This window comes from Salvelinus namaycush, unplaced genomic scaffold, assembly GCF_016432855.1.
Source record: "Salvelinus namaycush isolate Seneca unplaced genomic scaffold, SaNama_1.0 Scaffold1058, whole genome shotgun sequence".
Taxonomy (NCBI): Eukaryota; Metazoa; Chordata; class Actinopteri; order Salmoniformes; family Salmonidae; genus Salvelinus; species Salvelinus namaycush.
In genome coordinates this window covers 2662-74750 of record NW_024057740.1, presented here as the reverse complement: position 1 = coordinate 74750, position 72089 = coordinate 2662, and the positions used below count along the sequence as shown (strand labels likewise).

Genomic DNA, 72089 nt, shown 5'->3' with positions numbered 1-72089 from the left:
AAGAGCACATTGCCATGATGGCAGACATCGAAGGAATGTTCCATCAAGTACGTGTCCATGAAGATGACTTAGACTTCCTGCGATTACTATGGTGGCCGGATGGTGATACTAACAAAAGATTGGAGGAGTACAGAATGACAGTACATCTTTTCGGTGCTATATCCTCTCCAAGTTGTGCAAACTTTGCACTGCGAAAGACTGCAGAAGACAACTGTGAGAGGTACGATGAAGAGGTGATTCAAACAGTCAAGTCCAACTTCTATGTTGATGACTGCCTCAAGTCAGTGGCCACAGAAGAACAAGCCATAGCTCTCACAAGAAACCTCAGGGATGTGTGCTCTCAAGGTGGGTTCAAATTGACCAAGTGGGTCAGCAACAGCCGCACTGTACTAGCTTCTATCCCTGATGAACACAAAGCCAAGCAGATAAAAGAACTGGACCTGGACAGAGAAAAGCTGCCTGTTGAAAGAGCACTTGGAATCCGATGGAACATTGAAAGGGATGTGTTTACCTTCCAGGTCACTGTCAAGAACAGACCCCTTACAAGAAGAGGTATTCTCTCAACTGTCAGCTCTATTTATGATCCATTAGGTTTCCTCGCCCCATTCGTATTAAAGGCAAAGCAAATTCTTCAAGTGCTCTGCAAGCTAAAGTGTGGATGGGACGAAGTCATCCCTGAAGAACACTCTATTTCATGGAAGAGATGGCTCTCAGAGCTGGACCAGCTCTCCAGATTCCAGATAGACAGGTGTATGATGCCTGAGAACTTTGGTCAAATCAAGACCGCACAGCTGCATCACTTCGGTGATGCAAGTGAACAAGGTTATGGCACGGCAAGCTACCTTAGGTTCACAAACGTTATGGAAAAGGTCCACATCGCATTCATACTGGGGAAATCAAGGGTGACTCCACTCAAGCAGATGACGATCCCCAGACTGGAACTTGCTGCAGCAACATTGGCAGTGCGAGTGGACAGGATGTTAAGGTTGGAGCTCCAGATTGAACTTGAGGAGTCAACTTTCTGGACAGACAGCCAGTCGGTGCTAAAATACATCCGCAACGATACCAAGAGATTCCATACTTTTGTGGCTAATAGGGTTGCTATGATCCGTGACCTATCGAAAGCAAAACAGTGGAGGTATTTGAACTCCAAACACAACCCAGCCGATGATGCCTCAAGAGGATTACATGTTGAAACTTTCCTGAACTCAAAGAGATGGCGCAAAGGACCAGAATTCCTGGAGAAAACAGAAACACAATGGCCGAAAGTCCCCGAGGAGCTTGGCTCCATCCCTCCAGATGATCCAGAGGTGAGAAAAGACGTCATCGTAAACAGTACATGTGTGGAAGAAAAGAGTCCGACCAGCAAACTGATTGAGTACTATTCAACATGGAACAGCTTGAAGAAAGCAGTTGCCTGGATGCTGAAACTGAAGAGACTTCTACTACAGTTAAGCCAGAAAAGGAAAGTTCTCACCCAAACTGATCCAGGATCAGATCAGAGTCTGACAAACTCACTGAAGGAACAAATTGACAAGTTCAAACTGACGTTTGGAAAAGAAAGTCTGTCTGTAGATGACCTAGATGAAGCAGAAAAGGTCATCATTCGATTTGAGCAACGACAGCACTTTAAACAAGAAATTGCACTAGTTGTAAAAGGAAAACAATGTGCCAAGAGAAGCGGCTCAATCTGTAAGCTTGATCCAATAGTTGACAATGGCATTCTGAGAGTAGGAGGAAGGTTAAGCAAAGCTGCTATGCCTACGGAACTAAAGAATCCTATGATCCTGCCCAAAGACTCCTACATCTCCAGACTGATCTTACTCCACATCCATGAGCAGGTTGGCCACTCTGGGAGAGGTCACATGCTTTCTAGACTTCGCCAGCGATATTGGATACCCTGTGCCAACTCCTTAGCAAGGAAGATCCTTAAGAGCTGTGTCTTCTGCAGGCGGATGCAAGCTAGAGCTGGGGAACAGAAGATGGCTGACCTTCCACAAGATCGGGTAGCACCTGATTTGCCGCCTTTCACCCATGTGGGCATAGATTACTTTGGCCCCATAGAGGTGAAGCGAGGCCGCGTTCATGTGAAGCGGTATGGTGTGATCTTTACTTGCCTTGTGAGTCGAGCTGTCCATCTAGAAGTTGCTAGTTATCTGGATACTGATTCCTGCATCAATGACCTGCGCAGGTTCATCTGTCGAAGGGGCCCAGTAACAAGTATCAGAACAGACAATGGCACCAACTTTGTTGGAACACACAGAGAGCTAGGAGAAGCTCTGAAAGAGCTGGATCACAACAAGATTCAAAATAAATTACTGAAGGAAGGAGTGACATGGTCATTCAACCCTCCCTCTGGAGCCCACCATGGGGGGGTATGGGAGAGGTTGATCCGACTGGTGAAAAAGATCCTCTATTCAGTCCTTAAAGAGCAAGTACTGGATGATGAGGCTTTGCAGACAGCCTTGTGTGAAGTTGAGGCGATTATGAACGACAGACCAATCACTACTGTAACAAATGACCCTAACGATCTAGAACCCCTGACTCCGAACCATCTGCTTCATCTGAAAGCAAAGCCAGTCCTGCCACCAGGACTATTCCAGAGAAGTGACCTATACTCACGAAGGAGATGGAAGCAAGTACAATATATCACTGACCTCTTCTGGAAGAGATGGATCAGGGAGTATCTTCCACTTATGCAGGAGCGGAACAAGTGGAACAAAACTAAGAGAAACTTCAGTCCTGGTGACCTTGTGGTCATCGTCGATGACACCGCCCCAAGGAACTATTGGCTAATGGGGCGTGTGGTGAAGGCTTTGCCAGGGGCCAAAGGTCTTGTCCGGAGCGTCATGGTTAAGACTAAGACCAATATCTTACAGAGACCTATCAATAAACTCTGTCTGCTCCTTGAGGCGACGAAGTGAGACACACACACACACACACACAGTGCTCCATCTTTGAATCACGTGCACCTCTGATTCGTTGATGTCGTACTCTTACATTCTTTGATGTCATACATTTTTTGGACGTCAAACTCTTGACATTTTTTGGAAGTTGAACACCTTTACACTTCAACTCAGACTGAGATCTATGGACTATTTTCCTATATGGCACCTTGTATATTTGTATATAGCTATGAACTGTAATGGTGCTCTGGTATAGAATGTTTTTGTATTGGCTCTACGTTTGAATATTAAGTAATTGTTGTGCATTCAGTGCAGTCAACAATTAGGGGCCGGTATGTTAGAGCCGATTTGGGCATATTTTGTATAAAAGACTGAACATACTGAGCTCCATGTACATTTGTGTAAATATATTAAATATTAATGTATATGATGAAATATTAGGTACGTACCTTTATGATTTATTTACCGGATTGAGATATATTCATTTGTTATTAGTGTAACTCAGTTTTTGGCCCCCCCTCTTGCCCATTCATTGTACTGTGTTAATTGTGTTAGTATAAAGGCAGGAAGTTGGGCCTTCGGGGGGAGGAGTCCTTGCTAGATGCGGGAGCGGTATAGTTTTTTGACCATATAGACATACAGACATACATACAGAAAGACAGACAGGTCATATTATATTATGTATTTGCATTTCAAGTAATCTCTGCTTTAAGTTGATTGGAGAATACCTTTTTGTTAGATAAGAAGAATAAACATTTTTTGTTGCACCATATCCCTGGATCTCATTGAATGTTTGGCCGTTTGGAAACGTTAAGTGTGGACTGTATGCGTCCGAAACAACCCCGCTTCAGGCTTGGGCAGTGGCTATGGTAAAGAGGAAAGGAAGCCACTACAGCCACCATCCCATCACATCACAACCACCACCACCATCACCAATACCATCACCATCACCACCACCACAACCATTACCATCACCACAACCATCACCACCACCATCACCAGCACCACCATTATCACCACCACCACTACCATCACAATCACCATTACCACCACATCACAATCACCATTACCACCACCACTACCATCCCAAACACCATCACCACCACCACCCATCACCACCACCACCACCACCACTACCATAACAATCACCATCACCATCACCACCACCATCACCATTACCTCCACCATCACCATCACCACCATCAGTACCACCACAACCATCACCATTACCACCACCACCACAATCACCATCACCATCACATCACCATTATTAACCATCACCACTACCATCACAATCACAAACACAATCACCATCACCACCACCCATCACCACCACCAACACCACCACCACCACCATCAGTACCACCATCACCACCACCACCCCCATCACCACCACCACTACCATCACAATCACCCTCACCATCACATCACCATTACCAACCATCACCACTACCATCACACTCACCAACACAATCACCATAACCACCATAACCACCACCACCCATCACCACCACCAACACCACCATCACCACTACCAACACAATCACCATCACCATCACCACCACCATCAGTACCACCACTACCACCACCATCACCATCACCACCACCATCACTACCACCATTACCACCACCATCAACACCACCACCCCAATCACCACCACCACTACCATCACAATCACCATCACCACCACCATCAGTACCACCACCACCATCACCACCATTACCACCACCATTACCACCACCACCATCACCACCACCGCAACCACTACCATCACCACCATCAATACCATCACAATCACCGTCACAACCACCATAACCACTACCATCACCATCACCACCACCACCATCACCATCACCATTAACACCACCTCTATCACCATTACCACCATCACCACCACCACAACCATTGCCATCACCATCACCATTAACACCACCACCATCACCATCACCACCACCACCACCATCACCATTACCACCACCACCATCACCATTACCACCACCACCACCATTACCACCACCACCACCATCACCATTACCACCACCATCACCATCACCATCACCATTATCACCACCATCACCACTACATCACAATCACCATCACCATTACCCCCACCATCACCACCACCACCACCACCACCACCACCACCATCACCACCACCACCCATCACCACCACCATCACCACCCCCACCACCATCACAACCACCACTATTACCATCACCACCACTATCACCATCACCACACCATCACCATCACCACAACCACTACCACCATTTCATAAAGTTAAAGCATACCTCTGATTTGTCTGTTTTTACAAGTCCCTCTTCATGCTTTCATATTTATGAGGACTAGTCCTTTGAGATGTGAACATTCATATCATAACTCAACTACTGCAGTACAATAGAAGCATAAAAGCAGAGCACTGACCAGAACAATTATTCATAGGAATATCTAGCTACTGTGAGCATAGCATAACAGAAATGTTAGACAAATAGTGACTCTAGGCCCCCGGTGAGACTGTATCTGTAATATGTGGATGTACTTCTAGGCCCCCAGTGACCCTGTAACTGTAATAAGTGATAAGGAAGAATAAGATAGTTTATGTTTTTATCTAAATGAGATTAATTTTGAGACTTTTTGAATTCCTCATTTGAAGGACACCAACACTAGGCATCAGGAGTCAAACAGACACAGATGCTGCGGTCCGTGCCATACAAACCAACAATAAACCCTCTATTCCCTGACAATTTGTCTGCCTTCCCATAGGGCCCTGGTCAAATGTAGTGCACTACCCATAGGGCCCTGGTCAAAAGTAGTGCACTACCTATAGGGCCCTGGTCAAAGGTTGTTGCACTATTGAGATTAGGGTGCCATTTGGGATACATTCTTTGTCAGTACTAATGAGCTGTAAATTGAACAAGGTGGTGGGACCCAACAGCTAGCTAGCCCCTCTCTTACCTCCCTCTGTCCTCTGTTAATTTGTCTCTCTGCTCGTCATTAAACAAGCCAAGAAAATAGAGAGAGAGAGAGAGAGAGAGAGAGAGAGAGAGAGAGAGAGAGAGAGAGAGAGAGAGAGAGAGAGAGAGAGAGAGAGAGAGAGAGACAAAAAACACAGCTAGACAGCTAGTTAGGCAAACTGCAGGCAGAAAGGTGACACCACATCACTGACTGTCTGCAAACCAAATTGCACCCTATTCCCTTTATAAGTGCACTACTTATAAAGGGAAGTAGCACCCTATATAGGGAAAAGTTGCCATTTGATACCCAGTCTCTCTCTCACTGCCCTGATCCCAAAAGACATCGGCTGCACAACAACAAAGCGATGATTTCTATTAGACAATGAAGCAAGCCTGAATCCATAAACAGTGAAGCCAATTACGCATCACAGCACAGCAGAGCACAGCAAAGCGCACCGGCGCCTTGCAGGAGAGAGAGAACGAGGGAGGGAGGGAGGAGAAAATGGAGGTAGAGTGAGACAGCAAGGCAGCGTCGGGGCAATTAAACCCACACAGGAACCATGTTGTCCTCCTCCCTGTTAGCATAGCACTCAAACATGCTGTCTCTTTGTCCTTTATGACTCACAGCATAGAAATATTACTCAAATATTATTACAACGAACGGCAGAAAGAAAGATAGAGGGAGAGAGAGAGAAAGGAGAGAGAGAGAAAGAGAGAAATGGAGATGAGCAAGTGAGGAAAATGGAGAGAGAGAGAAGAGACAGAGAAAGAGACAGAGGTGAGAGAAAGAGAGAAATGGGAGACAGAAGGAGAACGGAGAGAAAGGGGGAGAGAGAAAGAGAACGAGAGAGAAGAGACAGAGAAAGAGAGAGGTGAAAGAGAGAAAGGAGAGACAGAAGGAGAATGGAGAGAAAGAAGGAGAGAGAAAGAGAGAGCGTAAGAGAACGAGAGAAGAGACAGAAAATGAGACAGAGGTGAGAGAAAGAGAGAAAGGGGGAGAGAGAAAGAGAACGAGAACGAGAGAGAGCTAATAATAAGCCCATCCCTGTTAGCCTCAGCTCCAGCACCATGGAGAGAGGACAGATACAGGAAGTGTGTTGGAGGGAGAGCTAATAATAAGCCCATCCCTGTTAGCCTCAGCTCCAGCACCATGGAGAGAGGACAGATACAGGAAGTGTGTTGGAGGGAGAGCTAATAACAAGCCCATCCCTGTTAGCCTTAGCTCCAGCACCATGGAGAGAGGACAGATACAGGAAGTGTGTTGGAGGGAGAGCTAATAATAAGCCCATCCCTGTTAGCCTCAGCTCCAGCACCATGGAGAGAGGACAGATACAGGAAGTGTGTTGGAGGGAGAGCTAATAACAAGCCCATCCCTGTTAGCCTTAGCTCCAGCACCATGGAGAGAGGACAGATACAGGAAGTGTGTTGGAGGGAGAGCTAATAATAAGTCCATCCCTGTTAGCCTCAGCTCCAGCACCATGGAGAGAGGACAGATACAGGAAGTGTGTTGGAGGGAGAGCTAATAACAAGCCCATCCCTGTTAGCCTCAGCTCCAGCACCATGGAGAGAGGACAGATACAGGAAGTGTGTTGGAGGGAGAGCTAATAACAAGCCCATCCCTGTTAGCCTTAGCTCCAGCACCATGGAGAGAGGACAGATACAGGAAGTGTGTTGGAGGGAGAGCTAATAATAAGCCCATCCCTGTTAGCCTCAGCTCCAGCACCATGGAGAGAGGACAGATACAGGAAGTGTGTTGGAGGGAGAGCTAATAACAAGCCCATCCCTGTTAGCCTCAGCTCCAGCACCATGGAGAGAGGACAGATACAGGATATAGGAAGTGTTGATCAGGAATTGGGATTCATCTCAAATGCCACCATATTCCCTATATCAGTGGTTCCCAACTCTGGTCCTCCAGTAACCCCAACAGTACAGTTTTATTGTAGCCCTGAACAAGCACACCTGATTCAACTTGTCAACTAATCATCTGGCCCTCAATGACTTGAATCAGGTGTGTTTGTCCGGGGCTGCAACACAAATGTGTGCTGTTGGGAACCACTGACCTATATAGTGTACATTTGACCAAGGCCCATAGGGCTCTGGTTGAAAGTAGGGCACTATATAGGGAACAGGGTAGTATTTGGGATGCAGTTCTAGTGTAACAGTAATCTTCTATTGGTGCTGATAGAGGATGGAGCCTTGGCATTGGTAGCCTGACAGGAAGTAAGGTTTACACTTGCACACGCACATGCACGCACATGCACGCACGCACGCACACACACACACACACACACACACACACACACACACACACACACACACACACACACACACACACACACACACACACACACACACACACACACACACACACACACACACACACAGGGTGATACAAATGTTAGTGCACTGTCCACAGGCCAGGCCATGTACTCTAGTCTAGTGGTTATAATCAGATGCTAAACCCTCAGATATCGTATCTTATGAAAAGGGGTTTGGAGAGAAATCTGTGAGTCAGAACTGCAAAGCTTCAGGGTTTAGGAGTGCAGCACAGTGGCTGCATCCCACAATTCCACCCTATTCCCTATAAAGAGCACTACTTTTGACTAGAGCCCTATGGGGCATGGTCAAAAGTAGCGCACTATAAAGGGAATAGGGTACCATTGGGCATGCTGCCAGTGGCTATCCTTGTGTAACAGGGTAAGGCCACCAGGGATGGATGAATGTACCAAACGTCTGCTTTCATCAAAGCTTTGTAAGTCCTTTTTGAAAAACCAAAGAAGAGAATGTGTTGTTCAGCACAGTAGCTGAAGAATCGTTTCCAGTGAGTCTATGACTGACGTTTTGGGATATCTGTTGTTGTATATAGAATGGTTTATATTTCTCCCTGTTGTTATTGTGTTTTTATAGTGAGAGCTTGGGCCAGTATGATTGCCAATGTATTCATTACACCTGGCAAAAACCTGAAACGTGAACTTGAAACTTAAACCATCCATCTATATGCATGTTAGGCATCCAGAGGGGATGTACTGTAGATGTTGTTAAACACATACTAAGATGTCAATGTTGTTAGACGTATTCTAAGAGTAAACATCAATGTTGTTAGACGTATTCTAAGAGTAAACATCAATGTTGTTAGACGTATTCTAAGAGGAAACATCAATGTTGTTAGACGTATTCTAAGAGAAAACATCAATGTTGTTAGACGTATTCTAAGAGTAAACATCAATGTTGTTGGACGTATTTTAAGAGTAGATGTCAATGTTGTTAGACGTATTCTAAGAGGAAACATCAATGTTGTTAGACGTATTCTAAGAGTAAACATCAATGTTGTTGGACGTATTCTAAGAGTAAACATCAATGTTGTTAGACGTATTCTAAGAGTAAACATCAATGTTGTTGGACGTATTTTAAGAGTAGATGTCAATGTTGTTAGACGTATTCTAAGAGTAAACATCAATGTTGTTGGACGTATTTTAAGAGTAGATGTCAATGTTGTTAGACGTATTCTAAGAGTAAACATCAATGTTGTTGGACGTATTCTAAGAGTAAACATCAATGTTGTTAGACGTATTCTAAGAGTAAACATCAATGTTGTTAGACGTATTCTAAGAGTAAACATCAATGTTGTTGGACGTATTCTAAGAGTAAACATCAATGTTGTTAGACGTATTCTAAGAGTAAACATCAATGTTGTTGGACGTATTCTAAGAGTAAACATCAATGTTGTTAGACGTATTCTAAGAGTAAACATCAATGTTGTTAGACGTATTCTAAGAGTAAACATCAATGTTGTTGGACGTATTTTAAGAGTAGATGTCAATGTTGTTAGACGTATTCTAAGAGGAAACATCAATGTTGTTAGACGTATTCTAAGAGTAAACATCAATGCTGTTAGACGTATTCTACGAGTAGATGTCCAGGTAGCCTAGTGGTTAAGAGGGTTGGGACTATAACCAAAAGGCTGCTGGTTTGAATCCCAGAGCTGTCGATGTGCCCTTGGGCAAGGCACTTAATTGCTCCTGTAAGTCGTGTCTGCTAAGAGTAGATGTCCATGTTGTTAGACGTATGCTAAGAGAGGATGCCCATGTTGTTAGACGTATGCTCAGAGAGGATGCCCATGTTGTTAGACGTATGCTGAGTGGATGTATTGTAATGCTGGGTGAAAATTCCATGAACTGTAAGAGTACTTTTCGTGCTGTGTAGTGTGTTTCTGAACATAATATAGGAACAGGCTGACAAAGGATCTGATTAAAAGTGACAAGCCTTCAAATCAACTTAGCATTACTTCTGGGCCTGAGGCTCCACACATCCCATTGCCTTGGAATAGGATGTCCGAGCTGTGATGCTAGCCACTAACTAACAACAAGGCAGACAGAGCTGTGACGCTAGCCACTAGCTATCAACAAGGTACTCTGAGCTGTGATGCTAGCCACTAGCTAACAGCAAGGCAGTCAGAGCTGTGATGCTAGCCACTAGCTAACAACAAGGCAGATAGAGCTGTGATGCTAGCTACTAGCTAACAACAAGGCATACAGAGCTGTGATGCTAGCCACTAGCTAACAACAAGGCATACAGAGCTGTGATGCTAGCCACTAGCTAACAACAAGGCATACAGAGCTGTGATGCTAGCCACTAGCTAACAACAAGGCATACAGAGCTGTGATGCTAGCCACTAGCTAACAGATTTCATTAATCTATGAAAAAGTACAAATAAATAAAAGAACATGAGGGGCATGTTTTCCAATGACCGAAGGGACTACATGGTTACCAATGATGGAAGGGACTACATGGTTACCAATGATGGAAGGGACTACATGGTTACCAATGATGGAAGGGACTACATGGTTACCAATGATGGAAGGGACCACATGGTTACCAATGATGGAAGGGACCACATGGTTACCAATGATGGAAGGGACCACATGGTTACAAATGATGGAAGGGACCACATGGTTACCAATGATGGAAGGGACCACATGGTTACCAATGATGGAAGGGACTACATGGTTACCAATGATGGAAGGGACTACATGGTTACCAATGATGGAAGGGACTACATGGTTACCAATGATGGAAGGGACCACATGGTTACCAATGATGGAAGGGACTACATGGTTACCAATGATGGAAGGGACTACATGGTTACCAATGATGGAAGGGACTACATGGTTACCAATGATGGAAGGGACCACATGGTTACAAATGATGGAAGGGACTACATGGTTACCAATGATGGAAGGGACCACATGGTTACCAATGATGGAAGGGACTACATGGTTACCAATGATGGAAGGGACCACATGGTTACCAATGATGGAAGGGACCACATGGTTACAAATGATGGAAGGGACTACATGGTTACCAATGATGGAAGGGACTACATGGTTACCAATGATGGAAGGGACCACATGGTTACCAATGATGGATGGGACTGGTGTAATGAAGGGAGTAAAATACACTATTGATGAATGAAATAGGCCTAATGTAGGGAGGGACCTCTGGGTTACCTGGGACATCACATCGACCACCCCCTATGTAGACGTTTAGAAAAAGTCACACTTAAAAGCATTCTGAACTTAAAGCATGACTAATAATGTAATTATCTGACGATGAACAAGCAGAAAACAATGTGATTCCTGTCCTATATCAATAAAATACATATCAAACTAGATTTAAACAAAACATTATCCATATGTGAATATTGTGTGCAAGCGGTCATCAAGGCAAAGGGTGGCTACTTTGAAGAATCTAAAACATAAATATATTTTGATTTGTTGAATACTTTGTTGGTTACTACATGATTCCATATGTGTTTTATCATAGTTTTGATGTCTTCACTATTATTCTACAATTAAGAAAATAGTAAAAAATAAAGAAAAAACCTTGAATGAGTAGATGTGTCCAAACCTTTGACTGGTACTGTATATAAAACAATATTTAAATAATACATTTGAGAATACATATATTGGGAATGATAAATACTTTCTGACCTGAACCAGGCTACACCTCTTCACTGAAATGGCTGCTGTGTTTGCCCTGGGTTCCCATGGATATGCCTGTAAAATTAAAATGTCTGTAGAGTGATAGGCAAATGTGTCATTCTGTGACTCTGCCAACACACTGAGAATGACATCTGTGTGGGCTGCTTAGACAGTCAATGACAACCCTCTATGTGCCAAACTCGTCTTTTAGATAAACCACTTGTTTGTATTACAGGACTCAAGAACAACTAGGATAAGCCTGATCAGTGTGTTATTTGGAAACAGCAAGTGGGATACTGTTATTGTGTATAATCAAAGCACTAGTAGAAGAAGTCTCCTGTATTGTGAAAGTTGGCAGTTCGTATCTTAAACAGTCAGTAACATTTTCATTTAGCCATTCATCTTCTTCAGATGTATCTCTGATGTGTTGGTATAATTTAAAAGCCTATAGGCATACAACTTTCATACATTGAATAATACATTACAATGTGGGTTAAAGGCTTCATTTTCCACTCCATTGTATGGAAGCCTCTACAATCTCAACGTCTACAGTACACCATTACTGATGAAATCATTCCTAAGAAATATCAGATATATATTTTAAGCAGGAGCACTCCTTTAATTTATTTAGTTATCAATCTATCAACATATACAAATATTCACTTCCATCTGTTTATTTAGGGTTTCAAAAAATAAGTTAGTCCTAAATATTTCCAAAACTAAAAGCATTGTACTTGGGACTAATCATTTCCTAAACGTCAACTAAATCTTTCAATGAACTAACGTGGAAATTGAGCAAGTTGAGGAAATTAAACTGCTTGGAGTAACCCTGGATTGTAAACTGTCATGGTCAAAACATATTGATACAACAGTAACTAAGATGGGGAGAGGTCTGTCCATAATAAAGCGCTGCTCTGCCTTCTTAACAACACTATCAACAAGGCAAGTCCTACAGGCCCTAGTTTTGTCGCACCTGGATTACTGTCCAGTCATGTGGTCAGAACCCAACAAGGGAAATAGGAAAATTACAATTGGCCCAGAACTACTGTCCAGTTGTGTAAATGTACACAGAGAGCTAACATTAATAATATGCATGTCAATCTCTCCTGGCTCAAAGTTGAGGAGAGAGGGACTTTATCACTACTTGTAATTGTGAGCAGTCCCGTGTAGCTCAGTTGGTAGAGTGTGGTGTTTGCAATGGTTGTGGGTTCGATTCCCAAGGGGGACCAGTATGAAAATGACACCAGACACCCATGCATATGCCACCAGAGGTCTCTTCACAGTCCCTAAGTCCTGAACAGACTATGGGAGGTGCACAGTACTACATAGAGCCATGACTACATGGAACTCTATTCCACATCTAGTAACAGATAAAAATACACCTTATGGAACAGTGGGGTCTGTGCATAGACACACATAATAACATACATACACATGGATTGTATGTGGTAGCGGCCTGAAGGACATCTGTTGAGAAATGTTTTAATTGTATATAATTGCCTTAATTTAGCTGGTTCCAAGGAAGAGTAGCCGCTGCCTTGGCAGGAACTAATAGGGATCCATAATAAACCCCAGGAAGAGTAGCTGCTGCCTTGGCAGGAACTAATGGGGATCCATAATAAACCCCAGGAAGAGTAGCCACTGCCTTCGCAGTAACTAATGGGGATCCATAATAAACCCCAGGAAGAGTAGCTGCTGCCTTGGCAGGAACTAATGGGGATCCATAATAAACCCCAGGAAGAGTAGCTGCTGCCTTCGCAGTAACTAATGGGGATCCATAATAAACCCCAGGAAGAGTAGCTGCTGCCTTCGCAGTAACTAATGGGGATCCATAATAAACCCCAGGAAGAGTAGCTGCTGCCTTGGCAGGAACTAATGGGGGATCCATAATAAACCCCAGGAAGAGTATCCGCTGCCTTGGCAAAAACTAATAGGGATCCATAATAAACCCCAGGAAGAGTAGCCGCTGCCTTGGCAGTAACTAATAGGGATCCATAATAAACGCCAGGAAGAGTAGCCACTGCCTTGGCAGGAACTAATGGGGATCCATACTAAATACAAATACATCAATGTGAGTGGTTACTTCCAGGGAGGGTGCTTCCATAACTTCATTAGGGAGTTTGAAAGAACCCTGCATCATGTCTCCTAGTGTGCTTCACAAATGGCACCCTTTTCCCTATTTAGTGCATCACTTTTGTGCACTATGAAGGGTACATTGTGTCATTTGTGATACAGGCATTGTGTGGAATAACCCTCTGTTGCTGCATCCTACATATCCTTGTCTAGGAGCTCTTAAAGGCTACACACACACACACACACACACACACACACACACACACACACACACACACACACACACACACACACACACACACACACACACACACACACGGCTATCCTATGGCCCCTCATTAATGATTGCTGCGTCATTCCCCTGAATCTATAGCCGTAGAAACAACATCGTTATTTCATTGGGGAGTAATTTGATTGTCCTTTCTGTGGCCATTATTTAGAGGGAGTCCCAAATGGCATCCTATTCTCTAATAGTGCACTACTTTAGACCAGAGCCCTTTGAGCACTTGTCAAAGTAGTGCACTATATAGGGAATAGGGTGCCATTTGGGATGCATTTTTAATCTTCTTTATGGTCCTTCTCCCTTAATTGGGATGCAAGATCCTTTTCATGGTCTCCATGCCAACGAAGCAGAGTCTGAGTTTACCATCTGGGATGAAAAGGTTCAAGGTAAAAAGGTATCATATTGGATGAAACTGCAGCAAGGGTAAAAAGGTGTGCTGAAACGCATGCTGTCTGACTTAGAAACAACACCTCGTCTATATACTAAAAATGTGTGCGTTACTATAAAGGGAATAGGGTGCCATTTTTTTAGGGGGTGGATCAGCTTTAATATTGCAAATAGATTGTGGCTTCTATCAGTGTAATTGTCTGCATCATTTCCAATCCTCTTTTTTATAAATATATATATATAATTTTAAATATATATACTGTATACAATTTTATATATTTTGCTGTATTATTTTCCCCTAACCCTACCACCCCTCCTCTAATTGGAGTAAACTAATGGACAACAACACTTAGGCTATTACAGTACTTCCAGCGTATTCAAGACACTATATTTTACATTAGTTATCTTGTTTTTTAGTTGTTTTTAGTCCCACGATGCTCTTTTTCACAATCTATACTGTAGTCTGGCTCTCATCTCTAGACATCATCCATTCCATTATGGAGTGATCATCAGCGTCATCATTATCGCTAAACCCTATTTCTCACACCTCTCCAATCAATAAAGCCGTGAGTTTGCAGCTCAGACATTTTGTAGACAGAGACAGAGGCCTAAAACTGAGGCTTCATTCCAAACAACCACCATCTCCTTCCAACAAAACTAAACACTGAAGAATCTATTTTAGATCTGGGAGAAAATTACATATATTCCTGAATGCCCATATGAGTACTGGATGCTAGGCATCTCCAGATAGGTAGCTAACGCAGGGCCCCTACAACTGCTGTAGGCATCTCCAGATAGGTAGCTAACGCAGGGCCCCTACAACTGTTGTAGGCATCTAGTCCAGATAGGTAGCTAACTCAGGGCCCCTACAACTGTTGTAGGCATCTCCAGATAGGTAGCTAACGCAGGGCCCCTACAACTGTTGTAGGCATCTAGTCCAGATAGGTAGCTAACTCAGGGCCCCTACAACTGTTGTAGGCATCTAGTCCAGATAGATAGCTAACGCAGGGCCCCTACAACTGTTGTAGGCATCTAGTCCAGATAGGTAGCTAACTCAGGGCCCCTACAACTGTTGTAGGCATCTAGTCCAGATAGATAGCTAACGCAGGGCCCCTACAACTGTTGTAGGCATCTAGTCCAGATAGGTAGCTAACTCAGGGCCACTACAACTGTTGTAGGCATCTCCAGATAGGTAGCTAACTCAGGGCCCCTACAACTGTTGTAGGCATCTAGTCCAGATAGGTAGCTAACTCAGGGCCCCTACAACTGTTGTAGTCATCTAGTCCTGATAGGTAGCTAACTCAGGGCCCCTACAACTGTTGTAGGCATCTCCAGATAGGTAGCTAACTCAGGGCCCCTACAACGGTTGTAGGCATCTCCAGATAGGTAGCTAACTCAGGGCCCCTACAACTGTTGTAGGCATCTAGTCCAGATAGGTAGCTAACTCAGGGCCCCTACAACTGTTGTAGGCATCTAGTCCAGATAGGTAGCTAACGCAGGGCCCCTACAACTGTTGTAGGCATCTCCAGATAGGTAGCTAACTCAGGGCCCCTACAACTGTTGTAGGCATCTCCAGATAGGTAGCTAACTCAGGGCCCCTACAACTGTTGTAGGCATCTAGTCCAGATAGGTAGCTAACTCAGGGCACCTACAACTGTTGTAGGCATCTCCAGATAGGTATATAACTAAGGGCCCCTACAACTGTGCTAGGCATCTGGTCCAGATACTGTAGGTATACTCAGGGCCCCTACAACTGTTGTAGTCATCTAGTCCTGATAGGTAGCTAACTCAGGGCCCCTACAACTGTTGTAGGCATCTCCAGATAGGTAGCTAACTCAGGGCCCCTACAACGGTTGTAGGCATCTCCAGATAGGTAGCTAACTCAGGGCCCCTACAACTGTTGTAGGCATCTAGTCCAGATAGGTAGCTAACTCAGGGCCCCTACAACTGTGATAGGCATCTAGCCCAGATAGGTAGCTAACAGATAGGTAGCTACAACTGTTGTAGGCATCTAGTCCTGATAGATAGCTAACGCAGGGCCCCTACAACTGTTGTAGGCATCTAGTCCAGATAGGTAGCTAACTCAGGGCCCCTACAACTGTTGTAGGCATCTAGTCCAGATAGATAGCTAACGCAGGGCCCCTACAACTGTTGTAGGCATCTAGTCCAGATAGGTAGCTAACTCAGGGCCCCTACAACTGTTGTAGGCATCTAGTCCAGATAGGTAGCTAACTCAGGGCCCCTACAACTGTTGTAGTCATCTAGTCCTGATAGGTAGCTAACTCAGGGCCCCTACAACTGTTGTAGGCATCTCCAGATAGGTAGCTAACTCAGGGCCCCTACAACGGTTGTAGGCATCTCCAGATAGGTAGCTAACTCAGGGCCCCTACAACTGTTGTAGGCATCTAGTCCAGATAGGTAGCTAACGCAGGGCCCCTACAACTGTTGTAGGCATCTCCAGATAGGTAGCTAACTCAGGGCCCCTACAACTGTTGTAGGCATCTCCAGATAGGTAGCTAACGCAGGGCCCCTACAACTGTTGTAGGCATCTCCAGATAGGTAGCTAACTCAGGGCCCCTACAACTGTTGTAGGCATCTCCAGATAGGTAGCTAACTCAGGGCCCCTACAACTGTTGTAGGCATCTAGTCCAGATAGGTAGCTAACTCAGGGCACCTACAACTGTTGTAGGCATCTCCAGATAGGTATATAACTAAGGGCCCCTACAACTGTGCTAGGCATCTGGTCCAGATACTGTAGGTAAACTCAGGGCCCCTACAACTGTTGTAGTCATCTAGTCCTGATAGGTAGCTAACTCAGGGCCCCTACAACTGTTGTAGGCATCTAGTCCAGATAGGTAGCTAACTCAGGGCCCCTACAACTGTTGTAGGCATCTAGTCCAGATAGATAGCTAACGCAGGGCCCCTACAACTGTTGTAGGCATCTAGTCCAGATAGGTAGCTAACTCAGGGCCCCTACAACTGTTGTAGGCATCTAGTCCAGATAGATAGCTAACGCAGGGCCCCTACAACTGTTGTAGGCATCTAGTCCAGATAGGTAGCTAACTCAGGGCCCCTACAACTGTTGTAGGCATCTCCAGATAGGTAGCTAACTCAGGGCCCCTACAACTGTTGTAGGCATCTAGTCCAGATAGGTAGCTAACTCAGGGCCCCTACAACTGTTGTAGTCATCTAGTCCTGATAGGTAGCTAACTCAGGGCCCCTACAACTGTTGTAGGCATCTCCAGATAGGTAGCTAACTCAGGGCCCCTACAACGGTTGTAGGCATCTCCAGATAGGTAGCTAACTCAGGGCCCCTACAACTGTTGTAGGCATCTAGTCCAGATAGGTAGCTAACTCAGGGCACCTACAACTGTTGTAGGCATCTCCAGATAGGTATATAACTAAGGGCCCCTACAACTGTGCTAGGCATCTGGTCCAGATACTGTAGGTATACTCAGGGCCCCTACAACTGTTGTAGTCATCTAGTCCTGATAGGTAGCTAACTCAGGGCCCCTACAACTGTTGTAGGCATCTGGTCCAGATAGGTAGCTAATTCAGGGCCCCTACAACGGTTGTAGGCATCTCCAGATAGGTAGCTAACTCAGGGCCCCTACAACTGTTGTAGGCATCTAGTCCAGATAGGTAGCTAACTCAGGGCCCCTACAACTGTTGTAGGCATCTAGCCCAGATAGGTAGCTAACAGATAGGTAGCTACAACTGTTGTAGGCATCTAGTCCAGATAGATAGCTAACGCAGGGCCCCTACAACTGTTGTAGGCATCTAGTCCAGATAGGTAGCTAACTCAGGGCCCCTACAACTGTTGTAGGCATCTAGTCCAGATAGATAGCTAACGCAGGGCCCCTACAACTGTTGTAGGCATCTAGTCCAGATAGGTAGCTAACTCAGGGCCCCTACAACTGTTGTAGGCATCTCCAGATAGGTAGCTAACTCAGGGCCCCTACAACTGTTGTAGGCATCTAGTCCAGATAGGTAGCTAACTCAGGGCCCCTACAACTGTTGTAGTCATCTAGTCCTGATAGGTAGCTAACTCAGGGCCCCTACAACTGTTGTAGGCATCTCCAGATAGGTAGCTAACTCAGGGCCCCTACAACGGTTGTAGGCATCTCCAGATAGGTAGCTAACTCAGGGCCCCTACAACTGTTGTAGGCATCTAGTCCAGATAGGTAGCTAACTCAGGGCCCCTACAACTGTTGTAGGCATCTAGTCCAGATAGGTAGCTAACGCAGGGCCCCTACAACTGTTGTAGGCATCTCCAGATAGGTAGCTAACTCAGGGCCCCTACAACTGTTGTAGGCATCTCCAGATAGGTAGCTAACTCAGGGCCCCTACAACTGTTGTAGGCATCTAGTCCAGATAGGTAGCTAACTCAGGGCCCCTACAACTGTTGTAGGCATCTAGTCCAGATAGGTAGCTAACTCAGGGCACCTACAACTGTTGTAGGCATCTCCAGATAGGTATATAACTAAGGGCCCCTACAACTGTGCTAGGCATCTGGTCCAGATACTGTAGGTATCTAACTAAGGGCCCCTACAACTATGCTAGGCAGATAGTCCTGATGGGTAGCTAACTAAGGGCCCCTACAACTGTGCTAGGCATCTGGTCCAGATACTGTAGGTATCTAACTAAGGGCCCCTACAACTGTGCTAGGCATCTGGTCCAGATACTGTAGGTATCTAACTAAGGGCCCCTACAACTATGCTAGGCAGATAGTCCTGATGGGTAGCTAACTAAGGGCCCCTACAACTACGCTAGGCATCTGGTCCAGATACTGTAGGTATCTAACTAAGGGCCCCTACAACTACGCTAGGCATCTGGTCCAGATACTGTAGGTATCTAACTAAGGGCCCCTACAACTGTGCTAGGCATCTGGTCCAGATACTGTAGGTATCTAACTAAGGGCCCCTACAACTATGCTAGGCATCTGGTCCAGATACTGTAGGTATCTAACTAAGGGCCCCTACAACTGTGCTAGGCATCTGGTCCAGATACTGTAGGTATCTAACTAAGGGCCCCTACAACTATGCTAGGCATCTGGTCCAGATACTGTAGGTATCTAACTAAGGGCCCCTACAACTACGCTAGGCATCTGGTCCAGATACTGTAGGTATCTAACTAAGGGCCCCTACAACTGTGCTAGGCATCTGGTCCAGATACTGTAGGTATCTAACTAAGGGCCCCTACAACTGTGCTAGGCATCTGGTCCAGATAGTTATCTAACCCTACAACGGGGGCAACCAGCCAGTACTCTGCCATCATCTGAAGTACAATAGCTTTGAGCTGGGATTTAGATAAAGAGACAAGATCTGTCAGTGATCTGGCTGTAACAGATCTAGTTCCTGTGTGGCTCAGTTAAAGCACAGTGCTAGAAACACCAGGGTGGTGAGTTCGATTCCCGCTCCAAACATATACACTCACTGTTCTGTAAATCGATTTGGATACAAGCATCTGCTAAATGTAATATTTTATATATATTAACATGAAACATAGAAGGTGTCATAGACTCAGAACATAAACCATAAACCTAAGTCATTTGGTCAGATGTAGTCTGTCCACTAGAGATTACAACAGAGGTTGTTAACATATTTACAGTACTCCTCATTAGAAACCAGAGGTAGGTAACATATTTACAGTACTCCTGCTTAGAAAACACAGAGGTAAGGTAACATATTTACAGTACTCCTCATTAGAAAACACAGAGGTAGGTAACATATTTACAGTACTCCTCATTAGAAACCAGAGGTAAGGTAACATATTTACAGTACTCCTGCTTAGAAAACACAGAGGTAAGGTAACATATTTACAGTACTCCTGCTTAGAAAACACAGAGGTAGGGTAACATATTTACAGTACTCCTGCTTAGAAAACACAGAGGTAAGGTAACATATTTACAGTACTCCTCATTAGAAAACACAGAGGTAGGTAACATATGTACAGTACTCCTCATTAGAAAACACAGAGGTAGGTAACATATTTACAGTACTCCTCATTAGAAACCAGAGGTAAGGTAACATATTTACAGTACTCCTGCTTAGAAAACACAGAGGTAAGGTAACATATTTACAGTACTCCTCATTAGAAACCAGAGGTCGGGTAACATATTTACAGTACTCCTGCTTAGAAAACACAGAGGTAGGGTAACATATTTACAGTACTCCTCATTAGAAAACACAGAGGTAAGGTAACATATTTACAGTACTCCTCATTAGAAAACACAGAGGTAGGGTAACATATTTACAGTACTCCTGCTTAGAAAACACAGAGGTAAGGTAACATATTTACAGTACTCCTCATTAGAAACCAGAAGTAGGGTAACATATTTACAGTACTCCTCATTAGAAACCAGAAGCAGGGTAACATATTTACAGTACTCCTCATTAGAAACCAGAGGTAAGGTAACATATTTACAGTACTCCTCATTAGAAAACACAGAGAGACAGCTAGACAAGGAATAACACCCAGTCTTCACAGTTGTCAAAATATCCCCTGAATCCGTAAGGGGGCCATATTTTGACGACGTGCAGAAACACAGCCTATAAATAGCTTGTGAACACAGTACTGGATAACCTGAGCTCCAGATATACACAGACAGAGAACGGAACAATCTCTCCATCACCCTATAGTTATGACCTCATTGATTGTTTTAATATCAACTCCTCCTTCAGAGGAAAACATTGACATGATGAAGCAGAATAATCTTCGCTCTCTCTGATAGTAATAATAGTTCCTATGGGAGAGTGTTTGTTATGGTTTACCAGGCTTGTGGCTAAAACATTGATATGCCTTGTGAAATATACATCAATAATGTCAAATGTGGCACTAACAAAATGCAATTCACAGTTTTAGACCCAAATGGGCTAATGTGGGCCACCCTGTCACACAGACCAGCCTATCAATCAGCCTGTAAATAAGTCTGCTGTCAGCTTGTGCATTTCTGTTGTTTATCTGGGGGTAGAAATCTAAGTCAAAGCTTTTGACTGCCAATACAATCTTTTTGGGGGGACAATTCTTATTTACAATGACGGCCTACCCCGGCCAAACCCGGACGACGCTGGGCCAATTGTGCACCGCCCTATGGGACTCCTAATCATAGCCAGATGTTATACAGCCTGGATTTAAACCAGGGACTCTTGCACTGAGATGCAGTGCCTTAGACCGCTGCGCCACTTGGGAGCCTAATAATGTAAACATTAACATTCATTTGGAAGTCTTTGTTGCATACAGTAATAACCTCGCAATGTTGACATAAAAACATGGTTAAACAGCAGTGAGTATCAGTATAGTGGTTAAACTACAGTGAGTATCAGTAGAGTGGTTAAACTACAGTGAGTATCAGTAGAGTGGTTAAACTACAGTGAGTATCAGTAGAGTGGTTAAACTACAGTGAGTATCAGTAGAGTGGTTAAACTACAGTGAGTACCAGTAGAGTGGTTAAACTACAGTGAGTATCAGTAGAGTGGTTAAACTACAGTGAGTATCAGTAGAGTGGTTAAACTACAGTGAGTATCAGTAGAGTGGTTAAACAGCAGTGAGTATCAGTAGAGTGGTTAAACAGCAGTGAGTATCAGTAGAGTGGTTAAACAGCAGTGAGTATCAGTAGAGTGGTTAAACTACAGTGAGTATCAGTATAGTGGTTAAACTACAGTGAGTATCAGTAGAGTGGTTAAACTACAGTGAGTATCAGTAGAGTGGTTAAACAGCAGTGAGTATCAGTAGAGTGGTTAAACAGCAGTGAGTATCAGTAGAGTGGTTAAACTACAGTGAGTATCAGTAGAGTGGTTAAACTACAGTGAGTATCAGTAGAGTGGTTAAACTACAGTGAGTATCAGTAGAGTGGTTAAACTACAGTGAGTATCAGTAGAGTGGTTAAACTACAGTGAGTATCAGTAGAGTGGTTAAACTACAGTGAGTATCAGTAGAGTGGTTAAACTACAGTGAGTACCAGTAGAGTGGTTAAACTACAGTGAGTACCAGTGAGTATCAGTAGAGTGGTTAAACTACAGTGAGTATCAGTAGAGTGGTTAAACTACAGTGAGTACCAGTAGAGTGGTTAAACAGCAGTGAGTATCAGTAGAGTGGTTAAACTACAGTGAGTATCAGTAGAGTGGTTAAACTACAGTGAGTATCAGTAGAGTGGTTAAACTACAGTGAGTATCAGTAGAGTGGTTAAACAGCAGTGAGTATCAGTAGAGTGGTTAAACTACAGTGAGTATCAGCAGAGTGGTTAAACTACAGTGAGTATCAGTAGAGTGGTTAAACAGCAGTGAGTATCAGTAGAGTGGTTAAACTACAGTGAGTATCAGTAGAGTGGTTAAACTACAGTGAGTATCAGTAGAGTGGTTAAACAGCACTTAGTATCAGTAGAGTGGTTAAACTACAGTGAGTATCAGTAGAGTGGTTAAACTACAGTGAGTATCAGTAGAGTGGTTAAACAGCAGTGAGTATCAGTAGAGTGGTTAAACAGCAGTGAGTATCAGTAGAGTGGTTAAACAGCAGTGAGTATCAGTAGAGTGGTTAAACTACAGTGAGTATCAGTATAGTGGTTAAACTACAGTGAGTATCAGTAGAGTGGTTAAACTACAGTGAGTATCAGTAGAGTGGTTAAACAGCAGTGAGTATCAGTAGAGTGGTTAAACAGCAGTGAGTATCAGTAGAGTGGTTAAACTACAGTGAGTATCAGTAGAGTGGTTAAACTACAGTGAGTATCAGTAGAGTGGTTAAACTACAGTGAGTATCAGTAGAGTGGTTAAACTACAGTGAGTATCAGTAGAGTGGTTAAACTACAGTGAGTATCAGTAGAGTGGTTAAACTACAGTGAGTATCAGTAGAGTGGTTAAACTACAGTGAGTACCAGTAGAGTGGTTAAACTACAGTGAGTACCAGTAGAGTGGTTAAACTACAGTGAGTATCAGTAGAGTGGTTAAACTACAGTGAGTATCAGTAGAGTGGTTAAACTACAGTGAGTACCAGTAGAGTGGTTAAACAGCAGTGAGTATCAGTAGAGTGGTTAAACTACAGTGAGTATCAGTAGAGTGGTTAAACTACAGTGAGTATCAGTAGAGTGGTTAAACTACAGTGAGTATCAGTAGAGTGGTTAAACAGCAGTGAGTATCAGTAGAGTGGTTAAACTACAGTGAGTATCAGCAGAGTGGTTAAACTACAGTGAGTATCAGTAGAGTGGTTAAACAGCAGTGAGTATCAGTAGAGTGGTTAAACTACAGTGAGTATCAGTAGAGTGGTTAAACTACAGTGAGTATCAGTAGAGTGGTTAAACAGCACTTAGTATCAGTAGAGTGGTTAAACTACAGTGAGTATCAGTAGAGTGGTTAAACTACAGTGAGTATCAGTAGAGTGGTTACTGTGGTTGAGTAAAGCTTGTACACTTGCCAACAAGATAAATGGACATTTAATGTACCACAGTGTGCCTGTTGTTGATTAAAGCATGTTAAAGTGCATGAATTGCCTGTATGTACGGGTTCGTCTCTTCCAATACAACATATATACACAACCTGCATTGCGTGTTTGAGTAAAGAAGTTAAAGTGCATGCTGTAGAAAATGGAATCTTACCGCATTGTGTGTCTGTGTCTGTCCAACCAGGATGAGGAGGTTGGAGGAGATGATTGACAGGCAGAAGTTGATTAGGATGATGGACCGCTCAGACCGGATATATCTGGAATAACGGGAAGTACTGGATCAACAAATAAAAAATGACAATCAACATAACACCACAACAATCACCAATCAACATTCTTCCATTAAAACAAGGACATTACCACCAGGCCATTACTATTAGGCCACTACTACTAGGCCACTACTACTAGGCCACTACTACTAGGCCACTACTACTAGGCCACTACTACTAGGCCATTACTACTAGGCCACTACTACTAGGCCATTACTACTAGGCCACTACTACTAGGCCATTACGACTAGGCCACTACTATTAGGCCACTACTACTAGGCCACTACTACTAGGCCATTACTACTAGGCCACTACTATTAGGCCACTACTACTAGGCCACTACTACTAGGCCATTACTATTAGGCCACTACTACTAGGCCATTACTACTAGGCCATTACTATTAGGCCACTACTACTAGGCCACTACAACTAGGCCATTACTACTAGGCCACTACTATTAGGCCACTACTACTAGGCCACTACTACTAGGTCATTACTACTAGGCCACTACTACTAGGCCATTACTACTAGGACATTACTACCAGGCCACTACTACTAGGCCATTACTACTAGGCCATTACTACTAGGCCATTACTACTAGGCCATTACTATTAGGCCATTACTACTAGGCCACTACAACTAGGCCACTACAACTAGGCCACTACTATTAGGCCACTACTACTAGGCCATTACCACCAGGCCATTACTATTAGGCCATTACTACTAGGCCACTACAACTAGGCCATTACTACTAGGCCACTACAACTAGGCCATTACTACTAGGCCATTACAACTAGGCCATTACTATTAGGCCACTACTACTAGGCCACTACAACTAGGCCACTACTACTAGGCCACTACTACTAGGCCACTACTACTAGGCCACTACAACTAGGCCACTACTACTAGGCCATTACTACTAGGCCACTACTACTAGGCCACTACTACTAGGCCATTACTATTAGGCCACTACTACTAGGCCACTACAACTAGGCCACTACTACTAGGCCACTACTACTAGGCCACTACTACTAGGCCTAAACAAAGGTATATTTGGCACCAATTTGGTGACCAAGTCATGTGATAGTGTAGGATACTCACACGGATATGAATCAGAAATACACAAACAATGTTATGTATGTTCGTTATGTCTGTATATTAAGGATATCTATGAATCATACAGGCTTACTATTAAAAGCTCGTTATTGCTGTATTATCATTCCCTGTTATGGCCATGCATACGGCCAGTTAGCATATTGCATAGACATACAAATCAAATCAAATGATATTTGTCACAACCTTACCGTGAAATGCTTACTTACAAGTGCTTAAATTCGAAAAATAAGAGTTAAGAAAAATATTTACTAAATAAACTAAAGTAAAAAATAAAAGAGCAACAATAAAATAACAATAGCGAGGATATATACTACATGACCAGAAGTATGTGGACACCTGCTCGTTCAACATCTCATTCCAAAATCATGGGCATTAATATGTAGTTTGTCCCTCCTTTGCTGCTATAACAGCCTCCATTCGTATAGGAAGGCATTCCACTAGATGTTGGAACTTTGCTCTGTGCAGGCCAGTCAAGTTCTTCCACACCGATCTCGACAAACCATTTCTGTATGGACCTCGCTTTGTGTACGGGCCTTCCCCAAACTGTTGCCACAAAGTTGGAAGCACAGAATCATCTAGAATGTAATTTTATGCTGTAGTGTTAAGATTTCCCTTCACTGGAACTAAGGGGCCTAGCCCGAACCATGAAGAACAGCCCCAGACCATTATTCCTCCTCCACCAAACTTTACAGTTGGCATTATGCATTGTGGCAGGAAGCATTCTCCTAGCATCCGCCGAACCCAGATGTGTCCGTCAGACTGCCAGATGGTGAAGCGTGATTCATCACTCAAGAGAAAGCATTGCCACTGCTCCAGATTTTTACGCGCTACGTGCTTCAGCACTCATCGGTCCCATTCTTTGAGCTTGTGTGGCCTACCACTTTGCGGCTGAGCCGTTGTTGCTCCTAGACGTACCACTTTGCGTCTGAGCTGTTGTTGCTCCTAGACGTTTCCACTTCACAATAACAGCACTTACAGTTGACTGGGGCAGCTCTAGCAGGGCAGAAATGTGACGAACTGACTTGGAAAGGTGGCATCCTATGACGGTGCCACGTTGCAAGTCACTGAGCTCTTCAGTAAGGCCATTCTACTGCCAATGTGTGTCTATGGAGATTGCATGGCTGTGTGCTAGCCATCTAGTCTAGTATATCTAGTATAGATAGTCTAGTACATCTAGTATACACCTGTCAGCAACGGGTGTGGCTGAACTAGCCGAATCCACTAATTTGAAGGGGGAGTCCACATACTTTTGTATATATAGTGTACATCAATTCATATATTCATATGAATATATATTCATATATTCATATTCACCATGTCAACATGGTGTTTACAGTGTATACATCACTGGTTGTATTGTACTCACCTCCATAGAATAGCATAGACCACTAGCAACAGGATCAAGGCGAGACAGGATAGACCACAGCCAATGATCAAAGTCACAGAGGGCACCGCTGAGTACTCCATGGTCTGTAGGAGACAGAGACAGAAGGAAGGAGATATTACACCTGCTTTGGGTTGGTGCTAAAGCCTCAGACACACTAATCAAAACACTTATTATAGCTGCTTTGGGTTGGTATTAAAATATCAGCCACAGGGCCTCCCGAGTTGCGCAGCGGTCTAAGGCACTGCATCGCATTGCATCGGGTTCGATCCCAGGATGTGTCACAGCCAACCGTGGCCGGGAAACCCATGAGGCGGCGCACAATTGGCCCAGCATCGTCCGGGTTAGGGGAAGGTTTGTCCGGCCGGGATTTCCTTGTCCCATCACGCTCTAGTGACTCCTTGTGGCGGGCCGGGCGCCTGCAAGATGACTTCGGTCGCCAGCTGGACAGTGTTTTCTCCGACACATTGGCGCGGCTGGCTTCCGGGTTAAGCGAGCAGTGTGTCAAGAAGCAGTGCGCCTTGGCAGGGTTGTGTTTTTTCAGAGGACGCATGGCTCTTTGCCTCTCATGAGTACGTAGGGGAGTTGCAGCGACGGGACAAGACTAACTACCAATTGGATATCATGATAAAGGGGTAAAAGTACCAAAAAAATTACAAAATGATCAGCTAATGACTGGAAAATAGACCAATCAGTTGATGTTATTAAATCTTAAACCACCAATCGAACTGGTTAACAAACCAATCAAAACATCACAACAAGTCGGCCATTTTGAGATGTTCTGTATTGAATGGTGTCACCAATGCCAATACAAACTGGATTGGGGAGAGGAGGGGAGCCAGTGTGTTTGTGTGCATGTGCGTGTGTGTGTGTGTGCGCTTTGCAGTCTTTATTCATCCTGAGTTTGATAGCCTTGGTGATTAATGTAATCTAAAAAATCTGTTGCTTTCTTAACTAACCATTCATCTCAAGATCGTGATTGCAGCGTCTACTCTACGTCTCGAAATAAAATAAAATCCCTAATAAAACGACCCATTCCCCATACATCTCTACTCTACAGTGTAATCATATTTCCCTGTGTTAATCAGATATTCATGAATATTGAATCAAGAGAGAAAAAAGTGAGTCCTTATTAAGAAAAGAGACCATTTTCACTGATTGACATTGAGGATGGTCTAAAAAAGACCTCACATCAGAGGCTATGTGACCGAATTACATAGAGACTCCACAGAATAGAGCATAGAATTACCACTGGTGTAAAGTACTTAAGTAAAAAATACTTTAAAGTACTATTTAAGTAGTTTTTGGGGGTATCTGTACTTTACTATTTATTTTTACTTTTACTTCACTACATTCCTAAAGAAAACAATGTACTTTTTACTCCATACATTTTCACTGACACCCAAAAGTACAAGTTACATTTTGAATGCTTAGCAGGACAGGAACATGGTCCAATTCACGCACTTATCAAGAGAACAGCCCTGGTCAGCCCTACTGCCTCTGATCTGGCGGAATCACTAAACACAAATGCTTTGTTTGTAAATGTGATCTGCATGTTGTACCCTTGGCTATACGTAAATTGAAAATACAAGAAAACTGTGCCATCTTGTTTCCTTAATATTAGCAGTTTGAAATGATGTATACTTTTACTTTAGATACTTAAGTATATTTAAAACCAAATACTTTCATACTTTTACTCAAGTATTATTTTACTGGGTGACTTTCACTTTTACTTGAGTAATTTTATATTAAGGTATCTTTTACTCAAGTATGGCAATTGGGTTCTTTTCCCACCACTGAGAATTACACACACGCTCCATAGAATAGTGCTTAGAATTACATACAGAAGTCATTTATAAGATTGCAATGAGTAGGAGCCTCTCCTAATGTAATAAAGCTGACAATCTACCAATGCCAACCAAATAACATCCATGTTTATTTAATCTACTGTTACTGCCTCTTAATTAACACCTAGCCTATCCCAGGATTCCACTTGATAAAGGATATGTCCCAAATGGCACCCTATTCCCAATTTAGTGACCTACTTTTGACCAGGGCCCATAGGTCTGTGGTCAAAAGTAGTGCACTAAATAGGGAATAGGCTGCCATTTGGGATGCCACCATAGCTTATCTTTCCCAGCCCCCTCCCACAGACCACCAGTCATTGTGACATGGGCAGGGCAAGGCACTGATCAGAGTCATTAACCTGGTGCACTGCTGCTAGAGAAGAACACAATGCTATCATTCCCACAGATCACACTTTTCTCTATTCCAGTCACAACATTTGAGTAATGGTGGAACTGCTGAGCAACAGATATGAATTCACACGTGACAGTCAGTCGTGAGGGCCCCGATCCCTCATCCTTTTTTATTCTCCTCTTATAACATAATGTTGCAAATCACTGGCACTGTTACCTGTCACACAAATGAGTAACAAACAGGAATGTAAGCTATTATATGAAATAAAAAAAACGGAATATGACATGGTAAACAATCTAATTAGACCTAGTTCATTATGTGACGGTAATCTTTTGTAACATAACGTGACACTTCTCATTGAACTCTTGTATCTATACATGTAATATTCGAATATGAATTGATGAGCAGAGCCAATACCAAACCTGTAGGCTAAAGTCAGTCAACAACATGCACTGGCCTGTGTAACCACGCACACACACACACACACACACACACACACCAAAGCCAGTCAAGCTCACCAATGCAGAGCATTATCAAAATCATCTAGACAGCACATCCAGACTGAGATTCATCAAAAGAGACTCACCTTCACCTATAGGCTACACTAAACAAGAGAAAGAGCCCTGATTATGGCGAAACAAACACATCGATTGAAATTCCAACCAAAGCAAAGCAATGAGGCACATTCTAGCACCCTCCTCTGCATTAATCCATAAATGAATAGAACAAAAATCCCACTACTTACTATTTCTCTTGGTTGCTGTGCCAAAATGGCGAAGGTAGATACACGATCACATAAGCATTTTGTATGGGATGCATCGGTTAGTACAGTTTTACATCCTTTACTCGACCAGGTTCCCCAAGAATCGTTCCTGCAAGAAGAAGAGATGCGATCGTTTCATTAATTCCAGCGCTCTTTCACTTTCACCAGGATTTGACAAATCTGAACGGATGAAACCTTTAATAGTGTAACATTGAATCTGTTTAAACTAATAACGGAAATCTCAATGCGAATAGGGAAGTGGTATCAACACGCAATTTCGCCAGGCTACAATAAGCATTTAGCTCGACCGGGAGAAGAAAAAAAGGTTGAGAGAGGGAGAGAGGGAGAGAAAGGAGGGGACGGAGGGAGCTGTCCAAACGTGGGTGGTGCTGATTGATTAAATTCCTCTATAGGCTGTTAAACGCAACAATTGCTTTCAAAAACCTTAGGCTACATATCAATTTTTCTACGTTTTTCTAGAGAAACTATCATCTTTACCGGTATGTCTTTAGGCGATAGCCTATTGAGCGCGTCTGGGTTATCTTCCGGAACGATTTTGTTGTTCTCTTTTCTTCCGTTCTCAAGGCTTAGGCTATTATTATTATTAGGCTTCTGTCGCTTTCTTTTTCGGTTGATATTTTTTCCTCAACTATTCTAATTAGCGGGTGTTTTATGCTTCCTACGGGAACATTTCACCCTGGAAACCGTGGACAGCCTGAGATTGATACTCCGCTTCTCTCTGCTGCTGCAACAGCGGATGGGGGAGGTTGGCTCACAGGTTACAAAATAGGGATATATTTTCCTAGGATTGATATTTTCCTAGGATGATATCTGTTGCGCTCTTTATCATTTGTTCAAGGCATTTAAAACATTTCCGAACGCAAGAATTGGTATTGTTCAACGTAGGCAAAACCGTTCAGGAAAAAGGATTGCATAACCAACGGTACTCCACCCCACGGAAACGGCGCGGATGGTAGCTGCCCGTTTCCCGGTCTCCCCCTCCTCATAGCAGGTAACATGATAGAGAGGAGAGGAAAACACGTTTCTTCTATTTACTGCCAGTAGCCTAAATCTCCCTCTCACTTCGAACCTTCACAAAGAATGTAAGGACAAAAACTGGCACATAAGTACATAAGTTATTGTCCCGTGTGAAATAACCATTTTTTTGTATTATTTTATGAAAAAACACCTAGATGTGTGCAATCTTTTTATAAACATCCTTCAATGTATAGGCTGAAAAGTAAATTATTCACCCAGCAACAATTATTTAATGAGAAAGGAACAAGGCAAGTAAATTAAATCACTCACACACACACACACACACACACACACACACACACACACACACACACACACACACACACACACACACACACACACACACACACACACACACACACACACACACACACACCAGGGCAGTGCACGCAGACCTTTGAGGGGGCAGGTGCTCAAAATGAAAAAGTGGCAACCACCTAAAAATCAACTTTCTTAATTAATATTCATAACTCGAAATTCATAATATACAAACTGTCTCATAATATACAAACTGTCTCTGTAGAATTGGCCTATTTACAACACATTCTTCAGTTATTGTAAGCAAGTTAATGCCAGTGATTCCTAGTAGTAGGTTACTAACTAATCTCGTTGCTGTCAAACAAACAATTTGAGCCTGGAGACGACTTTAGCTACTAACTAGAGACAGATGAGTGAAATATGGAAAAGAGTGGCTATTAGCTGATCATAGCGAATTATGATGTAAATCTGCTGGTTAGCTAGCTAGCTAGCTATGCTGTCAATTATTTGTTTTCATGATTTAAGTTTGTTCTGCTGGTGACATCCCCCTCTTACTAACAAACACTCGAATTGCCCCCTTTTCTGTCCATAACAGAGCGAGACAAAAGTAGCCTACCAGTATTCAAACTCACCGCCTGTAACCAGCCCAGCGCACTGCATGCAGAAGTCAGAGATGAGTGCGTGCTTGAGGGCGGGGGACGGGTATTATTGCCAATATTGAAGATAAATTAAATGAGCTGGTTTGATGTGCAATTTGTTACATTTAAAATATATATATGTACATGTGAAAACCAGCTTTTCACAATGAAGACATTTAGGATGTACTCAACAGGTTGCCAAGTCATCTCTATGGAGGAAAGGCCTACTCATAACTGACTCAAAGGCAGTTCATGTTTTATTGTAAACTGATTCAGTTCATGTTTAATGCAAACTGATTCAGTAATGTTTAATGTAAACTAATGCATTTAATATTTAAATATAAACTAATTCAGTTAATGTTTTAATGTAAACTGATTCAGTTAATGCTTTCATGTAAACTGATTCAGTTAATGTAGGAGAGTGGGAGCAGATTCATCTGCATAATATGACCAACAGTATGCAAATAGCTGTGCACTGACCCACACATTATTGTGATACAGTCAAACCATCATTATTTTACTAATATAATTAATTCAAATGTTATGGCTCTGCTGTCCCTATAGATCAACCAGTCAGATGGGGAAATATTGCACGAGGTCATCATGAATGTGTTGGTAATCCTTGCTGACATCAAGGTTGTCCATGACTCTTTCTCAAATGACTCCTAACATGGCCCCGGGTAACACTAGTCAGGTCTGTAAGGGATAGAACACGTGTCCCAAATGGCATCCTATTCCCTATGTGCACTATATAGGGAATAGGGTGGCATTTAGGACGAAGTCGTGTACTCAGACACTGAAGGGGTGTAGAGAAATGTACTTTGGGTACCACTTTACTTGTATCTATAATGCTTTAGAACTTGTTACAAGCTTGTATACGCCTGTATAATGTCTTACAAGGCTTATAACATGTAAAATAACATACCATTTCCATGTTTTACATGTATGTATAGGGGATTGTATAGGAGGTTTTTATGTACCCTGAATAATGGAATTGCATCATACAAGAGTACAACTCTCATTTTAATGTGAGTCAATTACAGCTGTGAATTAATAAAATACGGCCCATATAAACATTTTTGAAAATGTCTGTGCCCCAGTTTTATCCCCCTTGAAATTCATTAACTACTGAATGTTCTCATCTAATACTATATGAGAACATTATTCAAGCTGATATCTTTCTGCTCCACATCCTGGAAGTCCTACTAGTCCCGCAACAATCACTAACCAAGACACAGGACACAGTCACAAACCGTTGTAGTTCACTACTTTTCACCAGGGCTGTGGTCAAAAGTAGTGCACTATATAGGGAATAGGGTTCCATTTGGGATACAGTCAAAGAGATATCAAATCCTTTTAATCAGGTATTTAGCAGTAACATTGCACAAGGTCTCCTCACTTAAGGTAGCTAACACAGGAGTACATTTGAGATGGCTGACACTGTCATCACGCTTTACAGCTTCCACTTATGGCCGAAATGAGAGAAATTGGCTAAGTGTGTCCAAAGTCATTTCTCCTGTACTTAACGTCCAGGAGACACAACTCTGCTGGTGCTAATTATATTTGGCTCGTCCAATGATATTTTGACATGTAATTAGTCTTTCCGCTCACCTCAAAACATGAGTCTGAGGTGAATGAGAAGAGGAGAAGGAGAGAGGAGGAGGAGGAGAAGGAGAGAGGAGGAGGAGGAGGAGAAGGAGAGAGGAGGAGGAGGAGGAGAAGAAGAGAGGAGGAGGAGAAGGAGAGAGGAGGAGGAGGAGGAGGAGGAGGAGGAGGAGAAGGAGAAGGAGAGATGAGGAGGAGGAGGAGGAGGAGGAGAAGGAGAGAGGAGGAGGAGGAGGAGGAGAAGGAGAGAGGAGGAGGAGGAGAAGGAGAGAGGAGGAGGAGAGAGCATACGAGAGGAGAGGAAATGGAGGAAGAAGAGGAGCAGCAGGAGGAGAAGGAGTTATGTTAGCGGTATATCACTTAGATAGGGGATGAGCAGTCTGCTTCTGTTTTCAGAGCACATAGTAAACCTATACAGATGGCATACGTACAGTACATACCATTTAGCAGATAGGCCTAGAGTAAGGGACTATAATGTTTTATATTTCAATATTCACTATAACTCGTGACTGGTGGATGCTGCTGGGTGTGAATGTGGTGCAGGGGAATGAAGGTGGAAATGTAAGACACGTTGCTGAGGTGGAAACCATAAAGTTGAAACTTTACAGGGAGGAAACTCCATTCCAGGGTTCTACGTTCACGTCTGTTACCTCTGATCATGGAGGCTGAGGTGAGAGCCTCAGCTGGAAGCGAGGACCTTAAGTGAAACTCCCATCTGATTCTGGCTTTATATTCAGCGGGTCTTCCTTAATTTAATGAGCAGGTCCAAAGCCTAGGACTATACCTCAGATAACCCTTCATGGGTGGTAGACTGCAACCCGGTGCACCTCAGCTAACCCTCCATGGGTTGTAGACTTTAACAAGTTACACTATATCTCAGCTAACCCGTTAATTAGCCCGTTAAGGGTGATAGACTGTAACAAGTTACACTATATCTCAGCTAACCCGTTAAGAGTGATAGACTGTAACAAGTTACACTATATCTCAGCTAACCCGTTAAGGGTGGTAGACTGTAACAAGTTACACTATATCTCAGCTAACCCGTTAAGGGTGATAGACTGTAACAAGTTACACTATATCTCAGCTAACCCGTTTTAAGGGTGATAGACTGTAACAAGTTACACTATATCTCAGCTAACCCGTTAAGGGTGATAGACTGTAACAAGTTACACTATATCTCAGCTAACCCGTTTTAAGGGTGATAGACTGTAACAAGTTACACTATATCTCAGCTAACCCGTTTTAAGGGTGATAGACTGTAACAAGTTACACTATATCTCAGCTAACCCGTTAAGGGTGATAGACTGTAACAAGTTACACTATATCTCAGCTAACCCGTTTTAAGGGTGATAGACTGTAACAAGTTACACTATATCTCAGCTAACCCATTAAGGGTGATAGACTGTAACACGGCCTAGTTTTTTCATGTTCATGAACGGTGCATTTTACCTAATGAAACCCATAGCGGCTGGCAAATGCAATAGTTTACCCCGGGATACCCATTATGGGTGGTAACTATAGAAACAATGTGGATTTATTCACGTCAGGGGAATTTAGCGAAACAAAGTTGGCATCCTGAGGGGCGCAGCGGTCTGATGCACTGCATCTCAGCGGTCTAATGCACTGCATCTCAGCGGTCTGATGCACTGCATCTCAGCGGTCTAAGGCACTGCATCTCAGCGGTCTGATGCACTGCATCTCAGCGGTCTAAGGCACTGCATCTCAGCGGTCTGAGGCACTGCATCTCAGCGGTCTGAGGCACTGCATCTCAGCGGTCTGAGGCACTGCATCTCAGCGGTCTAAGGCACTGCATCTCAGCGGTCTGAGGCACTGCATCTCAGCGGTCTAAGGCACTGCATCTCAGCGGTCTAAGGCACTGCATCTCAGCGGTCTAAGGCACTGCATCTCAGCGGTCTGAGGCACTGCATCTCAGCGGTCTGAGGCACTGCATCTCAGCGGTCTGAGGCACTGCATCTCAGCGGTCTAAGGCACTGCATCTCAGCGGTCTAAGGCACTGCATCTCAGCGGTCTGAGGCACTGCATCTCAGCGGTCTGAGGCACTGCATCTCAGCGGTCTGAGGCACTGCATCTCAGCGGTCTGAGGCACTGCATCTCAGCGGTCTGAGGCACTGCATCTCAGCGGTCTGAGGCACTGCATCTCAGCGGTCTAAGGCACTGCATCTCAGCGGTCTAACGCACTGCATCTCAGCGGTCTAAGGCACTGCATCTCAGCGGTCTAAGGCACTGCATCTCAGCGGTCTAAGGCACTGCATCTCAGCGGTCTAAGGCACTGCATCTCAGCGGTCTAAGGCACTGCATCTCAGCGGTCTAAGGCACTGCATCTCAGCGGTCTAAGGCACTGCATCTCAGCGGTCTAAGGCACTGCATCTCAGCGGTCTAAGGCACTGCATCTCAGCGGTCTAAGGCACTGCATCTCAGCGGTCTAAGGCACTGCATCTCAGCGGTCTAAGGCACTGCATTGCAGTGCTAGAGGCATCACTACAGACCCGGGTTCGATCCCGGGTCTGAAAAGTGTCAGCCTGTTTGCAACCCACCTCGTTGTTTCCATGTTGGTGTGTTGCACTTACATTCAGTCTAGTACGAATCACATGATTATAAAGGCATCCATGTATGCCCACCTCGTTGTTTCCATGTTGGTGTGTTGCACTTACATTCAGTCTAGTATGAATCACATGATTATAAAGGCATCCATGTATGCCCACCTCGTTGTTTCCATGTTGGTGTGTTGCACTTACATTCAGTCTAGTACGAATCACATGATTATAAAGGCATCCATGTATGAAAGTGTGTATTCTTATTTTAAATGTATGTAGTTCTGTCTCTCTGATGCTCTTGTCTATTCATGTTCTGTTTTATGTCATGTTTCCTGTTTTGTGTGGACCCCAGGAAGAGTATCTGCTGCTTTAGCACTAGCTAATAGGGATCCTAATAAAATACTAAATACAAAATAATGAGCATAGTGGACATACAGATGTAGGATCTTAATTTAAACCAGTTTGCTAGAAGTTGAAAATAATCCTGCAGGAACAGGACATTTGAATTATTATGTGGATTATAATGAATGAATATTTTCGTAAGGGAAAATCAAGTCTGACATTTCAAAGTGGAAATTACAAACCTTTTTAAACCTCAAATACATTAGACGTTATACATTTCCTACATTGCATGAAAGTTCTCCTGCATCAGGGTGATCAAATTAAGATCTGTACAGATATACAATGCACACTAGAAGGGGCGGGGAGAATGCATGCCACATAGATGGTCTGGTTTTGATGAGTACTGAGTGTGCATTCCAAATGGCATTTGGGACTGGTCTTGATAAATACTCTGCCATCAGACATGATATCCCTTCTAATAGCGCCCTGTGACAGAGTCAGGTGCCTTGGTAATGGACAGCACCATTCAGAACACGACTCCTTGACCACACGTATAACCAACGACTCATTAGCCAATCACAGACATTTAATGATGCACTTAACCCACACAGAACAGGGCCTGTATTAATAATGTCCATGTAATCAATGTAAACCCACACAGAACAGGGCCTGTATTATTAAGGTCCATGTAATCAATGTAAACCCACACAGAACAGGGCCTGTATTATTAAGGTCCATGTAATCAATGTAAACCCACACAGAACAGGGCCTGTATTAATAAGGTCCATGTAATCAATGTAAACCCACACAGAACAGGGTCTGTATTAATAATGTCCATGTAATCAATGTAAACCCACACAGAACAGGGCCTGTATTATTAAGGTCCATGTAATCAATGTAAACCCACACAGAACAGGGCCTGTATTAATAAGGTCCATGTAATCAATGTAAACCCACACAGAACAGGGTCTGTATTAATAATGTCCATGTAATCAATGTAAACCCACACAGAACAGGGCCTGTATTAATAATGTCCATGTAATCAATGTAAACCCACACAGAACAGGGCCTGTATTAATAATGTCCATGTAATCAATGTAAACCCACACAGAACAGGGTCTGTATTAATAATGTCCATGTAATCAATGTAAACCCACACAGAACAGGGCCTGTAATAATAAGGTCCATGTAATCAATGTAAACCCACACAGAACAGGGCCTGTATTAATAATGTCCATGTAATCAACGTAAACCCACACAGAACAGGGCCTGTATTATTAATGTCCATGTAATCAATGTAAACCCACACAGAACAGGGCCTGTATTAATAATGTCCATGTAATCAATGTAAACCCACACAGAACAGGGCCTGTATTAATACTGTCCATGTAATCAATGTAAACCCACACAGAACAGGGCCTGTATTAATAATGTCCATGTAATCAATGTAAACCCACACAGAACAGGGTCTGTATTAATAATGTCCATGTAATCAATGTAAACCCACACAGAACAGGGTCTGTATTAATAATGTCCATGTAATCAATGTAAACCCACACAGAACAGGGTCTGTATTAATAATGTCCATGTAATCAATGTAAACCCACACAGAACAGGGTCTGTATTAATAATGTCCATGTAATCAATGTAAACCCACACAGAACAGGGTCTGTATTAATAATGTCCATGTAATCAATGTAAACCCACACAGAACAGGGTCTGTATTAATAATGTCCATGTAATCAATGTAAACCCACACAGAACAGGGTCTGTATTAATAATGTCCATGTAATCAATGTAAACCCACACAGAACAGGGCCTGTATTAATAATGTCCATGTAATCAATGTAAACCCACACAGAACAGGGCCTGTATTAATACTGTCCATGTAATCAATGTAAACCCACACAGAACAGGGCCTGTATTAATAATGTCCATGTAATCAATGTAAACCCACACAGAACAGGGCCTGTATTAATACTGTCCATGTAATCAATGTAAACCCACACAGAACAGGGTTTGTATTAATAATGTCCATGTAATCAATGTAAACCCACACAGAACAGGGCCTGTATTAATAATGTCCATGTAATCAATGTAAACCCACACAGAACAGGGCCTGTATTAATAATGTCCATGTAATCAATGTAAACCCACACAGAACAGGGCCTGTATTAATACTGTCCATGTAATCAATGTAAACCCACACAGAACAGGGCCTGTATTAATAATGTCCATGTAATCAATGTAAACCCACACAGAACAGGGCCTGTATTAATAATGTCCATGTAATCAATGTAAACCCACACAGAACAGGGCCTGTATTAATACTGTCCATGTAATCAATGTAAACCCACACAGAACAGGGCCTGTATTAATAATGTCCATGTAATCAATGTAAACCCACACAGAACAGGGCCTGTATTAATAATGTCCATGTAATCAATGTAAACCCACACAGAACAGGGCCTGTATTAATAATGTCCATGTAATCAACGTAAACCCACACAGAACAGGGCCTGTATTAATACTGTCCATGTAATCAATGTAAACCCACACAGAACAGGGTTTGTATTAATAATGTCCATGTAATCAATGTAAACCCACACAGAACAGGGTCTGTATTAATAATGTCCATGTAATCAATGTAAACCCACACAGAACAGGGCCTGTATTAATAATGTCCATGTAATCAATGTAAACCCACACAGAACAGGGCCTGTATTAATAAGGTCCATGTAATCAATGTAAACCCACACAGAACAGGGCCTGTATTAATAAGGTCCATGTAATCAATGTAAACCCACACAGAACAGAGCCTGTATTAATAATGTCCATGTAATCAATGTAAACCCACACAGAACAGGGTCTGTATTAATAATGGCCATGTAATCAATGTAAACCCACACAGAACAGGGTCTGTATTAATAATGTCCATGTAATCAATGTAAACCCACACAGAACAGGGCCTGTATTAATAAGGTCCATGTAATCAATGTAAACCCACACAGAACAGGGCCTGTATTAATAATGTCCATGTAATCAATGTAAACCCACACAGAACAGGGCCTGTATTAATAATGTCCATGTAATCAATGTAAACCCACACAGAACAGGGTCTGTATTAATAATGTCCATGTAATCAATGTAAACCCACACAGAACAGGGTCTGTATTAATAATGTCCATGTAATCAATGTAAACCCACACAGAACAGGGCCTGTATTAATAAGGTCCATGTAATCAATGTAAACCCACACAGAACAGGGCCTGTATTAATAATGTCCATGTAATCAATGTAAACCCACACAGAACAGGGCCTGTATTAATAAGGTCCATGTAATCAATGTAAACCCACACAGAACAGAGCCTGTATTAATAATGTCCATGTAAGCAATGTAAAACTTTGATCAGTGGCTGTGTCCCAAATGGCACCCTGTTCCCTATATAGTGCACTACTATACCACCTACAGTACACACTGTTCCCTATATAGTGCACTACTATACCTCCTACTGTAAACCATTGTGGGAGCAGTAGCATGTGTGCCATTGTAAACATGATGCATCACATTTTTGTCTGGAAATACTATTTGATCATTTGTTGATCAGTTGGCTGGAACTGTTTGGGGGTTACAATTTTGTGTAGTTCATGAACCCATAAAGTACACAGATGTATAATGCAATGTTTTCGCACACATATGTTGTTCGGGGAAGACAGCATGACCTGCAAACTGTTGATTGCACCCACAGTTTTATTGTGCAACGTTTGGACTTGGGGTGAATCAACAGTGGCTGGTATCTATCTATCATCTGGATTCTCTGCACCTGTCTGAATGTCTCTCTTACTGAGGGTGTCCATGACTGTCGTCATAGTGAGGAGATGCCATAATGGATATCCTGCTATCCTATCCTGTCCTTTCATTTCATTTCCTGTCCTGTCCTTTCCTGTCCTGTCCTGTCCTGTCCTGTCCTGTCCTATCCTTTCCTGTCCTGTCCTATCCTGTCCTGTCCTGTCCTGTCCTGTCCTGTCCTGTCCTGTCCTGTCCTGTCCTGTCCTGTCCTGTCCTATCCTTTCCTGTCCTGTCCTACCCTTTCCTGTCCTGTCCTATCCTTTCCTGTCCTGTCCTGTCCTGTCCTATCCTGTCCTGTCCTGTCCTTTCCTGTCCTGTCCTGTCCTGTCCTATCCTTTCCTGTCCTGTCCTGTCCTGTCCTTTCCTGTCCTGTCCTATCCTTTCCTGTCCTGTCCTGTCCTGTCCTGTCCTGTCCTTTCCTGTCCTGTCCTGTCCTGTCCTGTCCTGTCCTGTCCTGTCCTGTCCTGTCCTGTCCTGTCCTATCCTATCCTTTCCTGTCCTGTCCTGTCCTGTCCTGTCCTGTCCTGTCCTTTCCTTTCATGTCCTGTCCTGTCCTGTCCTGTCCTATCCTTTCCTGTCCTGAAACATGAAACATGACATAACACACAAAACATGAAACATGACATAACACACAAAACATGAAACATGACATAACACACAAAACATGAAACATGACATAACACACAAAACATGAAACATGACATAACACACAACACATGAAACATGACATAACACACAACACACGAAACATGACATAACACACAACACACGAAACATGACATAACACACAACACATGAAACATGACATAACACACAACACATGAAACATGACAACACATGAAACATGACATAACACGGAACATTCATAAACAAGAACAGCTCAAGGACAGAACTACATCAATTTAAAAAAGGCACAAGTAGCCTATGCTAGACAACCATTTTCAAGTATTGCCATAGATTTTCAAGCAGATTTCAGTCAAAATTGTAACTCGGCCACTCAGGAATATTCACTATCTTCTTGGTAAGCAACTCCAGTGTAGATTCGGCCTTGTGTTTTAGGTTATTGTCAAACTGAAAGGTTAATTCATCTCCCAGTGTCTGGTGGAAAGCTGACTGAACCATTCCGTTTCTTTTTATCCTGAAAAGCTCCCCAGTCCTTAACGATTACAAGCATACCCATAACAATGATGCAGCCACCACTATGGTTGAAAATATGGAGAAAGGGAAAGGAAAGGGAAAAGGGATACCTGGAATGGTACACAGTAATATGTAGTATTGGATTTGCTCCAAACGTAACAGCTTGTATTCAGGACAAAAAGTGAATTGCTTTGACATTTTGTTTTGCAATGTTACTTTAGTTCCTTGTTGAAAACCGGATGCGTGTTTTGGAATATTTTTATACTGTACAGGCTTCCTTTTTTTCACTCTGTCATTTAGGTTAGTATTGTGGAGTAACTACAATGTTGTTGATCCATCCTGAGTTTTCTCCTATCACATCCATTAAACCCTGTAACTGTTTTAAAGTCACCACTGAAATCCCTTAACGGTTTCCTTCCTCACCAGCAATTGAGTTGGGAAGGACACCTGTAGCTTTGTAGTGACTGGGTGTATTGATACACCATCCAAAGTGTAATTAATAACTTCACCATGCTCAAAGGGATATTCAATGTCTGCTTTTTTTTGTTTATCCATCTACTAATAGGTGCTGTTCTTTACGAGTCATTGGAAAACCTCCCTGGTCTTTGTGGTTGAATCTGTGTTTGAAATTCACTGCTCGACTGAGGGACCTTACAGATAATTGTGTGTGTGGGGTACAGAGATGAGGTAGTCATAAAAAAATTCTGTTAATCACTATTATTGCACACACAGTGAGTCCATGCAACATATTATGTGACTTGTGAAGCAAATGTTTACTCCTGAACATATTTAGGCTTGCGATAACAAAGGGGTTTAATACTTATTGACTCAAGACATTTCAGCTTGTCATTATTATTAAAAAAGTGAAATCTAATCTAAATGTAATCCCTTTTTGAATTCAGGCTGTAACACAACAACATGTGGAAAAAGTCAAGGTCTGTGAATACTTGACTTTTTAATATTGTTTCGTTTCATTGGCCTGAGCTATTGTTAGTTTGAATTCAAGACCAGACTGATCTCAGTTTGTCAGTGTCAGAACAGCCAACATTTCGCTGTATTTGTGTGGTGTAAAAAACAAAGACCTGAGCCTATGATTTCTGAATCCAGCCCTGTCTATGCAGTGGAGCAGAGAACAACCAGGAAATGGAATAGCATCTCCCCCTTAGCAGGAGACACCCCAGTCTATCTTCCTTACTTATGTTCGTCAGCGCTAGTCTCTGTTTGGTAAATATCTTGGCTACAAAGACTTTAACATGCTTTAGACAGCATTGGTTGCCATGGTTTCAGTCCTGTGTTATGGGAGGTGTGATTTTCCAATGTTACAGATACAATCTCTTCAGGAGGAAAGTATTCAGGAGGAAACTATTCAGGAGGAAAGTATTCAGGAGGAAAGTATTCAGGAGGAAAGTATTCAGGAGGATACTATTCAGGAGGAAAGTATTCAGGGGGAAACTATTCAGGGGGAAACTATTCAGGAGGAAAGTATTCAGGGGGAAACTATTCAGGAGGAAACTATTCAGGAGGAAAGTATTCAGGAGGAAAGTATTCAGGAGGAAAGTATTCAGGAGGATACTATTCAGGAGGAAAGTATTCAGGGGGAAACTATTCAGGGGGAAACTATTCAGGGGGAAAGTATTTCAGGAGGAAAGTATTCAGGAGGAAAGTATTCAGGAGGAAAACTTATTGGAAAGACAAACTACTTCTTTTTTTGTTAGACTTTTTTTGTTTTCCCCTTTGCTTAATCATAAAGGGTTGTATTTGACAACCCTTTACACAAAATGACAACAAATCATAATTTAGGCATGCATGATCACGCATACCAGATGCAGAGGACAGGATTGGGGGTACAATACATACACTCATGTATTCTAATTGTTTTCCTGCACAGATGAATGTTGGTTCCCTTTGCTGGGTACACATGTTAACCAACAAATTAATTGATTTACACATAAACCATCAGACAAACAGATTACTGATGACAAGAATAAACAAAACACAAACAAATATATTAGATTGTTATGAATTATGCATGAGTTCTACTTTGCTTGGACAAGCTTGTTGCCAAGAAACCAAAATCTGTTTTGTCAATTACAGTTATATTAAAATCCTCCTCCAGCTGACTTCGCCCTGGTTCACAGTCGCTGTCCCTTGAACTCTTTCAGCTGACAGTAGAACTACTACTGGACCTGAATCTATTTAAAAAGCTGAAATGATTCTCAAGAGACCAGAGAGTTGTGTGGCCCCTGATTCAATAGAAATTGAATTTGGTTGAATGTGCTTTAGTTTTCTTATCTGCCACTGGAGAAGAGAACCCGTGTCTCTCGCTGTAACTCATATTGCAGCAGAAGCACAGTACAATTGTCACATTTTAGAGTTATTCAAATTAAAAAGCAGCCATATTCAATTTACAAAATGGGGCTGCTGAGAATAACTGCTGCTATTTTGTACTGGAAGATGTAAAATATGAATTCCTGTAGAATGTTATATATTATCACACAGGGATCATACAGTCTGTCACCTATGATAGATACTGTATACCCCAGCGGTGCAACGTTGAAATTACCTCATTACAACATTATTAAAACCAGAACTGGTTGAAAAATTGTTAAAATAACGTCATTGTGGTCAATTTACCCTACCGGGAAGTAGATATATTAGCAGGCAAGGTAAATGTAAGCAAACAACCCTCAAGTGTCTGTTTATTTGTACTTCTATAGGCCTGTAGTGACAAGCATCATCACATCATCCAACATCATTTTTACATCTGTTTTCTCCTGCATTGTTTTTCTATCTGACTGTTTATGCCTCTGGTTAGTTCTAACTAATGTCTCTGTCAGCCTCCCTCACTGTGAGCCTTGTTTGGTAAAGGGAGAGGGTGGTGGGGGATACACCTGGGCTGAGCTGTCCTATAGGTGTGTCCCAGGGAGAGGGTGGTGGGGGATACACCTGGGCTGAGCTGTCCTGTAGGTGTGTCCCAGGGAGAGGGTGGTGGGGGATACACCTGGGCTGAGCTGTCCTATAGGTGTGTCCCAGGGAGAGGGTGGTGGGGGATACACCTGGGCTGAGCTGTCCTATAGGTGTGTCCCAGGGAGAGGGTGGTGGGGGATACACCTGGGCTGAGCTGTCCTATAGGTGTGTCCCAGGGAGAGGGTGGTGGGGGATACACCTGGGCTGAGCTGTCCTGTAGGTGTGTCCCAGAGAGAGGGTGGTGGGGGATACACCTGGGCTGAGCTGTCCTATAGGTGTGTCCCAGGGAGAGGGTGGTGGGGGATACACCTGGGCTGAGCTGTCCTATAGGTGTGCCCCAGGGAGAGGGTGGGGGGGATACACCTGGGCTGAGCTGTCCTATAGGTGTGTCCCAGGGAGAGGGTGGTGGGGGATACACCTGGGCTGAGCTGTCCTATAGGTGTGTCCCAGGGAGAGGGTGGTGGGGGATACACCTGGGCTGAGCTGTCCTATAGGTGTGTCCCTGGGAGAGGGTGGTGGGGGATACACCTGGGCTGAGCTGTCCTATAGGTGTGCCCCAGAGAGAGGGTGGTGGGGGATACACCTGGGCTGAGCTGTCCTATAGGTGTGTCCCAGGGAGAGGGTGGTGTGGGATACACCTGGGCTGAGCTGTCCTATAGGTGTGTCCCAGGGAGAGGGTGGTGGGGGATACACCTGGGCTGAGCTGTCCTATAGGTGTGTCCCAGGGAGAGGGTGGTGGGGGATACACCTGGGCTGAGCTGTCCTATAGGTGTGTCCCAGGGAGAGGGTGGTGGGGGATACACCTGGGCTGAGCTGTCCTATAGGTGTGCCCCAGAGAGAGGGTGGTGGGGGATATACCTGGGCTGAGCTGTCCTATAGGTGTGTCCCAGGGAGAGGGAGAGGGGGAGGGTGGTGGGGCGTACACCTGGGCTGAGCTGTCCTATAGGTGTGTCCCAGGGAGAGGGTGGTGGGGGATACACCTGGGCTGAGCTGTCCTATAGGTGTGTCCCAGGGAGAGGGTGGTGGGGGATACACCTGGGCTGAGCTGTCCTATAGGTGTGTCCCAGGGAGAGGGTGGTGGGGGATACACCTGGGCTGAGCTGTCCTATAGGTGTGTCCCAGGGAGAGGGTGGTGGGGGATACACCTGGGCTGAGCTGTCCTATAGGTGTGTCCCAGGGAGAGTGTGGTGGGGGATACACCTGGGCTGAGCTGTCCTATAGGTGTGTCCCAGAGAGAGGGTGGTGGAGGGATACACCTGGGCTGAAATGTCCTATAGGTGTGTCCCAGGGAGAGGGTGGTGGAGGGATACACCTGGGCTGAGCTGTCCTATAGGTGTGTCCCAGGGAGAGGGTGGTGGGGGATACACCTGGGCTGAGCTGTCCTATAGGTGTGTCCCAGGGAGAGGGTGGTGGAGGGATACACCTGGGCTTAGCTGCCCTATAGGTGTGTCCCAGGGAGAGGGAGAGGGTGGTGGGGGATACACCTGGGCTGAGCTGTCCTATAGGTGTGTCCCAGGGAGAGTGTGGTGGGGGATACACCTGGGCTGAGCTGTCCTATAGGTGTGTCCCAGGGAGAGGGTGGTGGGGTATACACCTGGGCTGAGCTGTCCTATAGGTGTGCCCCAGAGAGAGGGTGGTGGAGGGATACACCTGGGCTGAGCTGTCCTATAGGTGTGTCCCAGGGAGAGGGTGGTGGGGGATACACCTGGGCTGAGCTGTCCTATAGGTGTGCCCCAGGGAGAGGTAGAGGGTGGTGGGGGTATACACTTGAGCTGAGCTGTCCTATAGGTGTGTCCCAGAGAGAGGGTGGTGGGGGATACACCTGGGCTGAGCTGTCCTATAGGTGTGTCCCAGGGAGAGGGTGGTGGGGGATACACCTGGGCTGAGCTGTCCTATAGGTGTGCCCCAGGGAGAGGTAGAGGGTGGTGGGGGTATACACTTGAGCTGAGCTGTCCTATAGGTGTGTCCCAGAGAGAGGGTGGTGGGGGATACACCTGGGCTGAGCTGTCCTATAGGTGTGCCCCAGGGAGAGGTAGAGGGTGGTGGGGGGATACACTTGAGCTGAGCTGTCCTATAGGTGTGTCCCAGAGAGAGGGTGGTGGGGGATACACCTGGGCTGAGCTGTCCTATAGGTGTGCCCCAGGGAGAGGTAGAGGGTGGTGGGGGGATACACTTGAGCTGAGCTGTCCTATAGGTGTGTCCCAGAGAGAGGGTGGTGGGGGATACACCTGGGCTGAGCTGTCTTATAGGTTTACCCCAGGGAGAGGGTGCTGGGGAATACACCTGGGCGGAGCTGTCCTATAGGTGTGTCCCAGGGAGAGGGAGGGAGAAGGTGAGGGACATAGAGAGAGGGGGTGGGAGAGAGAGATGGAGAGGGAGAGGGAGAAGGGAATGGAGAGAGAGCAAAAGAGTGAGAGAGAAGGAGAAAAGAAAGAGAGGAGAAGGAGAGACGCTCCATTCCTCCACCAGTGCTGCGCTGCCCTACAGTTGTGCCCTAGACATCAAGGCAGCGTCACACAGTGAAACACTGAACACATGGTGCCTCTACTCTGGGTAAAGTTGCTGCCTCTCAGCAGGATAGAACATACAGTATTGAAGAATAGAAGGAAAGAACACGTGGATATAAGGATAGAAGGATAGAACACACAGTATAGAAGAATAGAAGGATAGAACACACAGGATAGAACACACAGGATAGGAGGATAGAACACACAGGATAGAAGGATAGAATGATAGAACACACAGGATAGAAGGATAGAACACACAGGATAGAAGGACAGAACACACAGGATAGAAGGATAGAACACACAGGATAGAAGGATAGAATGATAGAACACACAGGATAGAAGGATAGAACACACAGGATAGAAGGACAGAACACACAGGATAGAAGGATAGAACACACAGGATAGAAGGATAGAACACACAGGATAGAAGGATAGAACACACGGGATAGAAGGATATGACACAAAGGATAGAAGGATAGGACACACAGGATAGAAGGATAGAACACACATGATAGAAGGATAGAAGGATAGAACACACAGAATAGAAGGATAGGACACACATGCCAGAAGGATAGAAGGATAGAACACACAGAATAGAAGGATAGGACACACAGGATAGAAGGATAGAACACACAGAATAGAAGGATATAACACCAAGGATAGAAGGATAGGACACACAGGATAGAAGGATAGAACACACATGATAGAAGGATAGAACACACATGATAGAAGGATAGAACACACAGGATAGAAGGATAGAACACACAGGATAGAAGGATAGAACACACAGAATAGAAGGATAGAACACACAGGATAGAAGGATAGAACACACAGAATAGAAGGATAGAACACACAGGATAGAACACACAGGATAGAATGATAGAACACACAGGATAGAAGGATAGGACACACAGGATAGAAGGATAGAACACACAGGATAGAAGGATAGAAAACACAGGATAGAAGGGTAGAACACACAGAATAGAAGGATAGAACACACAGAATAGAAGGATAGAACACATGATAGAAGGATAGGACACACAGGATATAAGGATAGAACACACAGGATAGAAGGATAGAACACACAGAATAGAAGGATAGAACACAGGATAGAATGATAGAACACACAGGATAGAATGATAGAACACAAAGGATAGAAGGATAGAACACACAGAATAGAAGGATAGAACACACAGGATAGAAGGATAGAACACACAGGATAGAAGGATAGAATGATAGAACACACAGGATAGAAGGATAGAACACACAGGATAGAAGGACAGAACACACAGGATAGAAGGATAGAACACACAGGATAGAAGGATAGAACACACAGGATAGAAGGATAGAACACACGGGATAGAAGGATATGACACAAAGGATAGAAGGATAGGACACACAGGATAGAAGGATAGAACACACATGATAGAAGGATAGAAGGATAGAACACACAGAATAGAAGGATAGGACACACATGCCAGAAGGATAGAAGGATAGAACACACAGAATAGAAGGATAGGACACACAGGATAGAAGGATAGAACACACAGAATAGAAGGATATAACACCAAGGATAGAAGGATAGGACACACAGGATAGAAGGATAGAACACACATGATAGAAGGATAGAACACACATGATAGAAGGATAGAACACACAGGATAGAAGGATAGAACACACAGGATAGAAGGATAGAACACACAGAATAGAAGGATAGAACACACAGGATAGAAGGATAGAACACACAGAATAGAAGGATAGAACACACAGGATAGAACACACAGGATAGAATGATAGAACACACAGGATAGAAGGATAGGACACACAGGATAGAAGGATAGAACACACAGGATAGAAGGATAGAAAACACAGGATAGAAGGGTAGAACACACAGAATAGAAGGATAGAACACACAGAATAGAAGGATAGAACACATGATAGAAGGATAGGACACACAGGATATAAGGATAGAACACACAGGATAGAAGGATAGAACACACAGAATAGAAGGATAGAACACAGGATAGAATGATAGAACACACAGGATAGAATGATAGAACACAAAGGATAGAAGGATAGAACACACAGAATAGAAGGATAGAACACACAGGATAGAAGGATAGAACACACAGGATAGAAGGATAGAACACACAGGATAGAAGGATAGAACACACAGGATAGAAGGATAGAACACACAGAATAGAAGGATAGAACACACAGGATAGAAGGATAGGACACACAGGATAGAAGGATAGAAGGATAGAACACCCCGGATAGAAGGATAGAACACACAGGATAGAAGGATAGAACACACAGGATAGAAGGATAGAACACACAGGATAGAAGGGTAGAACACAGGATAGAAGGATAGAATACACAGAATAGAAGGATAGAACACACAGGATAGAAGGATAGAACACACCGGATAGAAGGATAGAACACACATGATAGAAGGATAGAACACACAGGATAGACGGATAGAACACACAGGATAGAAGGATCGAACACACAGAATAGAAGGATAGAACACACAGGATAGAAGGATAGAACACACAGGATAGAAGGATAGAACACCCAGGATAGAAGGATAGAACACACATGATAGAAGGATAGAACACACAGGATAGAAGGATAGAACACACAGAATAGAAGGATAGAACACACAGGATAGAAGGATAGAACACACAGGATAGAAGGATAGAACACACAGAATAGAAGGATAGAATACACAGGATAGAAGGATAGAACACACAGGATAGAAGGATAGAACACCCAGGATAGAAGGATAGAACACACATGATAGAAGGATAGAAGGATAGAACACACAGAATAGAAGGATAGGACACACATGCTAGAAGGATAGAAGGATAGAACACTCAGAATAGAAGGATAGGACAAACAGGATAGAAGGATAGGACACACATGATAGAAGGATAGAACACACATGATAGAAGGATAGAACACACAGGATAGAAGGATAGAACACACAGGATAGAAGGAGAGAAAACACATGATAGAAGGATATAACACTCAGGATAGAAGGATAGGACACACAGGATAGAAGGATAGAACACACATGATAGAAGGATAGAACACACAGGATAGAAGGATAGGACACACAGGATAGAAGGATAGAACACACAGAATAGAAGGATATAACACACAGGATAGAAGGATAGGACACACAGGATAGAAGGATAGAACACACATGATAGAAGGATAGAACACACAGGATAGAAGGATAGAACACACAGGATAGAAGGATAGAACACACATGATATAAGGATAGAACACACAGGATAGAAGGATAGAACACACAGGATAGAAGGATAGAACACACAGAATAGAAGGATAGAACACACAGGATATAAGGATAGAACACACATGATAGAAGGGTAGAACACAGGATAGAAGGATAGAACACACAGGATAGAAGGATAGAACACACAGGATAGAAGGATAGAACACACAGGATAGAAGGATAGAACACACAGGATAGAAGGATATAACACAGGATAGAAGGATAGAACACACAGGATAGAAGGATAGCACACACAGGATAGAAGGATAGAACACACAGGATAGAAGGATAGAACACACAGGATAGAAGGATAGAACACACAGGATAGAAGGATAGAGCACACAGGATAGAAGGATAGAACACACAGGATAGAAGGATAGAAAACACAGGATAGAAGGATAGAACACACAGGATAGAAGGATAGAACACACAGGATAGAAGGATATAACACACAGAATAGAAGGATAGAACACACAGGATAGAACACACAGGATAGAAGGATAGAACACACAGGATAGAAGGATAGGACACACAGGATAGAAGGATAGAACACACAGGATAGAAGGATAGAACACACAGGATAGAAGGATAGAACACACAGAATAGAAGGATAGAACACACAGAATAGAAGGGTAGAACACAGGATAGAAGGATATAACACACAGGATAGAAGGATAGAACACACAGAATAGAAGGATAGAACACAGAATAGAATGATAGAACACACAGAATAGAATGATAGAACACACAGGATAGAAGGATAGAACACCCAGAATAGAAGGATAGAACACACAGGATAGAAGGATAGAACACACAGGATAGAAGGATAGAACACACAGGATAGAAGGATAGAACACACAGAATAGAAGGATAGAACACAGGATAGAAGGATAGAACACACAGGATAGAATGATAGAACACACAGGATAGAATGATAGAACACACAGGATAGAAGGATAGCACACACAGAATAGAAGGATAGAACACACAGGATAGAAGGATAGAACACACAGGATAGAAGGATAGAACACACAGGATAGAAGGATAGAACACACAGGATAGAAGGATAGAACACACAGAATAGAAGGATAGAACACACAGGATAGAAGGATAGGACACACAGGATAGAAGGATAGAAGGATAGAACACCCAGGATAGAAGGATAGAACACACAGGATAGAAGGATAGAACACCCAGGATAGAAGGAGAGAGCACACAGGATAGAAGGATAGAACACACAGGATAGAAGGATAGAACACACAGGATAGAAGGATAGAACACACTGGATAGAAGGATAGAACACACTGGATAGAAGGATAGAACACACATGATAGAAGGATAGAACACACAGGATAGAAGGATAGAACACACAGGATAGAAGGATAGAACACACAGGATAGAAGGATAGAACACACATGATAGAAGGATAGAACACACAGGATAGAAGGATAGAACACACAGGATAGAAGGATAGAACACACCGGATAGAAGGATAGAACACACAGAATAGAAGGATAGAACACACAGGATAGAAGGATAGAACACACAGGATAGAAGGATAAAACACACAGAATAGAAGGATAGAACACACAGGATAGAAGGATAGAACACACAGGATAGAAGGATAGAACACCCAGGATAGAAGGATAGAACACACATGATAGAAGGATAGAACACACAGGATAGAAGGAGAGAACACACAGAATAGAAGGATAGAACACACAGGATAGAAGGATAGAACACACAGGATAGAAGGATAGAACACACAGAATAGAATGATAGAACACACAGGATAGAAGGATAGAACACACAGGATAGAAGGATAGAGCACCCAGGATAGAAGGATAGAACACACATGATAGAAGGATAGAACACACATGATAGAAGGATATAACACAGGATAGAAGGATAGAACACACAGGATAGAAGGATAGAACACACAGGATAGAAGGATAGAACACACATGATAGAAGGATAGAACACACAGGATAGAAGGATATAACAAAGGATAGAAGGATAGAACACACAGGATAGAAGGATAGAACACACAGGATAAAAGGATAGAACACACAGGATAGAAGGATAGAACACACATGATAGAAGGATAGGACACAAAGGATAGAAGGATAGAACACACAGGATAGAAGGATATAACACACAGAATAGAAGGATAGAACACACAGGAAAGAAGGATAGGACACACAGGATAGAAGGATAGAACACACAGTATAGAAGGATAGAACACACAGGATAGAAGGATAGAACACACAGGATAGAAGGATAGAACACACGGGATAGAAGGATAGAACACACAGGATAGAAGGATAAAACACAGGATAGAAGGATAGAACACACAGGATAGAAGGATAGAACACACAGGATAGAAGGATAGAACACACAGGATAGAAGGATAGAACACACAGGATAGAAGGATAGAACACACAGGATAGAAGGATATAACACAGGATAGAAGGATAGAATGATAGAACACACAGGATAGAAGGATAGAACACAGGATAGAAGGATAGAGCACACAGGATAGAAGGATAGAACACACGGGATAGAAGGATAGAACACACAGGATAGAAGGATAGAACACCCAGGATAGAAGGATAGAACACACAGGATAGAAGGATAGAACACACAGGATAGAAGGATAGAACACACAGGATAGAAGGATAGAACACACAGGATAGAAGGATAGAACACACAGGATAGAAGGATAGAACACAGGATAGAAGTATAGAACACACAGGATAGAAGGATAGAACACACAGGATAGAAGGATAAAACACACAGGATAGAAGGATAGAACACAGGATAGAAGGATAGAACACACTGGATAGAAGGATAGAACACACATGATAGAAGGATAGAACACACAGGATAGAAGGATAGAACACACAGGATAGAAGGATAGAACACACAGGATAGAAGGATAGAACACACATGATAGAAGGATAGAACACACAGGATAGAAGGATAGAACACACAGGATAGAAGGATAGAACACACCGGATAGAAGGATAGAACACACAGAATAGAAGGATAGAACACACAGGATAGAAGGATAGAACACACAGGATAGAAGGATAGAACACACAGAATAGAAGGATAGAACACACAGGATAGAAGGATAGAACACACAGGATAGAAGGATAGAACACCCAGGATAGAAGGATAGAACACACATGATAGAAGGATAGAACACACAGGATAGAAGGATAGAACACACAGAATAGAAGGATAGAACACACAGGATAGAAGGATAGAACACACAGGATAGAAGGATAGAACACACAGAATAGAAGGAAAGAACACACAGGATAGAAGGATAGAACACACAGGATAGAAGGATAGAACACCCAGGATAGAAGGATAGAACACACATGATAGAAGGATAGAACACACAGGATAGAAGAATATAACACAGGATAGAAGGATAGAACACACAGGATAGAAGGATCGAACACACAGGATTGAAGGATAGAACACACATGATAGAAGGATAGAACACACAGGATAGAAGGATATAACACAGGATAGAAGGATAGAACACACAGGATAGAAGGATAGAACACACAGGATAGAAGGATAGAACACACAGGATAGAAGGATAGAACACACATGATAGAAGGATAGGACACAAAGGATAGAAGGATAGAACACACAGGATAGAAGGATAGAACACACAGGATAGAATGATAGAACACACAGGATAGAAGGATAGGACACACAGGATAGAAGGATAGAACACACAGTATAGAAGGATAGAACACACAGGATAGAAGGATAGAACACACAGGATAGAAGGATAGAACACACAGGATAGAAGGATAGAACACACAGGATAGAAGGATAGAACACAGGATAGAAGGATAGAACACACAGGATAGAAGGATAGAACACACAGGATAGAAGGATAGAACACACAGGATAGAAGGATAGAACACACAGGATAGAAGGATAGAACACACAGGATAGAAGGATAGAACACACAGGATAGAAGGATAGAACACCCAGGATAGAAGGATAGAACACAGGATAGAAGTATAGAACACACAGGATAGAAGGATAGAACACACAGGATAGAAGGATAAAACACACAGGATAGAAGGATAGAACACAGGATAGAAGGATAGAACACACAGGATAGAAGGATAGAACACACAGGATAGAAGGATAGAACACACAGGATAGAAGGATAGAACACACAGGATAGAAGGAGATAGAAGGATAGAACACACAGGATAGAAGGATAGAAACACAGGATAGAAGGATAGAACACAGGATAGAATGATAGAACACACATGATAGAAGGATAGAACACACAGGATAGAAGGATAGAACACACAGGATAGAAGGATAGAACACACAGGATAGAAGGATAGAACACACAGGATAGAAGGATAGAACACACAGGATAGAAGGATAGAACACACAGGATAGAATGATAGAACACACAGGGTAGAAGGATAGAACACACAGGATAGAAGGATAGAACACACAGGATAGAAGGATAGAACACACAGAATAGAAGGATAGAACACACAGGATAGAAGGATAGGACACACAGGATAGAAGGATAGAAGGATAGAACACCCAGGATAGAAGGATAGAACACACAGGATAGAAGGATAGAACACCCAGGATAGAAGGAGAGAGCACACAGGATAGAAGGATAGAACACACAGGATAGAAGGATAGAACACACAGGATAGAAGGATAGAACACACTGGATAGAAGGATAGAACACACTGGATAGAAGGATAGAACACACATGATAGAAGGATAGAACACACAGGATAGAAGGATAGAACACACAGGATAGAAGGATAGAACACACAGGATAGAAGGATAGAACACACATGATAGAAGGATAGAACACACAGGATAGAAGGATAGAACACACAGGATAGAAGGATAGAACACACCGGATAGAAGGATAGAACACACAGAATAGAAGGATAGAACACACAGGATAGAAGGATAGAACACACAGGATAGAAGGATAGAACACACAGAATAGAAGGATAGAACACACAGGATAGAAGGATAGAACACACAGGATAGAAGGATAGAACACCCAGGATTGAAGGATAGAACACACATGATAGAAGGATAGAACACACAGGATAGAAGGAGAGAACACACAGAATAGAAGGATAGAACACACAGGATAGAAGGATAGAACACACAGAATAGAATGATAGAACACACAGGATAGAAGGATAGAACACACAGGATAGAAGGATAGAGCACCCAGGATAGAAGGATAGAACACACATGATAGAAGGATAGAACACACATGATAGAAGGATATAACACAGGATAGAAGGATAGAACACACAGGATAGAAGGATAGAACACACAGGATAGAAGGATAGAACACACATGATAGAAGGATAGAACACACAGGATAGAAGGATATAACAAAGGATAGAAGGATAGAACACACAGGATAGAAGGATAGAACACACAGGATAAAAGGATAGAACACACAGGATAGAAGGATAGAACACACATGATAGAAGGATAGGACACAAAGGATAGAAGGATAGAACACACAGGATAGAAGGATATAACACACAGAATAGAAGGATAGAACACACAGGATAGAAGGATAGGACACACAGGATAGAAGGATAGAACACACAGTATAGAAGGATAGAACACACAGGATAGAAGGATAGAACACACAGGATAGAAGGATAGAACACACGGGATAGAAGGATAGAACACACAGGATAGAAGGATAAAACACAGGATAGAAGGATAGAACACACAGGATAGAAGGATAGAACACACAGGATAGAAGGATAGAACACAAAGGATAGAAGGATAGAACACACAGGATAGAAGGATAGAACACACAGGATAGAAGGATATAACACAGGATAGAAGGATAGAATGATAGAACACACAGGATAGAAGGATAGAACACAGGATAGAAGGATAGAGCACACAGGATAGAAGGATAGAACACACGGGATAGAAGGATAGAACACACAGGATAGAAGGATAGAACACCCAGGATAGAAGGATAGAACACACAGGATAGAAGGATAGAACACACAGGATAGAAGGATAGAACACACAGGATAGAAGGATAGAACACACAGGATAGAAGGATAGAACACACAGGATAGAAGGATAGAACACACAGGATAGAAGGATAGAACACAGGATAGAAGTATAGAACACACAGGATAGAAGGATAGAACACACAGGATAGAAGGATAAAACACACAGGATAGAAGGATAGAACACAGGATAGAAGGATAGAACACACTGGATAGAAGGATAGAACACACATGATAGAAGGATAGAACACACAGGATAGAAGGATAGAACACACAGGATAGAAGGATAGAACACACAGGATAGAAGGATAGAACACACATGATAGAAGGATAGAACACACAGGATAGAAGGATAGAACACACAGGATAGAAGGATAGAACACACCGGATAGAAGGATAGAACACACAGAATAGAAGGATAGAACACACAGGATAGAAGGATAGAACACACAGGATAGAAGGATAGAACACACAGAATAGAAGGATAGAACACACAGGATAGAAGGATAGAACACACAGGATAGAAGGATAGAACACCCAGGATAGAAGGATAGAACACACATGATAGAAGGATAGAACACACAGGATAGAAGGATAGAACACACAGAATAGAAGGATAGAACACACAGGATAGAAGGATAGAACACACAGGATAGAAGGATAGAACACACAGAATAGAAGGATAGAACACACAGGATAGAAGGATAGAACACACAGGATAGAAGGATAGAACACCCAGGATAGAAGGATAGAACACACATGATAGAAGGATAGAACACACAGGATAGAAGAATATAACACAGGATAGAAGGATAGAACACACAGGATAGAAGGATCGAACACACAGGATTGAAGGATAGAACACACATGATAGAAGGATAGAACACACAGGATAGAAGGATATAACACAGGATAGAAGGATAGAACACACAGGATAGAAGGATAGAACACACAGGATAGAAGGATAGAACACACATGATAGAAGGATAGGACACAAAGGATAGAAGGATAGGACACAAAGGATAGAAGGATAGAACACACAGGATAGAAGGATAGAACACACAGGATAGAATGATAGAACACACAGGATAGAAGGATAGGACACACAGGATAGAAGGATAGAACACACAGTATAGAAGGATAGAACACACAGGATAGAAGGATAGAACACACAGGATAGAAGGATAGAACACACAGGATAGAAGGATAGAACACACAGGATAGAAGGATAGAACACAGGATAGAAGGATAGAACACACAGGATAGAAGGATAGAACACACAGGATAGAAGGATAGAACACACAGGATAGAAGGATAGAACACACAGGATAGAAGGATAGAACACACAGGATAGAAGGATAGAACACCCAGGATAGAAGGATAGAACACCCAGGATAGAAGGATAGAACACAGGATAGAAGTATAGAACACACAGGATAGAAGGATAGAACACACAGGATAGAAGGATAAAACACCCAGGATAGAAGGATAGAACACAGGATAGAAGGATAGAACACACAGGATAGAAGGATAGAACACAAAGGATAGAAGGATAGAACACACAGGATAGAAGGATAGAACACACAGGATAGAAGGATAGAACACACAGGATAGAAGGATAGAACACAGGATAGAATGATAGAACACACAGGATAGAAGGATAGAACACACAGGATAGAAGGATAGAACACACAGGATAGAAGGATAGAACACACAGGATAGAATGATAGAACACACAGGATAGAATGATAGAACACACAGGATAGAAGGATAGAACACACATGATAGAAGGATAGAACACACATGATAGAATGATAGAACACACAGGATAGAAGGATAGAACACACAGGATAGAAGGATAGAACACACAGGATAGAAGGATAGAACACACAGGATAGAATGATAGAACACACAGGGTAGAAGGATAGAACACACAGGATAGAAGGATAGAACACACAGGATAGAAGGATAGAACACACAGGATAGAATGATAGAACACACAGGATAGAATGATAGAACACACAGGATAGAAGGATAGAACACACAGGATAGAAGGATAGAACACACAGGATAGAAGGATATGACACACAGGATAGAAGGATAGAACACACAGGATAGAATGATAGAACACACATGATAGAAGGATAGAACACACAGGATAGAAGGATAGAACACACAGGATAGAAGGATAGAACACACAGGATAGAAGGATAGAACACACAGGATAGAAGGATATGACACACAGGATAGAAGGATAGAACACACAGGATAGAAGGATAGAACACACAGGATAGAAGGATAGAACACACAGGATAGAAGGATAGAACACACAGGATAGAATGATAGAACACACAGGATAGAATGATAGAACACACAGGATAGAAGGATAGAACACACAGGATAGAAGGATAGAACCCACAGGATAGAAGGATAGAACACACAGGATAGAATGATAGAACACACAGGATAGAATGATAGAACACACAGGATAGAAGGATAGAACACACAGGATAGAAGGATAGAACACACAGGATAGAAGGATATGACACACAGGATAGAATGATAGAACACACAGGATAGAAGGATAGAACACACAGGATAGAAGGAGAGAACACACAGGATAGAAGGATAGAACACACAGGATAGAAGGAGAGAACACACAGGATAGAAGGATAGAACACAGGATAGAATGATAGAACACACATGATAGAATGATAGAACACACAGGATAGAAGGATAGAACACACAGGATAGAAGGATAGAACACACAGGATAGAAGGATAGAACACACAGAATAGAAGGATAGAACACACAGGATAGAAGGATAGAACACACAGGATAGAAGGATAGAACACACAGGATAGAAGGATAGAACACAGGATAGAAGGGTAGAACACACATGATAGAAGGATAGAACACACAGGATAGAAGGATAGAACACACAGGATAGAAGGATAGAACACACAGGATAGAAGGATAGAACACAAAGGATAGAAGGATAGGACACACAGGATAGAAGGATAGAACACACAGGATAGAAGGATAGAACACACAGGATAGAAGGATAGAGCACACAGGATAGAAGGATAGAACACAGGATAGAAGGATAGAACACACGGGATAGAAGGATAGAACACACATGATAGAAGGATAGAACACACAGGATAGAAGGATAGAACACCCAGGATAGAAGGATAGAACACACAGGATAGAAGGATAGAACACACAGGATAGAAGGATAGAACACAGGATAGAAGGATAGAGCACACAGGATAGAAGGATAGAACACACGGGATAGAAGGATAGAACACACAGGATAGAAGGATAGAACACCCAGGATAGAAGGATAGAACACACAGGATAGACGGATAGAACACACAGGATAGAAGGATAGAACACACAGGATAGAAGGATAGGACACACAGGATAGAAGGATAGAACACACAGGATAGAAGGATAGAACATACATGATAGAAGGGTAGAACACACAGGATAGAAGGATAGAACACAGGATAGAAGGATAGAAAACACAGGATAGAATGATAGAACACACAGGATAGAAGGGTAGAACACAGAATAGAAGGATAGAACACACAGGATAGAAGGATAGAACACACAGAATAGAAGGATAGAACACACAGGATAGAAGGATAGGACACACATGCTAGAAGGGTAGAAGGATAGAACACCCAGGATAGAAGGATAGAACACACAGGATAGAAGGATAGAGAACAGAGGATAGAAGGATAGAACACCCAGGATAGAAGGATAGAACACACATGATAGAAGGATAGAACACACAGGATAGAATGATAGAACACACAGGATAGAAGGATAGAACACACAGGATAGAATGATAGAACACACAGGATAGAAGGATAGAACACTCAGGATAGAAGGATAGAACACACAGGATAGAATGATAGAACACACAGGATAGAATGATAGAACACACAGGATAGAAGGATAGAACACACAGGATAGAAGGATAGAACACACAGGATAGAAGGATAGAACACACAGGATAGAAGGATAGAACACACAGGATAGAAGGATAGAACACAAAGGATAGAAGGATAGGACACACAGGATAGAAGGATAGGACACACAGAATAGAAGGATAGAACACACAGGATAGAAGGATAGAACACACAGGATAGAAGGATAGAACACAGGATAGAAGGGTGGAACACACATGATAGAAGGATAGAACACACAGGATAGAAGGATAGAACACACAGGATAGAAGGATAGAACACACAGGATAGAAGGATAGAACACACAGGATAGAATGATAGAACACACAGGATAGAAGGATAGAACACACAGGATAGAAGGATAGAACACACAGGATAGAAGGATAGAACACACAGGATAGAAGGATAGAACACACAGGATAGAAGGATAGAACACAGGATAGAAGGATAGAACACAGGATAGAAGGATAGAACACACAGGATAGAAGGATAGAACACACAGGATAGAAGGATAGAACACAGGATAGAAGGATAGAACACACATCATTGAAGGAAATAATGAGGCATGAAGAACAATGTTTCTGAAAGCTGGGAGGGAGTCCTGTCTCAATCTACGAATAATAACAATGTTTAAAATGTTTTAGAAACAGATGAAGGGAACTGTGTATGGGATATATAGTTGACGTTATCTGTTGACATTCTTGAATTTAAACATTGTACAGATGTAGGATCTTAATTTGGTCAGTCTTTTGTTACTGAGAATTTTCCTATACAGCAAGAAATGCAACTTGTAGTGTATTTGAGTTTAAGAAGGCTTCTAAAGTTTGTAATTTCAGACTTGCTTTCCCTTCACGAAAATAGTATCAACCCTTACAAAAATGTCTGTGAATTATAATCCACATAATAATGAACATTTCCTGTTGCTGCAGCATTATTTTTCTTGCTGTTGCAAACTGGTTCAAATTAAGGTCCTACATCTGTATGCTATCTAGTCCTTTCAGATGAGGATTAAGAAACCAGAATAATAAAGCAGGTTAAATAAAATAGAGATAAGATTTGAGTCTAATGTATATAATGATGGTATATTTTCTGACACACAATGTGTAAGGAACAAAGAACACAAGGAACAAATAATGATGGCATTGAAACCAGCTTCTATCAAATCTCTGAGTTCCTTGATATTCCAACGGCACAAAGGATCTTTCATTCGATGTACCCTTATCAGTGTGCTATTACAGCTGTAATACAACGGCTGTAATACAACGGCTGTAATACAACGGCTGTAATACAACGGCTGTAATACAACGGCTGTAATACAACGGCTGAAATACAACGGCTGTAATACAACGGCTGTAATACAACGGCTGTAATACAACGGCTGTAATACAACGGCTGAAATACAACGGCTGTAATACAACGGCTGTAATACAACGGCTGTAATACAACGGCTGAAATACAACGGCTGTAATACAACGGCTGTAATACAACGGCTGTAATACAACGGCTGTAATACAACGGCTGTAATACAACGGCTGAAATACAACGCAGAGGACAAAAGATGCATTCAAAACCTACATTGAATTTCCTCTGGCCTTCGCCGCAAATTGTCTCATACAATTGCAGAATAATACATGCCTGTAGCTTAATGAAATACAGGTACCGTGTATGGGAAATAATAGGGGATCGGTGATGTACTGTCCCTATTCCCCTCATGTTATTATACGTCGTCAAGAGAAAAGTCAGACTGCGTCCCTATTTCCTATGAAGTGCACAGGTTTTGGTCAAAAGTGGTGTGCGATAAAGGCAAAAGTCAGACTGCGTCACTATTTATGGTAAGGTGCTCAGGCTTTAGTCAAACGTAGTGCACGATAAAGGCAAATGTCAGACTGCGTCACTATTTACTATAAAGTTCCCAGGCTTTAGTCAAACGTAGTGCACGATAAAGGCAAAAGTCAGACTGCGTCACTATTTACTATAAAGTTCCCAGGCTTTAGTCAAACGTAGTGCACGATAAAGGCAAAAGTCGGACTGCGTCACTATTTACTATAAAGTTCCCAGGCTTTAGTCAAACGTAGTGCACGATAAAGGTAAAAGTCGGACTGCGTCACTATTTACTATAAAGTTCCCAGGCTTTAGTCAAACGTAGTGCACGATAAAGGCAAAAGTCGGACTGCGTCACTATTTACTATAAAGTTCCCAGGCTTTAGTCAAACGTAGTGCACGATAAAGTTCCCAGGCTTTAGTCAAACGTAGTGCACGATAAAGTTCCCAGGCTTTAGTCAAACGTAGTGCACGATAAAGTTCCCAGGCTTTAGTCAAACGTAGTGCACGATAAAGTTCCCAGGCTTTAGTCAAACGTAGTGCACGATAAAGTTCCCAGGCTTTAGTCAAACGTAGTGCACGATAAAGTTCCCAGGCTTTAGTCAAACGTAGTGCACGATAAAGTTCCCAGGCTTTAGTCAAACGTAGTGCACGATAAAGTTCCCAGGCTTTAGTCAAACGTAGTGCACGATAAAGTTCCCAGGCTTTAGTCAAACGTAGTGCACGATAAAGTTCCCAGGCTTTAGTCAAACGTAGTGCACGATAAAGGCAACGAGATGTCATTTGGGATGCAGGCCAGACTTAACTCCCAGATGTTATTTAGAAGATTTATTCGTTTCATCTGATTTTAATCTTCATAGGCTATTTTTTTCTGCTGAAGTAATTGTCCCCAAATCCCCTTACAGAGGACGACGGGCCCGGGCGCTAATAAATACAGAGTATAGGATAGTCTGAAGACATTTTGAGTAGGATTGCGTACAGTACACTTTGCCAAGAGTAAGCACCCTTGAACCTCTTAGAAGATGGACAAAACAGTGTTTCATCATCAGAGCATTTAGAAATATAGTTTATATCAACAGAAATCAAAAGCGTAATTCCATCATAACAGATACATCAGCATGGATTAGAGAAGAGCAAGGAGAAAACAGCAAAAAGGAAAGCGTGTTCACTTACATGACGCTGTTATCCCACAGTGCACAGTAAGGACTCAGGGTTCCCTGCATTACCAAGAAGAAGAGAGCACACTGAAAACCTTCACTCATTGTTAGATAACCACAACAAAATGACCAAAGCCTCACAGATAGTACTTCCTACTCGTAATTATCCAAGAATAACTCACTAAACAAATTGTTCTTTTAACTAACGGCTATGGCGAGACCTCTTTAGATTGCAGTTCAGGGTTAAAATGTAAAATGCCAATGAGAATTGGTGGCAGTTTCACTTTGAATCACTTTAGCCTCAATAAGCGTTGAAGTACCCAACAATGGCTACAGCCACACGTTTAGAGTGCATTAGCCAACAAACAATGGTAGAGTAATTGATTCGATAATTAATTTGCAGGCGCCAAGTGCAGCAGGTGTGTCGAGACAGAGAGAGAGAGACAGAGAGACAGAGAGACAGAGAGACAGAGAGACAGAGAGACAGAGAGAGAGAGAGAGAGAGAGAGAGAGAGAGAGAGAGAGAGGGACAGAGAGAGAGAGAGAGAGAGAGAGAGAGGGACAGAGAGAGGGACAGAGAGAGGGACAGAGAGGGACAGAGAGAGGGACAGAGAGAGGGACAGAGAGAGGGACAGAGAGAGGGACAGAGAGAGGGAGAGAGAGGGACAGAGAGAGGGAGAGCGCGAGAGAGAGACAGAGAGACAGAGAGACAGAGAGAGAGAGAGGGACAGAGAGAGAGAGAGAGGGACAGAGAGAGAGAGAGAGGGACAGAGAGAGAGAGAGGGACAGAGAGAGAGAGAGAGGGACAGAGAGAGAGAGAGAGAGAGAGAGAGAGAGAGAGAGACATGGCACTGTCCAGATAATTACAAGGACAAGCTCTCTTTACAACCCTGGCCTTTTGGTTCATCTCTGAGATAAAGACGATCGTTCAGAGGTGTCGTCCAAGGTGATGCAAAGCAGCATGTCATTGTCAGAGCCCATATATTTCAACTTGTATTTATCAAGCGTCTCAGAGTAGCACTGCTGGTCTGGGGTCAGTGTTACCTTTTAGAATAAAATGAATTAGGTTAATATGGACAGGGAGGACCTGATCCTAGGTCAGCACTCGTACTCTGAGATGCTTTGTGAATATAGGTCCAAATATACAGTATCTTCTCTGTACAATTGACTTTTGTAACCGTGTTTTAGTGTGGACTCAGGTACATGGATTGCCGTCATGTAACTGGGTCCAATGTATCGGTTACACGATTAGCTGATTGGATAGCTATTAAACATCTGCCTTCTCTGTATTGCTTGTATGCCTTTTCAAGAAGTGAGGGAGTCTTGGGCAGGTACTTACATTGTGAGGAGGTCATTCTTGCACTGGATGAATGTAAATAGAAAATGAAAGATGAATAAAATCAAGGTCCTTACGTTGGCCAGGTGAGCCAGCTCGATCTCCAGGTGTGACTCTGTTATCCTGGGCTCTGGTCTCACTGTGACGGCGATGACTTTGGAGCTCACTGCCGTGTGGTTCCTGGGTGGAAAACAGAGTGATGTACACCGTGAGATGGACACTGATTGGTGTACACTGATTGGGTTGACTATCTCCACTGCAAAGCAAGACAAATCCCCAAACCAGCTTAAAATGACACGCCTCCTCTCCTTTTGTCTAGCGTTAGCTTATTTACTTCCTGAAAATAGATATGGGGGCGATTCTATTGCTGAATAAAAATGGATGACTTTCTCTCTAGAGTGGTAATATGTTTTGAAACATAATAGTACATTGTAGTACATGAAAGGGTGACTTGGTAGAAAGCGGTCTTGATGCACTTCTAAGCCTGCCTCTCTTCTCACCTCACCTGAACTGCCCCAGAAAAGGAGAATGAAAGAGAACTCGTCAAAAGGAAGTTAATTGGAGCCTTTCTACTTTTTCAGGTTCAGATCTACACGATGTTCTCTTTGCACTTTATTTGTCTTTATCTTCAAGGGAACGTGTGTCATGAGTTGGAGAACAGAGAATGTCACATTTCCATTTACTCTTTCATCTCTCTCTCTTTCATTTACCTCCTGGGGAAACAAAACAGTAGGTTGTGATACCACCAAACTGATACTACACTGACTGACTGGTTCAAATCACACCATACTCCCTATAATATAGTGCACTACTTTTGACTAGGGCCCATAGGACTCTGGTCAAATGTAGTGCTAAATATAGGGAATAGAGTGCCATTTTGGTTGCTGACTGACAGTGTCTGACCTACAGTTCTCTAAGGAGGGTCGGAGAAGGTTCTAGAGCTCTCAGCTGGGCCCAAAGATGTTCCATAGAACGTCTGGAACTCTCTAGAGAGAAAGACTGGGTTCGATGTTTGATCCTGGGCAAGAACACCACAATCTGGGTCAGTCTGTCTGCTGTTTCCATAAACAGGCCACATTACTAAGTTAAATATGGATTTAGGACTGGTTCACAAAGAAAACTAGTGCAGATACAACATCAATGGATGGCTTTTATAAGAGTAGAATATCAGTGACCATTGGAAATCTATCTGCACTGGTAATGCTATAATTTCATCAGTAGATGATATATTTTTCCCTATATTTCCTTCAGGACCGTCATACAGTGGGCTAATGTAGAGTTGTAGTGCAGCACTCTCAAGGAGGCTAAGAATAGCAACATCATTTCTTTGAAAGGGTCGAGTGCTGTGTTGTTTGGGTTAGTTGAGACCGGGAACAAACAAATGATCTACGATTAAGGTTTTAAGATTTCCGAAGGAAACGGGACCACGTGCGTGGACCACTGCTATGAAGAGAGACTGACTGATGGCTACATTTCACCTCAGGTAGCTAACATTGTTGAATGTGTTATTCTGTCTTATCTGCTATTGGTTTTCCTCTCAGTGTATGAGGACCTGAAGCAAACGCTGTCTACTCTGTCAAAAGCAAGCTTTGTGCAACGGGAAAATAAATCTGATTGTGGGTTGTTGTAGGTAACATCTCTAGCCAGCTAGTTAACATGTAGCCAGTAGCTAACTATCTAGCTATCTAGCACTGTACACTAGCGCTAACTAATTATGTGAGAGAAACAATAATAGCTACCCACATTGACAAAGTGAAAACATGTATTTAGAAAATGTTTGCTAATTAACAGAAAATGAAATATATAAATATCTCATTTGCGTAAGCATTCACACCTCTGAGTCAATACATGTCAGAATCACCTTTGTAGCGACTGGGTGGATTGATACACCATCCAAAGTGTAATTAATAACTTTACCATGCTCAAAGGGATATTCAATGTCTGCTTAAAAAAATTATAAACATCTAACAATTAGGTGCCATTCTTTGCAAGGCATTGGAAAATATAATTGGTCTTTTCTGGAATCTGTGTTGGATGTGTGTTTGAAATCGACTGCTCGACTAAGGGATCTTATAGATAATTGTATGTGTGGGGTACAGAGGTGAGGTAGTCATTCAAACATCATGTTAAACACTATTATTTCATACAGAGTGACTCCATGCAACTTATTATGTGACTTCTTGAGCACAGTTTAACAGATTAGGCTTGTCATAAAAAAGTGGTTGAATTCTTATTAAATCAAATCATTTCAGCTTCTCATTTTTAATTACTTTGTTAAAATTTCTAAAAACATAATTCCACTTTGACATTATGACACAACATCTCAATTTGAATCCATTTTAAATTCAGGCTGTAATACAACAAAATGTGGAAAAAGTAAAGGGGTGTGAATATTTTCTGAACGTGCTGTATATCTTTACACCGCCAAAAGCTGATGGGTGGCTTGCCCATAATAGAGAATAATGGTTCTAGCTAACTAACGTTAGCTACGTAGAGGACTTGGCTACATTCCTAGGCTCATTCGTATCAGCATAAGAAAGAAGATTGATAAAGTCATTGCTACAATTGTAATTATTTAACACTGATGGTTGTAATGATATGCAGTTTAATGTATCTTACTTCTTATAGCTTTTGCTCAGGCATCATTTTTACTTTCGCTCTATGCAAGAGATTCAAATGATAGGTGTGTGTCCCAAATGGCACCCTATTCCCTACATAGTGTACTTTAGATCAGAGCCCTACATAGGGAATAGGGTGTCATTTGATACGCAGCCTTGCCCTAACTGGATGAGAGCCTTGACAATGCGTAATGACAGTAATGTCTAAACTGATAAACAGAATAACTAACAATATTGGAAACCAGCTTGAAAGCATAAACCAACCATGAAATATTGCTTAGTCGTCCATTGTCCCTTCTAATTAGTAGTATGAGAACATAATATGATTTAACCAGGATGGAGTGAGTTCAGAAGGAGATATTATGATGATCATTTTACCCAATGTTGTGTTGCTTCCCAAATGGAACCCTATTCCTTATTTAGTGCACTACTTTTGACCAGGGCTTTGGTCAAAATAAGTACATTATATAGAGAATAGGGTGCGATTTGGGACACAAATGTTGTGTCATCCTCCTCAGCAGAAAGCAGAGATTAATTGTTGTTGAGTCTGGGAGCAAAGCTTGTCGTTTTAATTCATGAAAAGTTACAGGGACACTTGACTTGATCAGCTTTGATGGATTCTTTGATAATTGGCTTGTCATTTATGGATTACACTACTGAAAGATTGTATTCTACTACAATATTCTAAAAGAAAGCAATGCCATTTTTCCTTTTGAAGTATTGATGGTGTTCTGGTAGAATGATGCATCATGGTAGTAGTATCACACCACATCATTTTTGATCTACTGTATATAATGTACCTTGAGAAGGGGTTTTGTATCCTCGTAGGTACAGTAGTATGTATAGTTTAGTACGTAAAATGAGCTTTTGCAAGTACGTATAGTGCAATGTAGAGGCCATTTCCTGGAAAAGCAAAGTGGAAGGAGTCTTTTATGAACGCTCCCTGGATAGCCTACACTACCTGTGAAATACTATTGGGGGATTTACACTCAGGCAGTGTAGCAGACACTTCGTCAGAGAATAAAGTTTAAATCATATTTTACATCTCACCGCTGTCTCGCCTGGACCATGTCCCAAATGACTACTTATTTCCTTGTATAGGGAAGGAATAGGGCGTCATTTGGGAAACATCCCCATGCTGAGAGAGAGAGACCAGAGAGAGAGAGACAGAGAGAGAGAGACAGAGAGAGAGAGACAGAGAGAGAGAGAGAGAGAGAGAGAGAGAGTTCCGGAGTTCCAAATTAAGCAGCAACAGCTGAAAAGATGAGCTCCTACAAATATTGAATTTTACATGGTTTTTAGAGTAAAGTACATCAAAAAAAGCAAAAGAAAACTGCAAGACTGAATAGGAGACCAAACAAGCAGCAAACAAAGAAGAAAGGCTTTTGAAAAAAGTAAAAAAAAATCATAAAATTATACCGTTTTCATAGCTAGCTAAGTTGTTTACCTGTTGCTAGGCAGTTGCTAGGGACTCTCCTGAAAGAAGCTAGCTAGCTAACAAGGAGAGAGAGAGAGAGAGAGAGAGGTCATGATCAGATGATCAGATGAGCTCCTGCATTTTTCAGCATTTTCTTTAAAAAAGATAGATTTAGAGTTAGTTAAACTTGGATTTTTTGTGGAACTGAGAGAGATACAGCTTCAACTGTATTCAACTGTAACTGACTTGATACAGCTTCAACTAGCACTGACGTGTCAAGTGAGAGGTGTCAAAGACCATTAGCCCAACAATGGCAGGAGAGTCGAATAGTCTACCCCAACCAAATGGAGAGGCCTTAGAAGCTCCCTCCTGCTGTTCAGAGGTAATTAAAATACAGTACCCTGTGAGTGTAAAGAATGATAAGGCAAGAAAAGAGCACAAAATGAAGCTCCTTATGGAAAATCAAGAGACACTTTTTGCTGACTATTACAAAAATGGGAACATCAGCAACCTTATCTTCCACACAAACCATCCCCTGGCATGGCACAGTGCTATATTAGCACACTACCCCTCTGTTAAGAGAGGGGGGGTTAACGAGGGGTGGAAACTCAGGATACTTGACAACGAGGACTCTGAGTCAGCTAACATAAATCTATATAAGTCTGGAACAGTATTGGTACAGGGCAACCCCAAACAGTTTCAGCTGGACTTTCACCTAATCAAAGAATTAGCCCAGCAGGAGAAGCTCTCCCTTGATAAAGATACCCCCACCCCAAGCGGGTCAGACCAGACCTCTTCATCATATAACCCCACAGACGAGCAACCCTCAGCAGACAGTCAACCTCCCAGTACAGAGCACTTCTCCCTCATTGAAATGAAGGATAAATTCACCCAGCTGGAGGTAAGGCAGGTGGAGCTGGAACAGCAGGTGATTACACTCCAGTCAGCACAGACCCAGACACAGTCCAGCACAACAACCCCTTAACCAGACCAGGAGAGCTGGAGGTGGAGAGAGACATATCTGCACTCTGGACAGTGGTGAGACAACTTCAACAGGAGAAAGAGCAGAAGCAGGAGCAGAACAAAGCACTAGAGGAGAGGATCAGACTGCTGGAGGAGAGGGAGAGGGGGATGGAGGAGAGGATCAGACTGCTGGAGGAGAGGTTGAGGGGGATGGCATGTGACAGAGAACAACCCACTAGGGAGGTGGCCATCCCACAGAGACGCCAGCAGAACAGCCCACCTCAGCACCGGACAAAAATCTCGACACCACAGCAGAACAGTCCACACCAGACCCTGACCATAGAGTCAACATCACAGCAAAACAGACAAAAGAAAAACCCCAAGCCCAGCAGCTCTCACCCCCCCTGAGCACCCCCCCTGTCAGCCACCCTGATAGCCCTCCTGACAACCCCCCCACACCCACTGAGAACCACCACAAGACACAGATTGTTCTCCTTATGGACTCAAATGGGAAATATATAGAAGAAAAAAAACTTTTTCCCAAACACAGTGTGTCTAAACTCTGGTGTCCAAACACCCAGTGCGCCCTAGACCTTCTGTCTGAGGACAAACTAGGCTCACCTAGCCACATAATAATACACACAGGCACAAACGACCTGAGAGCACAGCAGGAAAGGGTGGCCACAGCACTGAAGGGAGTGATTGAAAAAGCTTCTTCTACTTTCCCCAATGCACAAGTGGTTATCTCCACCCTGCTACCACGAAAAGACTTCCACCCTGCTACAATACAGCGGGTAAACGCAAGCATTTCCCGTGACTGTGCCTCAAAACCAAATGTTTTCCTGGCCCACCACTCCACCCTGGACTTGAACAGCCTCTATGACCAGGTCCACCTCTATAAGGCAGCAGTGCCCACCTTTGCCCGGACTCTAAAGGACATCGCTCTCAAACGCAGCCCCAACACTTCACACAGGAGCAACAGATCAATAGACACCCCACCCAGACCAGCGAGACACCCTCCAAGACCTGCAGGACCCCCCCGTGGACCTACACATAGAGGACCCACGCCAAGAGGACTTACATCCAGACCACAGCACCCCCAGACACATCCACACCCCCACCCCAACCAATCAACACCCCCCCACATCAACCATGCCCACACCCCGTTTAGGCCCCCTCAGATCAGACCTATGCCACTCCTGCCCACCCCATGCACCCCACCCCCGCAAAGAGGGCATCAACATGGAAGTCACACATACGCCCAGGTAGTGAGCGGGCAAACAGGCCCAACCCCCACTCTTACACTCGCCCAAGCCAACGGCATGTACCAGATGCTCAGCAGGCTCTGCTCACACTTACTGGCCTGAGGCCAAACCACACGGCCAACAACATTGGACACTTTATGGAACAAAAAGCCTTCACTATATCATCCTGGAATATCCAAGGCCTGAGGTCATCTGCCTTTGGCCTAAAGAGCAGGAACCCGGACTTCACCAAAGAAATCGGTAATGCAGACATTGTCATCCTGCAAGAAACATGGTATAGCGGAGACGGACCCACTGGTTGCCCTCTAGGTTACAGAGAGCTGGTAGTCCCATCCACCAAACTACCAGGTGTGAAACAGGGAAGGGACTCAGGGGGAATGCTAATTTGGTATAGAGCAGACCTAACTCACTCCATTAAATTAATCAAAACAGGAACATTTTACATTTGGCTAGAAATTCAAAAGGAAATTATCTTAACAGAGAAAAATGTCCTCCTGTGTGCTACCTATATCCCCCCACTAGAATCCCCATACTTTAATAAAGACAGCTTCTCCATCCTGGAGGGGGAAATCAATCATTTCCAGGCCCAGGGACATGTATTAGGCTGTGGCGACCTAAATGCCAGAACTGGACAAGAACCTGACACCCTCAGCACACAGGGGGACAAACACCTGCCTGCAGGTGACAGCATTCCCTCCCCCATATGCCCCCCTAGGCACAACTATGACAACATAACCAACAAAAACGGGTCACAACTCCTGCAGCTCTGTCGCACGCTGGGTATGTACATAGTCAATGGTAGGCTTCGAGGGGACTCCTATGGTAGGTTCACCTATAGCTCATCTCTTGGCAGTAGCACTGTAGACTACTTTATCACTGACCTCAACCCAGAGTCTCTCAGAGCGTTCACAGTCAGCCCACTGACACCCCTATCAGACCACAGCAAAATCACAGTCTACTTGAACAGAGCAATACTCAATCATGAGGCATCAAAGCCAAAGGAACTGAGTAACATTAAGAAATGCTATAGATGGAAGGAATGCAGTTTGGAAACCTACCAAAAAACAATTAGGCAACAGCAAATTCAATCCCTTTTAGACAACTTCCTGGGTAAAATGTTCCACTGCAATAGTGAAGGTGTAAACTTGGCAGTAGAAAATCTTAACAGTATATTTGACCTCTCAGCTTCCCTATCAAATCTAAAAATCTCAAATAGAAAACCGAAGAAAATGAACAACAATGACAAATGGTTTGATAAAGAATGCAAAAATCTAAGAAATAAATTGAGAAACCTGTCCAACCAAAAACATAGAGACCCGGAAAACCTGAGTCTACGCCTTCACTATGGTGAATCACTAAAACAATACAGAAATACACTACGGAAAAAGAAGGAACAGCACGTCAGAAATCAGCTCAATGTAATTGAAGACTCCATAGACTCTAACCAATTCTGGGAAAATTGGAAAACACTAAACAAACAACAACACGAAGAATTATCTATCCAAA

General features: G+C 43.0%; 1 protein-coding gene across 1 annotated transcript; it reads right to left on the bottom strand.

The window, feature by feature from the left end:
- Positions 1–20140: 20140 nt before the first annotated feature.
- LOC120035432 (adhesion G protein-coupled receptor B3-like) lies at positions 20141–64500 on the bottom strand (the record flags this gene model as incomplete). Its single annotated transcript, XM_038982177.1, has 6 exons — positions 20141–20158; positions 24172–24292; positions 26769–26872; positions 29731–29857; positions 63001–63044; positions 64398–64500. Coding segments are annotated over 6 exons (517 nt in total), but the record flags the coding sequence as incomplete, so codon positions are not given.
- Between the last annotated feature and the right edge of the window lie 7589 nt (positions 64501–72089).